This window comes from Cupressus sempervirens, chromosome 8, assembly GCF_028749045.1.
Source record: "Cupressus sempervirens isolate cs-2001-9-10 chromosome 8, ASM2874904v1, whole genome shotgun sequence".
NCBI classification, from domain to species: domain Eukaryota; kingdom Viridiplantae; phylum Streptophyta; class Pinopsida; order Cupressales; family Cupressaceae; genus Cupressus; species Cupressus sempervirens.
In genome coordinates this window covers 572484671-572556759 of record NC_143125.1, presented here as the reverse complement: position 1 = coordinate 572556759, position 72089 = coordinate 572484671, and positions in this window count along the sequence as shown.

Below are 72089 nucleotides of genomic sequence, written 5' to 3'. Positions count from 1 at the left end.
AAGGGGATCTTATGTAGAAATAGGGTACAACAAACATACTCAATAGGATTATTAGATTCTAATATAGAAAGGAAACATTTACTTAGGGGGAGTAATGGAGGAATAAGGTATGATAGTTTGTCATCTATTTTGCAAAATTTTGAATTTCTAAAATTTTGTATAAAAATTGAGTCATAGATATATTTTTTCCGAGTTATGCTCATAATAAGAATTGTATATGCATGACAATGTGTTTCTACCACTCATGTCAAAAGGGGAGATTGTTAATCTTAGATTGGTTTTGATAAGGAAATAATAGAAAAACTTAGTCATTATTCTATTAGTATTATTAGTATTATAGTGCAGGCCAAGTGATCAGAGCAAGCTGAGCAATCAGTGTAAGCTAAGTGGTCAAAGCATGCTGAGTAATATACTTAGAAGTGTTGAGCACCAATATGTACTGAGAAAATAGTTAGTTTTGAGTCACTAATAAGCTAAGTAAATAGAGTATGTCGAGTCATTCAGGAACCAAGTTACAACATTGAAGATATAGTGAATGCTGAGCATTAGAGACTTCAACTATCGAGTGAACAATTTTAGACAACTATTTGTAATGACACAAAATTCCATGTAAACCATTTTTGGGCCAACTTGATTTTTTTACAATTATAGAAGATGTATAAAGATGTATATTATGAATCCCTAGGTAGTACATACAACTAATCAAATTGAGGGATGTGCTAAGTGGAAAAATGGATCAACCTCAACTGTTGATTCTAACCTAACCCTAGCCAACTTGTGTTTACTTAAGGAGACAAACCCTAAATAGTTTGTATGCATAAAGGAAGAGAAGGATATGAAAAAGAGAAGAAGACTAAGTGTAGAGAGAGCATTCATGGCGTCTATGGAGGTTGTGATAATGTTATGAATTGCAAAATTAGTTAGAGAGAATAGAGGAAAGCAAAGATAGGACAAAGGAGACATATGTAATTAGAAGGATCAAGTACACATTAGGAAAGAGAAGATATGATATCTAGAAATAGAGTGGTAACCAAAGGATCATGGTATCGAATCATTCTAACATGTGATGCAGAAAAAATATCCTAACAAAGTAGTCTTAATAGGCTTGTGTAAATCTCTTAATTGGGATTGTAAGTTTAAGTTCGCTAACAAGGCACAATTTTAGCAGGGTGTTTAAATCCTTTAATAGGGTGAGACCTAATAGTCTTTTTAATCCTTCAACAAGGTATACCTTTCAAAGGGTAGATCATAGTATATGGTCAAACTTATTGTAACCTTAATTGGCTACATTTTATAGCTGCAATAGTGAATATTTGTGTGTCTCATCCCCACCTTGGTTTTACCTTCTCATTGGAGGGTTTTTGGATAAAAAATTTATTGTGTTATGTGTTATTTGTTTCATGATATGGATGAATATGTGTAGTTAGCTTCTTTTAGTTTACATGCTAAGCTATGAGACGGATGTGTGGTGAATATTTTATGGTTAAAGTTTTGAAGCACTGATTCACTCTCCCACATCCCCCCAACCCAACTCCCACCCCCCCCCCCCAAGAGTTTACTTTTCCATTGCTATTTCCAACAAAAATCATAGATTTTAATTGACATTTATAAAAAAATATTATTTAAAATATTTAAAAAGATATCAAGTAGAAAAGTTAGCAGGACTAAGTAATTAGGTATAAAGGAAGAAGATTTTTGCTTTGCAAAATGTGGCACTGTATTATGTTAATATAATGTTTGAATGTGCACTTGATGTGATTGGTATAGATATCAAATTGATGCTATTAAAAATTATAAATGTTTCATATATTGTTTTATATATAAGGTTTTGTATCTATCTATCTTGATAGCATTGAAGAGTTTTATAAAAATGTTTGATTAGTGGGCTTATCTTTCACACTTTTATATTGTAATTAAAAATCCTAACAAGTTCAAGCATTCTAAAAAGGCCTAGTTCTCTAACAAGGACATGTACACTATATGGATGAATAGACTCCTAATAAGGTCAATATCTTTCACAAGATACTTTTGATTAGTGGATCATTTTGTGGGTATCATCCAACTAGGGGTTTCCTATTTATCAAATAATCATGTTACGATTTTCATTCTATTATGATTATGCATACATTCCATTTTTATCATATATGAAATTTTAAAGAATGTTAATAATATCCATATTTGGGAAAAAGTTTTAGGAACACTGATTCACCCCCACCGCATCCCCCCCCACCCAATTTGTATTCGACATTTCTAACAATTTGTATCAAGGAACAATTAATCAAAGGAGGCCTAGAGGCTTGAATAAGATCAGTATGGGTATAGAATAATTATAGAAGAATACTGGAGAAGTTCTCAAGGAACTTGATACAATTATAAAGGAAATAAATAAATTGAACATCAAACTTAAATATGCATAAGATTTCATTATGAAATTGAAAGAGTGGATCTAAACTTATAGACTGAAAAAGAAAGAGCCACATGATCAAATCAAGGATTGTGAAATAGTTTCAAGGTCAAGAAGAAAAATGAAATTATGGAATATGATCTTAGAATTACAAAATTTAAGATAAGAATGATGGAATATGAGAAGAAAATTCAGTCATATTTAAGATCTAAGAATACAGATCTAAAATCCAACCTTACCAAGGTGACATCTCAACATGAGACTATAAGGTTATAGTATACAAAAATTAAAATGTAAAATACATTAGGTGTTTGCACACTTTTTTGAGTGAATGTGACCTCTTTAGTAGGTCCTACCATTGCAATGGGTGTAGGATTCAAAAGCTCAGATTGACCATTGGCCTTCATTTCCATAACTATCCCTTTCACCTCATGAAAATTGTTTCCTAGTCATCCCAGATATTTTCAAAATAGAATTAGTTACTCTCTCCACATTTTTCTTAGAATCCTTCATTATTTGACTAGTTTCAACTTCTCTCATTTTCTTAGAATATGTCCCCCATCTAGGACATTTAGAGTCAAATTTAGAATAAAGGATTATCTACGCAAACCCTTCAATCATTTCCTCACTCATCTCATATCCCATAGGTTCAATGAACTTTACCTAAGGAACTACTACCTCTATACATGTGAAATCTATGTTAACCATGAAACCCAATTCATCCTTATACTTCTCTACAAGCATAGGAGGCATCCTATACCTTTGCTTCATTTTAGCTTGGAAAGATTTCGTTATTCTATCAATATCACTGTCTCTAACTATTTCAGGTCTTGACCTATAATATTGAGTGATTAACTACATTGTGTACTCATTTTCACTCCAATTTTTGATTCCATGGAACTTCTTAGTAGCATATAAAAATATGTGTTGATAGGGATTCAAATCTAAAGATTGCACTCCTTGATTTCTTGATTCTAGATATGTTGTCCAATAATTGTATTCGGATATAATCACAAATATTAACCTCTTCACCTCTTACTACCAAGTAGGCTACATGAATAAATCTTGTATGGATTGAATCTATTCTAGATCCATCATTTTACTTGTATCCCAAAATCTTACAAATGAGTCTCACTCCATCATCTTGAATGGTGTTGACTTTCATGTTTCTAACATCAAATATCTATTGAGATTCATCTTAGCTATCTTGCACACACTCTTAATGTCTATTGGATTGCATCCTTCATCGCTCAAACCTGTGACCTTGTGAATTAGGTCATTGTCAATACATATGATAGAATCTGCCAACCATAGAAAATCATCATGTACTCTACTCAGAAGTATCCTTGTCCATTCATTATTGCCAAAATTAGTGTAGAACATATGCTTAACTAGGTTAAGTCATTCTAGGTATCTATATTCAGGTTTTAATGACAAGTCATTACTACACATTTTCTCCAATTCCTTATGAATCCCCGAGTCACCTATGCTTTCAATCTTGCAATGAATATATCCTTGATGTGAAGAATATTTTTTGAAACTTGAAAAAATGCTCCAATAGGGTCATCAAGCAGAGAAACAAATGGGTGTTTCTTGAAATTGTACTTAGGCCTATTGCTTACATTAAAGACTTCTTATCTTGCCATTCTTGAAAGATTATGATCGACAATTTAGAAAATACCTCAATTTTTCATAGTAGGGTTTTCGATGACTTTGCGTAATTATAGGCCTCTTTAATCTTCCAAATCTTGCTTCAATCTTACACTTAGACTTTGCACAAGAAAATGATGTATGCAAATCAATTTTTATCCTTTAAATCTTTCACAATCTATACTTTGCATTAAATGCATGTCTGCCACTAGTTCAGTATATTATCTCTATGCAATAGAGAGATAAATCTTCTTGCATATCCTTATCCTAATCTTATTAGGAAATGCACACTTCACTATAGAATCCTCTCAATGTCTACTACATACTATCAACTACGCAACCTTTGATACTTACTCTAGCATCAGTTATCAATAACTGATACTCTGTTTCACTGAGAATGCTTAGTTTTGACAAGAGGAGTCACAAACAATAAGTGACTTCATTGTCTTGTTAGGTACATCTTCTATAACTATATGAGAACATCTTGGTTCCTTTTCCTTGATAAATATTTCATTTAATTCATTTGTCTACTCCATATCATTTTTGTTGCTGTAAATAAGTATTTACTATTTAAATTTACTTAGGTTAATGTATTAGTTTAATATTTATTTATTAGTCACCTAGGAGTACGTGCACTCTTATGAGTTGTCATGTTGACAACATAGGAGTTTGCACCTCTTTTATGCACATGGTGTCTACAACACATGAATTAGCACACTAATTAAGTTCATGGTGTCTACAACATCTCCACTTGAGATACACCTTGTCATTCTTATCCTCTCATCTAGAATGATGGATAAGACATGTGCTTAGTTGTCATGCTTATCTTATCTCCTAGTTCTTTCTAGAGACATTCTAGGTGCTTCCTGAGAGGCCTCTATATATAGGCACTCCTAGTGTGTACATTTATCACATACAATATAGAGCAATGTATGAGGACATACTCTGATATATTGATCATACTCCTTTTTGGTCTACAGTTGTGCTTGTGTTTGAGTTCTACGATCTTGGGTGAATCTTTCCCTAAGGAAAATTCTTACATGGTATTAGAGCTATACCAAATTCTTACATGGTATCAAAGCTCTTGGAGAATTTTTCTTCACATAGCCATTCGAGACCATCTTGTTGCTTCAATACCTTGGCCCAAATATGGAGTATCACAATCATTGGGAGTGTCTAGAGCCAGATCTAACCTCACCATTACATCTAGAATGTTGATTCAGTAAAAATTGACTATAAAGTTGCCTACCCTAGGCCATAGTCAATTGTGAGGCAATTTTTTTTTTTTTTTCAAATCAGCACCCAAAGTACCGATTTTTAGAATTGGTATGAACATTTTAGATTTGTACATTTAATTTTTAGATTTGCATTTTTTTGGATGTACTTTTTTTTTGGAATTTTTTTGGCCATCGGGCCATAGGAGAGATTTTTTTGCAGGTGAAGATTGGTGTTTGCTGGTGCAAATCAAAAATTTGCATCACATTTAGAAGGTAAAAAAAACCCCATATTGACTTTTGTTTCACCAAAATTGGACATCCAAGGTGAAATCTAGAGTCATTTGATTCTTCGAGGTGCAATGGCGATTCAGGAAAAATAACAATGGTGATTTTCAAACAATGATATCTTCCTCACACAGACTCCTTTTTGTGAGCATTTTTTTTTGTTTTGGGGTAGAATTTCATGATCTACACATTGGTGTAGGTGGTTTGAGATCTCTATTCCTAAATTTTTTTGCAACTCACAAATCCAATTTTTGCCAATTCAAATTCTTAGTATAGGCTCATCTGGACTCAAAATTAGGTTTCATTTTTTTTGAAAGTGCATTTTTTTGTCTACTTTCTAGATTTGAAATTAGATTATAGTTTTTTTGGACAGAAATACTACTTTTAGAAATATGCCCTAAATTGGCAAGTGGCTACCAAGTGCCTAAATCATACATTGGGGGGTTTATTTGATTTTTTTTTGCATCTTTGGGGGTTACATTAGTCAATCATGGAAGAGAAATATGTAATTACCTTGACATAAGATAACTATCAGGAATATAGTCAATAGATTATCCCATATATTAGTCAACATAATACACTACCATATGCGAGAGGGCTTTTATACGATGATGCAACATGTTCCATCCTTTGTCGTGCACTCTTTCTATTTATGGATATGGAGGTTATGGATTCACTTGATGACTTGCAATCAAAAAAATTATATGATAATTGGATCCATCTTTGGGAGATATATGGAGATCCACACATCCTTCCATTCTCCAAAGATCTAATACCTCCAGTTGTAACTACATCCTCTCCAGATGAGATCACACCTTTATATTCTCGTATTGTTCCTACTAATCCTGTTTCAGCCACAGTTGCTTCAGATTTAGTGCAATAGGACCCCTTATTTCTTCCTACTCTACCTTTATGCAATGACTTCCTTCCTACCATTGCAGGCCTATTCTTGGAGTCTCACATTGAAGATGTGGGAGACATCCTAGATTATATTCACCTTCTTTTTGAGACAAATTCTTCATTTATTGCCATAGAGATAGATTCATGTACTTTAGCACAACATGGTACACTATGTCTTCTAGTTCCAACTGCAGGTGATGACTTCTTGACTAACATTTTAGGTTTGTTCATGGAGTCATACACAACAGATTTGGAGGACTTCTTTGATGATTTGCAACTTCTCTTTACTAAGGACGATCCTTCTACAGTTGTTGCAAGGGCCTACTTTGACCCTCATGTCCATTCTCTACATGATCAATCTTCACAGGCTAATGTGATTGTGGATCCTCATGAACAAAAGTTGTCAGAGATCTCTTTGTCATTTGAGAAGACTGTTAGTTTCTTGAAATAGGTTCTACATGCATCCTTGCTCGATCTGCACTTCTTCTCAATAGTTTTGGAAGGAGTCACCATCAATATCAACATAGGGACACTTGAGCAGGTTTTAGAGACACCTATCATCATCAAGATTCTTTCCACACATAGGGGAAGCATCTCACTAGTACCTCTACCATTGTTTCTTCCAAAGGGGAGGAACATCATTCAATGGTCATGGATTAGCTTCTACATTGGAGCATTTTTCACTGGTTAGCACACTACTTTTAGGGGGCGACTTCCTTGTCTCCTTCTTCTTCTTTTTTGGGGGGACTTTTTCCTCTTGGGGTTTTTGTCCTTCTACCATTTTTCTCTTTTGTATATATTGGATGTATGTTGTAATGGGGGAGTCTTGATTACTCCATCGATCCATGCATCCTATTTTTATCTCTCTTTTTGGGGGAGGGTTTTTCCCATGAGGTTTTCCCTCTTTCTCCACTTTATGAGAGATTGCATTTTCATTATGTACATGGGTAACTAACATGGCCTTGTAGTTGGGACCCATTGTACATTTCATCCTAGCTATTGTAACCTTATGGACATTCCCCTTAAGTTGCACTTAAGGGGGGGTGTTGGTGTAAATAAGTATTTACTATTTGCACTAACTTAAGTTTACTTAGGTTAATGCATTATTTTAATATTTATTTATTAGTCACCTAGGAGTATGTGCACTCTTGTGAGTTGTCATGTTGACAACATAGGAGTTCACATCTCTTTTATGTACATGGTGTCTACAACATAGGAGTTAGCACACTAATTAAGCACATGGTGTCTACAACATCTCCACTTGAGATACACCATGTCATTCTTATACTCTCATCTAGAATGATGGATAAGACATGTTCTTAGTTTTCATGCTTATCTTATCTCTTGGTTCTTTCTAGAGACATTCTAGGTGCTTCCTAAGAGGCCTTTATATACATACACTGCTAGTGTGTACATTTATCGCATACAATACAGAGCAATGTATGAGGACATACTCTGATATATTGATCATACCCCTTTTTGGTCTACAGTTGTGCTTATGTTCAAGTTCTAAGATCTTCATTGAATCTTTCCCTAAAGAAAATTCTTACATGGTATCAAAACTATACCAAATTTTTACAATTTCTTCTATTGTTCCTTTTGTAATTCTGATTCCTGTTTAGGTCTCTTCTATCCATTCTGCAAAAATTTTTTGTGTGTCCAAAGTTTTTGCACAACTGACATATAGGTACATTTATTTTCTATTCATTTAGCTGGTCATCAGGTGCTTTGCAATTCCTTGCAATGTGTCCAAGATTTTTGCATCTGTAGCAAACAATTTGTCTTCTTTCTCCACTTTCATTACTATGAGATCTTTTCTTTTTTCCTGAATGGTTAGTGTTCCTATATATTCTACTATTTGCATTACTATCAAATTTAGGTTTCTTACAATCTACTACATAATGACCATATCCATGAAAATTATGACAATAAAACTTTGAAATAGGTTTGAAGGACTTATCTTTGCAATCAACTTCAATGTCTTTAGGTTCATCTCCCTATGCATAAGATTTCTTTCTTTTGTTGTCCATATCTTGATTATATTCTTTGTCCTTCTCAGAATGAGTGAATTCCTCTTTTTCCTTGGGTGTATCATCTATCTTGCTTAGATCCTTATTGCTTTTATGAGTATTAGATTCTTTTCTCTCAATAGATTTCTTGGTGGATTGAGCAAGAAAGAATCCAAGTATATTCTTGTCATAACTGGGTCTTTGTGCACATAATTTATCTTCAATCTTATCATTGCTGGTATATAATTTTTCAAGTTTCTATTTGGTTTGTACCAACTCACCTTTCACAATGGTGTTGTATTTTTCTAATTCTACATACTCTATCTTTATAGATTCCAATTTAGATGTTACCTTGCTTAACTGAGATCTCAGATCTACATTTTCAGCTTTAATTTCAAATTCATTCTTTCCTCCATTTTTCTTAAGACTCGGCTTAAGTTCAACTATCTTTAACTCATGTTTTAGGATCTCATTTTCTTTCTTCAGATCTTCAATGTCATCATCACTAGTCTCTTTCTACTTTAGGTTATCTATTTTGTCCTTTAATTCACCAATGTAGTCTTTTGCATCCTTGTATCTATCTTTAAGGCCATCTCTTTTATCAATAAGGACATCAATTTGTTCAAGTGCTTCTTCAAGATTCTTCTTCAAGTATTTCATATCCATAAGGATCTTATTCAAGTTGTTAAGCTTCTTCTGAATAACCAGGCTCTAATACCAATTGTTAGAAATAGCTAATATTGAGAGGGGGGGGTGAATCAACATTTTTAATCTTTTTGCCCACAACTGGATATTATTAATTACTTTACCATATGCATAAGAAAGTAAACCAATAATGATAAATAATATAAAAAACCATACACAAAGAGAGATCATAACACCATATTTTGTTAACTAAGGAAACCTTTGCCAAGGGAAAACCTCGATGGGGATGGAAATCCACTAGATAATTCACTATATAAAGAATCCAGTTAAGGATATTGACCCTGTTAGGAGTCTATGAAGAATGTATAGTGTCTCAAGTCCCTATTAGGAGACTAGGCCTTGTTAGAAGCCTCAACCCTGTTAGGAGTTGGTGGATCATATACAAATGTGTGTAAGAAGAGCCCACTGCCCTAACATGCAACTATACAATATGATCTTCAGGAAAAAAGTGTACATACAATTCTGAGATACTTTTTATGATTCACAAATATTTTGACTGACAGTTCTTCATACAAGAGCAACTATGCACATATCAATCTACATCATATCTCACATAACAATGCTTTACATAATATGTCATAATATCACATTCACTTGGTACTCTCATTCCACAAGATCATATCAAGTTTGCAATCACTTATTATATCTTTCACACTTTTTCACTTCTCATTAACTTCACAAATGAAGTTCCTTACTTATACAAACATATTGATATTTTCTTCCTTAGTCAACTCACATAACATCATTAGAGTCAGCTCATTAAGAAATGGTAATTCAAAATAACAAATCAAGTCATTTAACACATTCTATTGATATGATCTATTCTGCATTGTATCATTACCACATTAAAAATTCCTTCATAACTTGGACTCGGTTGATCGTACAAAGATGTACACTAGTGTACATCATTAATATGATGTCATACACCTTTGACTAACTACACAAGAGAATATTCCAAGGGAATATTTTGGTATAATCAAATTTGTCATACTATTGTGATGTTGTCTAATTCTTAGACAATTTTTCTTCACCAATGAACATGACTAATCTACAAAAAAAATATGTTGGCATAAGTGACAACCATTTTACTTATGTTATTTGATTGATTGGACATATTACCAACAAGTTAAACCTAGAGTGAAGTAGAAAAACCCTATGAGATATGAAGTTACTAAACAAGTAATTCAATTTTATGCAAAGTTTATTCTTGAGTTTGAAAAAGATGAAGCATTTTTTGGATGGAGGATATATGAAGAAAAGTATACAGAAGTTAGAGATCAACTCTACAACACATAAAGAAAGAATATAGTTGGAAAGAAGGCATGCTAAATTTTTAAGAAATTAGGAATGAATAGAGAATAATTTGATGAAGTAAACAAGACAAAATTTGAAATGAGGGCCAGTGGTCAATCCAAGATCCTATTTTTCAAACCATTTGCAATTGATGACACCTTTAACACCCCTATAGCTTTAATGCTAACTAAAATAGTACTAGAATAAATATCACCTAAAGAAGAATTCAAGATAACTCAAGCATAGTTTGCTCCACATTCAACTACTAGGAGGTCTATAAGGACCTCTCCTATAATAAAACCACCACTTATTGAGAAGATAAAGGTTAGACAAGAAAAGAAGAATGACCCAAGAGGTCAAAGAGAGTAAAAGAAATGGAAAGTGGACCTAGGCTAAAAAAGAAACCAAAGATTGAAGTTGTTTACAAGGGGGGAAAATTAGAGTTAAGAAAGTAGTACATTAGTAGAGATTCCTAGAATGAGATATAAAGTAATAATGCCTAAAGAAAACTCAAAGGAAGATCAACTGGAGAAAGGCAGTAGCAACAAGAAGACAAAATAGAAGCCTAAAATAGGTAAGGTGAATGAATTGATCATGAATGAAGGTAACTTAACAAAGATTACAAAATTTGATGAAGACTATGATGCTATACAAAAGAGAAACTTAGAAGTACCAATCATAAAATATATGATCAAGTTCTAGAAACCCATTATTAGTATACTTGGAACTTAATTTGAAGAATTAATGAGATATTGAAGAGCAATAGAAGAGGAGAAGAAATTAAGAGAACTATCTACACACAATTTTTGTGTTGCAGATAATGATGATCAATCCAAAAGGATAAAATAAAAGGTAAATTCACTTTTGAGAGATATCAAAATAATGGACCTAGAATTTATGAAGAAGAATGAGAAGACACATAAAGATAGTCTACCAAGTATTGAGTGAGCCTATAATTTTTCAACCAATAGTAGTAGCAATAGAAGAACCACCACAACCTAATATCACTGTCATGGATACAAAAGTCAACACTATTATTATAGATTAGACAAAAAAAAAATCAATATTCATAGATGGTTTTCAAATCACATTTGATACACCAAAAAAACTCTTTCAAAGATTATATAGAAATCTTTGTTGGAAATTTGGTAAGTGACAATGTTACAGATTATTTGATGTAGGGGCATCTAGGAAAGCAAGTAAGCAAAGGAGGACTCTAAGGGTCAAGGAGATTGAAAGGACATTAGGAGAAGTCAATTGGCATGTTTTAAAGCCTATAATGGCTTATTACAATGTTGGATTCAATAAACTATGTAAAATTCATGATAAAGGTCTAAACACCACAATGCAATGTAATAGGATCAATGCAATGTAATAGGTGAATGAGCAATGTAATGGGTAGTTTAGTAAGTTTAGGTAAATTCATTTTTAGATTCATTGAATAAGTCCATTTGACCATGTAGAAGTCAATGGAACAGAGTAATAGTTTAGAACATTCATAAATTGCATAAAGGCAAAGTTTAAAATTTAAATTTTTAAATGCCAATGGTCATGGAGTCTTTTGGAGGGAGTTAGTATTTAAAAAGTTTTTAGGATTAATTAAGCCACCAATTGTTTGGAGTTGGTTGGGATAGGTAGAGAGAGTTTATTAAATGAACCTTGGATCCCTTGTACATGAATGAGATAGAAAAGTAAGAATTTATGATTGGTTGTACAGACTATTTGGGACAACAAGCAATAAAACTTCATTTTTGGTACTATTTCATTGTTTTTTTAACTTTGCATTGGTTGATTCATATATCCATGCAATGATAAAGGTCATTTGATGTCATTTACTCATCATTGCACGATCTTTATTCTGTTTTGAGGTTGTTTGCATGTTTGACGGTCCATTTAACTGGCTATTTCTTACTAATTTCTGAGACAGTCTAAGGTTTCTTAAGAAAAATGACTCTCCCATAAACTTTATGGGCCTATACTTTGTGGGAGGATGAAATCTAACATGTACAATAATATTCTAACCTATTTCATGTAGCACTAGTGCAAATGTATCTTGATTTGTAGAGAACAATGAAGGTGTTCCATGGTGGATGGATGGGAATTGTATAGCAGCAGCATATTGAGCTGAATAAGAAGAATTTTTTGAGCATTTGAATGTCCTAGGGCATTTATAAGAAGGTGTTACAATCATTTTTTTGATTCCAAAAAGAGTGGGGGTATGGTTTTGAGAAAACCCTATGCAACAAGGGTTTGAAGCCATTGAATGACTGTTTCTTGTGGAGTAAGTCTGAAATCTTTGAGATTCTATCATTTTGTGTCATATTACAACTATGTTGAAGATTTGGAGTTTTTTGGATAAGAGGAAAGTATTATTGCTTTGTTAAGTGCTTGGTTTCCATGCTATTTGAAGGCCACATTGTGAAGACAATCCTATTTGGTACAAAGGATTAGGTGTCAAAATTTTGATATGTTGTGTAACCTTGAAAAGGGTATCTAAAACTATGATTTTTTTCTTAATTCATTTGAGGAAAGCCAGAGAAAAAGAGGAAAAGTTGGTCTAGCAAGGCTAATTGGGCTCATAGGGCTAGAAGGCAGATTTGAAGGTTGTGCTTAACAGGTATTGCAAAGGTCATCAAAAGTAATTGATTCTTGTTGAAACCACCTTTTTTACACCATTTTGGTCCATCTTAGGTGTTTGAAGGCATCATTAAGTCATTTGTGGGTATTTGCATATTGGTGAGCTTGAAGGGTTAAAGGGTTTTAGTGCCTTTGAAGAAGAGTTTGTAACATTCCACCACTTCTGCTAACCACTCTACATCATTATTCTACTGGTTATGATGAAAAGGTTGATAGGGAAAAGAACACTCATATGAAATTAAGTATTAAGTAAAGTGAGGATTTAACTCAAGGACTATTTTTGACTTGGCCAAATTAAAGGCATCATTAATTCCTATAATTGAGAGTGTAGACATTGGTTCTCTAGCAAAAAAATTGGAAGGAAAAAAGAAATAAAAGCATGATAAGATGTATATAAAACCATTATAGACTAAAATATGAAAAATAAATGAAGTAAAAACTCAAAAGGGAGATGAAATTAATCAAGAAATACAAATCATAGTTTTGTAGACTGCACTGAAGGCAAGTGAAACTAGTCCAGCTGACACTTCAAAATTACCCTTTGATGCATTATTTTCAGATTTTCCATAGGATGTTACATTAATTTTTGATAGAAAAATTGTCATTCAAAAGTGCATTTAGTGTTTATCATTTTTTATTGAGAAAATAAAATAAGAATATGGAAAGATGAGAAAAAGTGCACAAAGCTTGCTTGAACAATCCATTGAAAAATTGCAGAGTACGTTACCCTTCCATGCCAAGTTGAATGAGCAAAATATTGAGAAGAAAGAAAAGAAAATCATAGATGAATTTGACAATCACTATTATACCATGGAAGAGGTAGCGGAAATGAAGATACAAGTAGATCATGATGGAAAAGATTTAATACAATGTATGACAACATTGGAAGTGACATGACAATTTTGAACACCTATATCAAAGAAATGAGGAAGTGTATTTCTAAAGGAAATAATTTATATGTTGAATGTATTTTAGCACATAGATACACAAATAATATTACAAATTAAATAAAGGAAAAATAGATTAAAAATTGAAAAGATGATTGATGATTTATAGAATAAAGGTGTTAAATTGACTAAAGAAGATTAGAAAAGAAAGTGATGAGATAAGACTCTTGCATAATGATGAGGAAAGTTGACTAAAGAAATTCAAGTAACTTAGAGATCACTTGATTCCAAAATTGTATGTGATTAAAAATAAGCTTGATATAGTCTTGGAGGAAAATGCATCTTATGAAAAGTTTTCCTATACAAATATGAATGAAGAAGAGCTAGCATCCTATGACATATGTAGAGTTGTTCGTATTGTCTAACATGTGAAATCTTAATGGGATGAAGATATGAAGAACTTAAATGATAACTATTTTGACTATGTAAATCTTTTGGAAATAAAATCAGCATGAAGACAATAAGGAAGAGCTACAATTTTGGCCTGTACACAAATATTAGACTAACCTTTGTCATTGATGTCAAAGGGGGAGAGATATGATGTAAGAAAAATTCTAAAACTATATTGCATAATATAGAGATTATATGAAGGAGATATAAGTCAGAGAATAATCTTTTGGGGGTATAACATGTAGAAGATGGTATGATAAATATAAATGATATAGAAATAATTCACTTTTTTGAAATTTTCACAAGACCACAATTTTGCAATTTTGACACTTAGCCAATTTTCCCATATGTTGCCATCAATGCTGAAGGAGGAGATTTTTGGAAATTTGGCTATTGTAATTTATTAGGGTTTTCATTAATAGAAACATAAATTATACTTCAAGATGACAATTTTTTTGGTTAAGTCTGGAGGCACAATATTTATAAAATTGACTAAGTACTATTAGCAAAAGAGGCTTCAAGACTTATTTTTCTTAGCGATCTTCACTAGAGGCACATGAGGATCAAAAAAATTGAAGAATTATATGGAATATTTATAATACTTCTAAATGTAATATGAAGTATTCTATGAGTTATGAAGGATTTACCAGTAATAGGTTAACGAGACAAAACAAAGCAATATCGAGTATAATGGCTTTTTGGTTGAGGAATTATTTTGGTTGACCAAAATAATTACTTAAATTTTTTGGGATGATATTCTATATGTTAACCTACACATCGAAAAATATTTAACAAAATATCAAGTAGCCAGGTGGATAGGTCTAAGTAATTGGGTTTTTAGAGGACATTTGCTTTGTAAAGTGTGGATTTATATTGTGTTGATATAATGTTTTAATACACATTTGATGTGATTAGTATAAATGAAAAATTGATGCTAGTACATAGAATACCTATTTTATACATAGTTTTGAAGAAATAATTACAAAGGAGGATTAGATATTGAAGATATCGACATTATATAGGATTTTTATATCTATCTCTATTATTAACATTATACAGTTGTATATGAATGCTTGAAAAGTGAGATAATCTTGCACTCTTTTATACTATAATAAAAAAATCCTAATATAGTTGAGGCTTCTAAAAATGCCTAGTCCTCTAACAAGGAAATATACACTATACAGATGTAATATACTCTTGAAAGGGTCAATATCTTTCACAAGATACTTTTGATTAGTGGACCATTTTGTAGGTATCATCCCCATCGAGGATTTTTCATTTTTCTAGGGTTTCCTTATTTAACAAATAATGGCATTATGAGTTTCATTATGTTATTCTTATGTTTAATTCTCTTTTTGATCATCTATGCATGTTTAAAGATTGTTAATAATATCCATAGCTGGAAAAACATTTGTGGAACACTGATTTGACCCCCCACCCCCAATATTCCCTTTTTATAATAGTACTTTGTGAGAACTCTATATAGTTAAAATGCATAGTTTATACCATTAAAAAGTCTAATAAATCATTTGGTTTCTTCTTTAGGATGTCCAATCCATTAGTTATGAGTAAAAGACTCTAGTTTCCAAACTAATTATTAGAACAAGAATTTTTTGTGCCATTACTAAGGATGGTATCAATCTAAATCACTCCTAAGGGTTATTTTCCTAGTTTTCATGGAATAGAAAGTTCTATTTTCATCCATTTTTCATGCATAGAAGAAGAGACCTCCTTGGGAGACTCCTTCCTTTGAATAACCCCTTTGAAATAGAAGAAATTATTTACCCTAAGCCAGAAATTCCCTAAGTAGAAGACCAAGATAGAACCCAAGAAGTGGCCCAAAAATTTGGAGAGGACCAATAGTTTAAAAATATATTTACTAAAATCAAGAAAGACTTTCCTTCAACCAAATCCTATGAAGGATCATTACAAACTGATGACTCCTTTACTAAACCAAAATACAAGGATAACCCTCTATCTCTTGTCATCTATCAACCACAATTACAAGGAGTACCACCACTAGCACCACCAAGGGTCATGCAACCTAAATTTCCCTTTCCTATACCTGGACAACATGGTAATATTAATTTTAAGAAAATTCCTACTTTTTCACTTCCAAAATTATATGGCCTAATCACTGAAGATCCTAAAACCTTTCTTTTTGAGTTTGATATCCTTTTTAGGAGTTATGATTATACAAATGATTCTTATGGGTTGAAGTTATTTGCATCAAAGCTAAAAGAGGTAGCCTTAAGTTGGTTTATGGGATTAGGTGCTAATGTCATAGGTGATTGGTATGTAATGAAAAATTTGTTCCTTACCAATTATAAAGAATATTGTAGAGGATATGATATGGAAGGGGAGGATATTTTTAAAATGATATAAAAGGAGGAAGATATCTTGGAGGATAATATTTCAAGGTTCATATTTAATCCACAAAAGAATACTCAACATTATTTGAATAAAGAATATAAAAAAACTCATTTCCTAAAAGGTGTTAATGATGCATGTACTGAAGCTTTGGACCTTATGAAAGGAGGTAATATTACCTAACGAAGATAAGATGATATCAAAAGGTTATGCCTTAACTGCTCAAGAGAAACTATGAAGAAAGGAAGAGGGATTTGATCCACACCTATAAAATTTAATGATTCTAGAGTATTTAAGGAATTTTTTTTTAAATCTCTTATCTAAATTCAAGCAATACATCATCAATAATGTTGTTGCCCAACTAGATACCATGAAAGCTAAAAGGAAGTACAAGGAAGACAAATCTTCTCATGCTATAGAGATAATAAGAGGAATTATAAGTATAATATAGTTACTAATATAGAGACCCAACCAATGCCTAGTAAATTCAAATCTATTTATGAAAATGGGGAATTTCTCTATGTTTCTCAAAGGAGGCCATGGGCTCAAAGACAAGGTATGCCTCAATATCCCTTGCAAAATTCTAGTTATAATAAAAGTAATCAATGAAAAAATCAATACTCCCAATATTGTGGTACCCAAGGTTCCAATTGGAATAATAATTGGTCCAACCAATTTAAACCTCCATGGAAGACCAAAAATTAGTAGCAAACCCCATCTAATGAGTGACAACATCATAACAAAAATTAATAGCAACCATAACAAAATTGGCAAGCTAACCATTGGTAGTAGCCTCAAGAAACTTTCCAGCAATCCAATTAGTGGAAACCTTTAGAGGGAAACTATAAATAGTCACTTCAATGGGGGTCCAACCATTACAACTAACATGTCATAATGTTTCCATCTCAGTAGTAAGGTATAATGCCTCCTCTTCTTGCAACCAATACAAACCAACCTAAGGAAACTCAGTTACCTACACAACCTCCTCCTGATCCTAAAAATAATAAATCTCATCAGAAAAAAACCAATTCCAAAATTTTTAATGGAATACACTTAAGGTTATGAATTGCACATCCCACACCTAAAGGACCTATCATAAAAGAAGCTTATGTAGAAAATCCTAGTAGAAAAATAAAGGATCCTCACAGTGTTCATGCCCTTGGTTAGTTATCCAATTTTATGTTAGAAAAGATAGCGGTGCCTAAGTACTATGATCCTAAAAGTCCTATTGTTACATTCTGCATCAATGGAGCTCAAGTCTAGAATGACTTTGTTGATTTAGGAGCAGTTATCAATGTTATGAGAAAAGAAGTTTTACAAAAACTAAATATAACCACCCTAAGTGAAACCCCTACCATCCTTCAACTTGTTGATAGCTCCACTATTAAACCTAATGACATGGTTAAGGATGTGATTGTAACATTAGATTCCTAGGAATATGTGATAGACTTTGTCATTTTCTCTCTAAAAGCCACTTTGGGAGGGTATCATCTAATCCTACATAAAACATGGTTAGCTACAAAAAATTCTTGTATAGAATTCCAATCTGGAAGGATGAAAATATTCAATGGATTTTATACTAAAAAAGCCACCACTATACTCTCCTACTAAACCCCAATTATAACTTGATAAAGCCTTGTGGCTTGATCTAGGGGATAATTAAATAGAAGCTAACGGGTAAAAGTACAAACCTGTGTCACCTTTTATAAAGGAGAAGTGATATCAAAATTTAAAGTCTTCAACTTTAACGAAATAAAAGTGGCATTTGTGCTTAGAATTTGAAGATAATGTAAACTAATGAAATGTGTAAAATTGGATGAAGTTTATGTCTATAATTTTTTTTTTTTAAATTGAGTGAAAATTTTATTTATTTTTGAATTTTTAAAGTGTATTTTATAATTTTTTTTAAATACTAAAAATATAGAGTTTTTTTCCCGTCACCGTCAAACAAATATATGCAAATCTTCATATTTTTGTTTGATTTTGGAATATGTTAGAGTTAACATGTATACCTGGTGCACCAAAAAAGAAAAATTGAAATTCGACTAATATTTTTGAAGTTATAACTGGTCAAAGTCAAAGTTATCAGAAATAGACAATTTTTTTCTCCTGTCAAACTTTTTCCATCAAATCTACATTTTTTTTTTTTAAATTACATATTCTTGAAGAAGACTATCTCCTCTAGTGCACCATGAAAAATAAAAATAAAAAAATTAACATGATTTATTATTTTTTCTTATTTTTGAATAGACATCTTCCTGAATCTTAAGATACCTACTTGTAATATTTTTAAATTATAACATATTATTCATAATCAAAACTTTAAAAAAATTATACAATCATAATCGTGACTCCAAGAACTACAAAAGTATATTTTTAGTTTTAAAAAATACTTCAATTTAGTAGGTCAAATTGGCCTTCAAAGTGAGATGTTTACAGAAGTTCTGATTTTTTCTTGTTTGGTTGCCACATAGACTGTTACGGCTGAAACAGTTTCGGTCGTAACTATTTCGACCGAAATAGTTTTGGCCAAAACCCCCAGTCGGCTTGAGAAACCGCTAGCGGTTAGTGTGACTTTTTGATATAAAAAAATATTGTTATATCTTTTTTAAATAATTAAATATACAGGGACAGCGAAAATTGGAAGAAGATTTGCAAAAAACAATTAATTTTGAAGCAATTTTCAACAACTGTTTTGCGGATTTAATCAATATTGCAAAGGATCGAATAATTTGAAGGTGCTTTTTTTCTCTTCTAATTATTTTTATTTTTATGTATTATATATTGAACCATTAGCTGATATTTAGTGAAATCTAATTTTATTTTATTTTTTTTCTATAGGTTGAATTATTCAATGGGTAGTAAAAGGAAAAGATCAAGGAAATATGATAGAAAAAGAGATCACAAAATGAAAGGCCATACAAAACATGCTCAAAAACCAACCTACTGAAATTCCTGAACATGATGAGATTCATGAAGAAAATGAAAGTAATGAAGAGGAAGAAATTGGCAGTTCTATTGATAGAGACAAATTAGAAAGCATAAAAAATTTGATGGATTTGGATGAAGAACTACTTTTTAACCAAATTCCATCTAAAGATATGATAAATGATAACACTATCAAAAAGCATTATCAGAACATGTGGGATGAATATTTGAAGGATAAAAGTATATTTGGACAGGCACAATTATTTGTCAAGTTATTTAGGAGAAGAGATATGAGACCTGTCTTAGAGTTGTTGGGTGTTGATAATAGGAAAATCCATGCTCATAATATTAATAAAACAATAGTTGAAAATTTGCAAAATGCTTATAACAAAATTGACAACACAACTCGAGGAGGTGATTTGAGTAATGCACGTAGAGCATTGATGACTACTATATCTAGTAGAAAATTGACACATAGAAAACAAGTACGTGCAATTTTTTATGTACTACATATATCTAGAAGAACTATCCAGAGATACATCAAGAGGAGAAATATGCTAGATGATAACATTGAGAATAACTAGGTGAATATTTGTAGAGTTCCTCGAAAAGACAGGATTTCTAAAGAAGTAAAAAGACAAGTTATTGAATTTTGGACCACACATTCTCGTGTTTCTTCCAACAAGCGTGATACTATACAAATTAAAGATCAAGAAATAGGGGCCAAAATTGACCATCCAAAACATTTCATAGATATAACTCAAACTGAACGTTTTGAAGCATTCAAACAAGAATTTTCAAATGTCAATATATGTCAGAGAATGTTTGAGAGTTAACGTCCTTCCTTTGTACGCATAAATAAGATGCGAGAAACTTGTTGTTCCAGAAATCATGTTGAATTTGGTCTACACTTGCAATCATTTAAAAAAGTTATGGCAATACTTGATCCTAATTTGGTCATCCCTAGCAATACAACACAATTTGTGAGGTCCATATTATGTGATAAATTAAAAGATTCAGATGAATTCAAAGTGCAATGCATCAAAAATCAGTGTGAAGTTTGTGTAGATTTACACAATTTTTTTCAAATTATGAAAGTTGAGAATATTAATGAATCCACACCAGTTTCATGGATGAGATATGAATATGAGACATACCAAAATAATAGAGGTGATGAATCCAAAAAAATTGTATTGAAGGAGAGTGAATTGCATTATGATGAGTTCATGGCCAAGTTCTGTCCATTGATATATCCACATATCCAACATTGTCATGGTGCACGATGGCAAGCTAAACAGTTTCATGATTCCAAAAATTGTTTTCCACCTGGTTGTATACTTTTAATTGTAGATTTTTCTGAAAATTATACATTTGCACCTCATACAAAGTTCCAAAGCCAATATTATCATTTTGAACAAGTTACAATATTTGTGCAAGTGACCTATAGACATGCACAATTTGAGGTGGATCAGATAGAAAGATTGGTTGAAAATGAACGCATCATCATCAAAGAGGTTCATTTCTATATTAGTGATGATAAAGTTCATGACAGGAGTTATGTGGCTCATTGTTTTGCAATGTTCTCTGAAGATCTCAAAAATCGTGGAATAAATGTTTCAGAGCACTGGATTTGGTCTGATGGATGTGCAGGTTAGTATACACGAAATAGTTACACATTTATTTAACTTTATTTTAACTCGTATTTATTTGGACATGTCTATTTCTATTTAATATATGTACTTGGATAATTGTAGATACTTATCATGTTTCACGTTCACAGGACAATTCAAATCTGCAAAAGCATTTAATTGGTTAGCAATGCAACATGCTAGAACCAATGTTAAGTTTTTATGGAATTTTTTTGAAAGTGGACATGGAAAAGGGGAGCATCATGGAGTAGGAGCATGTATAAAACGTGCGCTTCGACAACATGAACTTGCAGGTAAATATATGCATTTTTTAAATGTACATGTTTAATACTCTAATAGCATATATTTTAAATTTTATATATACATGCATATTTTATGTACATACAGGGAATAGGATAGAGAGCGCAAATCAAATTGTTGAATGGTGCAAAGTTCATTTTGCTACTCGAGATACTGAATACAATAAGCGTTACTTTTGGGAGGTGAAAGGTGAACTAAGTTATATTTATTTTTAATGTCTTTTTCAAATCAAGTTGAGTTTTTAATTAAATATTTATTATGAAATATGACAATTAGTTTTTGTATTTGTAACAGATATAAATCGATCTAATCCTTACAATTGTCAAACAATTCCTGGAATTAGAAGTTTACATCAAGTGATGACTACAGGAAACCATAAACCTCCAGTACTTAAAGTAAGAGAGAAAACATGTTTTTGTGATAACTGCATTAAGGGAAATGTAGTGAGTGCATGTGAAAATATTGAGAATGGATATGTTTCACATTGGGATTTGAAGGAGATAGTTAGAAAGCCTCCTTTTGAAGATATTGACATTGACATTGACATTCATAATCCTGTATATTCAGATGATTATGAGCGCATTTCTGATTTAGTTGTGGTAGGTTTGTGTGCATATATACATATATATAAATTAATATACATGTATATTTGTTTTAAAATTAATTTATATTTCTCTTTTTATATACATGCAGGAGATATTTTTGCAGTTCAAGCCTTACCAGATAATGCAGAAAATGTGGACTATTATCTTTTAGGATGCACAAAAGCAAAACACAAGTTGCTAGAAGGAACTATAGATCCTGATGAACAGTCATATCCAATTGGATCAGTTGTTATTGAAGGAACATATTATCAACAAACAAGGGTAATTGGTAGTGGTATTGAATTTATTGAATACAAGCCTGGAGAAAAGGTTTTACACTATAGTAACCATGTTATAGCAACCAAATTACAATTTGAAGCAGTAAAAAGAAAAGGATGTCGTGGAAATCAAAAGTGGAAATTGCCTATTGAAGAACATGAAAAACTTCTAGAGATAATAAAAAGTAGAGAGGATCCTAACAATACATTGTTTGTGGAGCTCTAGTTTACCTATGTACTTATTGTGGAGCTCTAGTTGAGTTATGCCTGTATAGCTCTTATACTTTCATATTTAATATTGATAGGATATTTGTTTTATATAAATTTTTGTACATTGGATCATTTATCTTGCATATGCAAAATTAGACATGTATTGTTATTTTTATTTAAATTCAACATGGATATCTCATTTAAGACCAGGTCTCTTAGGACCTCCCCTTAAGACAACCTTTTTAGTATTTGTATGTATTTGTATGTACATATAATCTTTATATGTTCTTATATGATACGTTCTTTATGTTTGTATATAATCGTTATGTTAAGATTACATGTATATGTTATATGAACTATGTTACATATAATTACATGTGCATTATATTTTATTAATTAAATGTTGTTAATTATAGTTAATTAAGAATGTATGTCATTAAATACAGTTAATTAAGTCATTAAATAGAGTTAATTATTAAGACATTAAATATAATTAGATTAAATATAGTTAATTTAAAGGTTAAATATAGTTAATTAAGGCATGTCATTAAATAGAGTTAATTAAGTCATTAAATAGAGTTAATTATTAAGACATTAAATATAATTAGATTAAATATAGTTAGTTATAGTTAATTAGGTTAAATATAGTTAATTATAGTTAATTAAGGCATGTCATTAAATAGAGTAACTAATTAAGTCATTAATAGAGTTAATTAGTAAGACATTAAATATAATTAGATTAAATATAGTTAATATAATTAAATATAGTTAGTTATAGTTAATTAGGTTAAATATAGTTAATTATAGTTAATTAAGGCATGTCATTAAATAGAGTTAATTAAGTCATTAAATAGACTTAATTATTAAGACATTAAATATAATTAGATTTAATATAGTTAATTAAGTTAATTAAGGCATGTCATTAAATATAGTTAATACATGATCTACATTAAATATAATTAGACTAAATATAGTTAATTATACAGTTAATTAAGACATGTCATTAAATATATGTTATATTGTTATGTACATCGACCATTAAAATTATATAGTTAATTACACTTAGATTAAGGCATTAAGATGAATAACTATACATATACATGTAAACTTGAATAACATATAGAAACATGTTCATAACACATACATAAGTTACATAAAAGATGAAGACATCAAAAGATCAATAAAATAGATGTCTACATTAAAATATCAATAACATACATGTGCATATATCTGGAGAATATAATGTACCCATATTAAATGTATAAAAATAGATCATGTAGATCAAATGTTTGGAAATAACATATATAAACATCAAAATCTCCATATAAGCATGTATCTCAAAATAACATATAAAACATCATTTAGTGTCCATGATATAAACACGTATCTAGAAATAACATATAAAACATCAAAGTGTCCATATAAACCATGTATCTGAAAAATAACATATAAGACATCAAAGTGTCTGGATATAAAATGTATGCATATGGAAATAACATATAAAACATCAAACTATCCATATAAATATGTATCTAGACATAACATGTGTGTAATAAAATAAAAGGCCACATATGATCTAATCAACTACATCCCCCTCCTGATCCTGGGCCTTGTCCCCAAAAGGGTCTATCAGCTGCATCTGAACCCTATGTCAAATGATAACAAGTAAGCCATTTAATTATGTGTACAAAAAAATTATACCAAGATCTACATGTATATAAATCAAATATATATATATATATATATATATATATATATATAAATTGTAACATACCTGGGACTCACGACGTGTAGGATCTGTTGGTGTCTGTAGATCAACAAAACGTAACATACTATCACTCAAACCCTATAACACATACACAAACACACACATATACATTAATTTAAACATATAGACATATTATTTACTATAATAAAAATAAATCTAAACATATAGAGATATTTACCATAGCATTATGTAATGCTCTGCCGATCTGACTGATATCTGAATCATGTAATGAAAAAATAGTATCAGCATCCAAGTCAATAGTGTGGCCCAGACCTGAAAGCATGGAAGTAAATAGACCAAGCTGTATGGTGCCACTAAGATCCTGAGTAGGGGGGGTGCTGTAGGGTCCTGAGTAGTTGGGGCTGGTGCTATAGCCTGGGCCTATGTAGCAGTAGGAGTAGTAGAAGGTGCAGGAATGTCCTCCTGCCTCTGTGAATCCTCTGGGACTGTTGTACGTGACAAAATATGTCTAATCTGAGAGCTCATGTCACGAAGTGGAATCCCTGAGAGTGTAGATAATGCTCGATATGCATCTAAAAGATCAGATGCTAAATATGATGCCAAACGATGCAATGCATCCACCTCTAAGACTGTAGAAATTTCTACAGGAGAAGGTATGTCTGCAACTCCATAATCATCATCAACAGGTGTGCTAGATGATGCAGTTGTGGGAGCGGTACCTCGAGACCATAGCATATATCGACTACATCGATCAAAAGAAATCTTGTGTAACTATGTGGCAATGGTGGCGATGCTCAAAAAAATTTGTGTCCTAATTGTGTCATCAAGAACACTCTCACCTGCAGTAGCCACCTATGGACCTCTCGACATAACCAAAAGGTTTGGACCCACCATTGCCCGTTTGTTAACGGGTGCAGGAGTGTCCACGGGTCTAAATCTATTAGAAAGTCTCCCCTGACCCTGCCCAACATGCCCTGGATAATCTGTATAGTCAACATCATAGTGTAAATGAAATTCTACAAACAATTGTTTGCAGAAATATAGGGGGAACTCATCCTTCTGTGGCCATCTATGATGAGTAGCCAACCAACGAGGATACATCAATGGTGCGACGAGTGGATCAGTACACTTCGTCGTAGAGTAGCCTCTAACTCTGCGACGATTTACATAAGATGGAAACATGGTTTTCACCATGCTGGTGGAAACCTCAGTATCAATCTGTGTGTACTTCATAGTGCCAGTGACACTGTGAGATAAAGAAGAATAAAATGTCTCAATGCTCATATCATCAAAAGGGTTGTATGATTCAACTTTATGAATCATACGAAATAACTCCTCTCGCATCACTATAAACTTCTCCCTATTAGGGAGGGTGGTAGAAGAGGAAAGTGAGCTATCCAAAACCTGCATAGCATGAGATAATCTCGCCACTGTATCTCTAAATAACTGCTATCTATCATGGGTGGAGGTCGCTCTACGTGTTGTACCAGACTCAGCACTCTGACCCCCACCATGAACACTGGCATCCCCTGAGGATGGAGGAGCACAATCCCCAGAACTGGATGCCATAATGTATATATGAAAATAAATATGAGAATATGAACGTGAAGCTACAATCTGAGTGATAAATATCTAGAGATTTGCACATGCATATATATACAAATATAAACATACAAGTCTATTTAAATTAAAATAATTAAAAGTTAAATTTAATTTGAAACACATGTACATATAAATACACAACATTAAATGTATGGTGCTAAATGAACAATCATGTAACATACATATGTATTTTAAAACAAATTATCTTAGAGACCATATCTAATGTACATTGTAACGTGCTCATTTAAATGTGAAAAATAAATATTCGTACATGTACATGTATATGCAATAAAAATAAAATAAAATTTCTTGATTAAATGATAACTAAGTGCACACATGTACATACATGCAATAAAAATATATAATTCTTGACTAAAATCTAAATTTTGATGTAAATGCTTTGATGATTATGGGGAGTGTAGATGAGAGTTAGGACATAGGGATAGAAAAATTTGTTACTAAATAAGTAAATGAGTTTAGTTAGCAAATGTTAATTTACAATTTAGAACTCATGAGTTAATTTAGTAGTTTGAATTAGAGTTAAAAATGTTAATAAAGTAAATGGGATATAGTTTTATTAAGGTTGATAGTAAGGTCAGTCTATTATGTGCTAGTTTAAACATATGAATACCTATTATAACCTATAATAGATGTAATGACCTAGTAGGAGTCCCTAGGTCCCCTTAACATATATATGGATAAAAATACCTAGAAATGTATCATGAGGTCCTATTACGACTCCTATGTCCCCTTAAGACACACATGTATGGATAACGTATTGAAAAATGCAGTTGACATAAGTGATCAAGTAATGTGTTGTTTGGTAATGTAAGACTCATTATTACCTGACAATACCTATTATGTGCTAGTAAACATATGAATACCTATTACAACCTATAACAGACGTAATGACCTAGTAGGAGTCCCTAGGTCCCCTTAACATATATATGGATAAAAATACCTAAAAATGTATCATGAGGTCGTTATGTGTCATATGGTAATGTAAGAATCATCATTACCTAATAAGACCTATTATATCCTAATAATACATATTAAGATTTATTAGAACCTATAAAAAATAGTATGACCTATTACGACTCCTATGTCCCCTTAAGACACACATGTATGGATAACGTATTGAAAAATGCAGTTGACATAAGTGATCAAGTAATGTGTTGTTTGGTAATGTAAGACTTATTATTACCTGAAAATACCTATTATGTGCTAGTAAACATATGAATACCTATTACAACCTATAACAGATGTAATGACCTAGTAGGAGTCCCTAGGTCCCCTTAACATATATATGGATAAAAATACCTTAAAATGTATCATGAGGTCGTTATGTGTCATTTGGTAATGTAAGAATAATCATTACCTAATAAGACCTATTATATCCTAATAATACATATTAAGATTTATTAGAACCTATAAAAAATAGTATGACCTATTATGACTCCGATGTCCCCTTAAGACACACATGTATGGATAACATATTGAAAAATGCAATTGACATAAGTGATCAAGTAATGTGTTGTTTGGTAATGTAAGACTCATTATTACCTGACAATACCTATTATGTGCTAGTAAACATATGAATACCTATTACAACCTATAACAGACGTAATGACCTAGTAGGAGTCCCTTGGTCCCCTTAACATATATATGGATAAAAATACCTTAAAATGTATCATGAGGTCGTTATGTGTCATTTGGTAATGTAAGAATCATAATTACCTAATAAGACCTATTATATCCTAATAATACATATTAAGATTTATTAGAACCTATAAAAAATAGTATGACCTATTATGACTCCTATGTCCCCTTAAGACACACATGTATGGATAACGTATTGAAAAATGCAGTTGACATAAGTGATCAAGTAATGTGTTGTTTGGTAATGTAAGACTCATTATTACCTGACAATACCTATTATGTTCTAGTAAACATATGAATACCTATTACAACCTATAACAAACGTAATGACCTAGTAGGAGTCCCTAGGTCCCCTTAACATATATATGGATAAAAATACCTAAAAATGTATCATGAGGTCGTTATGTGTCATATGGTAATGTAAGAATCATCATTACCTAATAAGACTTATTATATCCTAATAATACATATTAAGATTTATTAGAACCTATAAAAAATAGTATGACCTATTACGACTCCTATGTCCCCTTAAGACACACATGTATGGATAACGTATTGAAAAATGCAGTTGACATAAGTGATCAAGTAATGTGTTGTTTGGTAATGTAAGACTCATTATTACCTGACAATATCTATTATGTGCTAGTAAACATATGAATACCTATTACAACCTATAACAGACGTAATGACCTAGTAGGAGTCCCTAGGTCCCCTTAACATATATATGGATAAAAATACCTAGAAATGTATCATGAGTTCATTATGTGTCATTTGGTAATGCAAGAATCATTATTACCTAACAATAACTAGTTGTTAAAATGAACATCATCAATATCTAAGTGTGGTTCATTCGGTTAGTAAAGGGCCTATGTTATGGTTAGAATGTGGTATGGGTTATGATTGTAGTTAATATAAGGTTATGTTAGAAGGTCTATTTAATGTCAAAATTAATTTCACCATAAGATATTATTGTTTCACCTCTAGATCCATCAAGTTATGTTAGAAACTGAATAATGTTTCCTAAAACTTTGCTACATTTTTTACTAATATTTTTTTACATGTTTACCTCATAACCTAATATTTTTCTATATTTTAACCTAATTTTTTTCCTAATGTTTTTCTAAATTTTAACCTAATGTTTTTTTATATTTTAACCTAATTTTTTTCTACACTTTTAACTAATGTTTTTCTATATTTTACCCTAATGTTTTTCCTAATATTTTTCTACACTTTTAATTAATGTTTTTCTACGTTTTTATCTCATGTTTAACTACATTTTTGCTAACAAATTAATTTAAATACCATTCTAAAATAATCTAAAATAATTTAAATAATTTAAACATATTAAAAAATAAATAATTTAAAGCATTTCACTCACAAAATACGTAAAAAACAACTATTTTAAGTACAATTAACATCTATTAATCAAAAAATATGTTTAAAAACTATTAAAAAATAGGAAGGAAAAAACCACCAACCAGTTACGGTCGAAACTCTTAACCCGCTCTCCAAACATTCAGGAATCGCAACAGTAACAATGATAGCCGCTAGAGGTTTGCGCCGATTTTTATTCCGGCTCAGGGTTTTGGCCGGAACCCTTTCAGCCGAACCGGTTTTGGCCAAAACAGTACACACCACGTAAGCGCGTGAAACTGCCACGTCTGTATGGTCGAATCTATTATGGCCAAAAGGGTTCTGGCCGAAACGGTACAAGATATCACAAAAGGTGACATAGGTTTGTGCTTTTACCCTAACTTGGTATCCAACATACTTAAATGATTGTAATCCATTCATGTTTTATTAGGAAGATGATGATATTTTCACAACTATCATTTCCAATGAATATGGTGTTGATCCTCTAGACTATTTGATACTTTTAATTGTTCTCCTCAAATAATATTTCCTCTTAAGAGTATGCCTAACTTTCTTGTAACATATGAATATATTCACAATTTTCTACCTCATAAGTTACCATCACCCAATCTTTTAGATGTAATATTTTTAGATAAGGTGTTAAAGGTAGAAGTTAGTCCAAGTAGGGAGTTGAATGTTAATAAAAGTCTTTCATCAACCCACCTAGATAGCTTACTCAAGTTGCTATAGGAAAGCCAACAAGATTTTGTATGGGATTACATAGACATGAAGGGGTTGGATCCTAAAATTTGCACCCATAAAATCTACATAAGATGATAATATAAATTTGTTAGGTAACCACAAACAAGGATTAATATTGTTCTAAGGGACACAATGAAAAATGAGTTACACTAAGAACTCAATATATCCAATAAGAAGGATCAATTTCTCTTTCCTTTTATAGATCAAGTGCTTCATACTTAGCTTGTAAAAAATATTTCTCCTTTTTGGATGGGTTCAATTGGAACAATTAGATTAAGATAGCACTTCAAGATTAGGATAAAACCACTTTCACCTATAATTGGGCTGCATTTGCATATTCAGTCCTACCATTTGGCTTGTGTAATGCACTTGCTACTTTTAAAAGAGATATAATTAGTATATTTTTTGATATTTCTATTGATTGCATGGAAATATATATGAATGAATTCACTTCTTATGGATCTAGTTTTGAAGAAGCCCAAGCTAATTTTGAGAAGGTCATTTAGAGGTGTCAAGAACATAATTTTTCTCTAAATGGTGAAAAGTGTTTCATGATGATGGAAGATGGATTTTTGTTGGGATAGTATCTTTATTCACTTGGTATTTAAATAGACCCGAAAAAGATAGAGATAATTTGTACTCTACCTACCCCAAATAAACAAAATGATGTCAAAAGTTTCTTAGGGCATTCTAGTTACCAAAAAATGTTTATAAATGACTTGAGTCAAACTACAATACCATTATATAATCTCCTCAAGAAAGAATCAGATTTTTTAGGGACACCATACTATAATAAATCATTTCACAAGTTGAAAGAGGTCTTAACTAAAGCACCTATATTAAGAGGGCCCAATTGGAGTGTCACATTTCACATTCACATAGATGCATTATATTTTACAATAGGTATTATTCTTGGGAAAAAGAAAAGAGACATAAAAAATATAGGGAACATTTAAGAACATCATACAACTATTGTAGTTGAAAGAACTTAGTCATTCCTAACTAATAGTTTCAACACATTGTACACCTCCTATAGCTAAAAGAACTAGGTCAAGTGTCTAGATTTTTTCATCTTGTTGAATCATTAAAATAATTCATAATAAATCTTTCACTTTTTTCAGAAGTAAGTTTCTTTGTAATAATTTTGCAACTCATCTAAACTGTCATATGTTGGAAATACAATAGGGAAAGTAAACTCTAGGAATGGGGAGGGGGGCTGGGTGAACCAGTCCTTCAAAAATTTAAGCATAAATTCATTCACCACACATCCATCTCACAATTTGCATGTAAACTAAAATAGCTAGCTAAACATATTCATCCATAACATGAAAGAAAATAACATTCAACACATATATGACACAAGATATTTGGTTACCCAGAAACCCTCCAATGAGAAGGTAAAATTGGGGTAGGGATTACACCCACAAATCTTCACTACTATAGTAATGAAGTGTATCTAATGAAGGCTACAATGTTTGATCATAAACTATGATCTACCCTATGAAAGGTCTACACTGTTAAAGCCTAAGAATATTGTTAGATCTTACCTTGTTAAAGGATTTCAACACCCTTCTAGATGTGTGCTTGATTAAAGGACTTAAAACTTACAATGAAGTAAGCATCATGTTAAAGGATTTACAATAGCTTTTTAGGACTACTTTGTTAAGAGATTTAGCTGATTCACTTGTTAGAATGTCTCAACAATGATCTTGTAGTCATCACTCTGCTGCTAGATTAAAAAAAATCTCTTTCTTGATGTGTACTTGATACTCTCTAATTAGATGTATCAATTTTTTCCTCTAACTCCTTTCCTCTATTCTTCTCTAACTAATTTTGTAATGTATAACAATTCACAACTCCTTAGCCACCATGAATGCTCTATTTGCACATGCAAACTTCTCTCTCTACACATTGTTTAGGGTTTGTCCTCCTTATGAAGACTTAGGTGACTTAGAATTAGGTATGAATCAATGATTGTGATTCATGCATTTTCCCCTTAAAATAAATCTTCAACTATTTGGTTGCATGTATTACATAGGGATCCTCGGAATAGATTCGTCCTTATAATCTAGAATCAAAAAAAAATCCTTAATTCAACTAAAAAAATGATTTACTTAGAAGTTTGTGTCATTAAAAATAACTATGTCCAAAAAATTTTACTTGGCACTTGAAGTGTCTAATGTTTAGCATCCACTATATCTTCAATGTTGTAGCTTGACCTCTAAATGACTCGACATCAATTGATCACTTGACATATGACTCACTTGACATCAACTATCTTCTCGACACTTTAGTGACTCAACACTTACTTGTTACTCCCTTAGCATATACTATCTGACAACTTATGCTTGACATACATTACTTATTTAGCATGAACTAATAAAATGACTTAAGTGTATTGTAATTCATATGTCAAAACCAATCTAAGATTAACAATCTTGTCCTTTTGACATGAGTGGCAAAAACACGTGGTCATGCATGAATAACCTTACCTCTTGAGCATAACTCAAATCATCTCCATAAAAATTATTAAAAATTCAAAATTTTGCAAAACTTGTGACTTATCAGTCATACATCAAAATTCTATAACTCCTCTTGAGTTGATTGTTCTATATCGAATTTGAAACTAAATACTCCTATCGAGTAGATCTATTGTGTTGACTCTAATTCTGTAGTCTCCGCCCTTTGTTTGATCTCCCCCAAAACTTATTGTCTCCTTTAGTTAATTCTCCCCCTTTCTTCATTATTCTCCCCATTTTGACACTTATGTCATGGGTGGTACATGAATTTTGTGTTTTTCCAAGAATGATTTATGGACCTCTATCATAATTTTTAGTCATGCATCCTAGTTGTCACACACCACCTCTAGAGATTTGGTCTGAATCTCTGACTTGGTGACAAGGGTGACTAGGCCTTCATGAGTAGAAATATGGGGATTATTCTTCAACAATGTCTCTACATAGGCTATTTCCTTGTGTAACACCTCCATGTGAGGGGTTAACATGGATTGGATGATGATTAATGTAGCCCTAATAATTATATCTTGAGCTTGTAAAGTTACTATTTAACATTAGGATGACAAAAAATTTATTAAATGGGATTGACTTATTGGTAATATGACCAATCAATCAAATAAGGTGAGATATGTGGCTATCATTTATGGAAACATTTGTTTCATAGTTTTGTCATGATTGTTTGTGAAGGAAAATTGTCTAAGTATTGGACATTGTTATAGCAGCAAGAAAATATTTGTTGATAGTGGAATATTCCATTACATAGTTAACCCTAGATACATTACATTATCCCGATGATGTATACCAGTGCACATGTCTGTATGATCAACTAAGTTCAATTCATGGAGGAAATACTAACGTAGATACCTCACAATAGAGAATAGAACATGTCATGAAATTGACTTGTATGACTTGTAGAATTGTTTTGTATACTAAATCTTGATGAGCTGACTCTAAGGATGATATGTGAGCTGAATAAGGTAGAATTTAGTAATATGTTTGATATAAGTAAAGAACTTCAATTGTGAAGTTAATGTGTAAATGTGATATTATGATATATGATGCAAAGTAATGTTATATGATGCAAATTGATATGTGTGCTATCATTCTTGTATGAAGAACTAAAAAAGTACAACAAGTGATCCAACATTGTATGTATACCTATTCTCTTGAATAACTTATTGTATAGTTGCATGTTAGGGAAGTGGGCTCTTCTTGTACACATTTGTATATGATCTACCAACTCCTAATAGGGTTGAAGAAACTCCTAACAATGTTGAGGCTTCTAACAAGGCCTAGTCTCCTAATAGGGACTCAAGAAACTATACATTCTTCATAGACTCCTAACAAGGTCAATATCCTTAACCAAATTCTTTTATATAGTGAATCATCTAGTGGGTTTCATTCCCATAGGGGTTTTCCCTTGGCTAGGATTTCCCTAGTTAACAAAATATGGTGTTATGAGCTCTCTCTATGTATGGTTGTTTTACTATTCAACATTATTGGTTTATTTTCTTATGCATGTGACAAAATAATTAATAATATTTAGTTGTGGGCAAAAAGATTAAAAATATTGATTCCCCCACCTCTCAGTATTATCTATTTCTAATGATTGGTATTACAGCCTGCTTATTCAAAAGAGGCTTAAGAACTTGAATATGATCCCTATGAATATGAAACAGTTGAAGATGAATCTGAAAGAAGCTCTTGAACAAATTGATCTCCTTACTAATGAAAGAGATGGCCTAAAAGACAAATATAAAGATGCAAAAGCTTACATTGGTGAACTAAAGGACAAGATAGATGACCTAAAGCAAAAAAAACCTAGTGAAAAAACTAGTGATGATCATATTGAAGACCTAAATAAAGAAAATGAGATCTTGCAACATGAGTTAAAAATAGTTGAACTCAAGCTAAGTCTTAAGAAAAATGGAGGAAAGAATGACTCTAAAATAAAAGTTAAAAATGTAGATCTAAGATCCTAGTTAAGAAAAGTAACATCTAAATTAGAACCTATCAAGTTACAGCATGCAAAATTAGAGAAATACAACACTATTGTGAAAGGTGAGTTGGTGCAAACCAAAAAACAACTTGAGAAATTATATACTAGTAGTGAAAAGATTGAAGAACAAATATTTATACAAACACCTAGTTATGACAAGACTGGACTTGGATTCTTCCTTGGACAATCCACCAAGAAATCTATTGAGAGAAAAGAACTTGATAGCCTTGAAGTCAAAAAGGATCTAAGAATAAGAAAATCAAATGATACATCTAAGGACAAGGAGAATGTTGCTCACTCTAAGAAATCTAAAGAATTTGATCAAGATGAGGATAATAGAGAAAGGAATCTCATGCCTAGTGTAATGAACTTGAACATACTAGAGATGATTGCAAAGGCAATAGAAGAAGATCTCATAGCAATGAAAGTGGATAAAGAAGACAATTTTTTTATTATAGATGTAACAATCTTGGACACACAACAAGGAATTGCATAGCACCTAACAACCAAAATAATGAACAAAGAAGGAATATACCTGTATGCCAATTATGTAATAACTTTGGACACACAAAAAAGTTTTGTAGAATGGATGGAAGAAAATCTTAACAAGAATTAGAATCATAGAAAGAACAATAGAAGAAATGAAGGAGCTGATAGAAGAATTTAAGGAAATATTTTTTAAAGAAAGAGAAGCTGGAAGTTCTCATATAGTTTAGGAAGAAGCTCATCCTAATGTAGTTGAAAGATAGTTAAGGCACTTATTGTCTGTGACCCATCTTACTTCCATCAAGCATTCTCAGTAAAACAATGTGTCAGTTAATCATAACTAATGTTAGAAAGAATATCACAAGTTGCATAGTTAACAATATACACTAGACATTGAGAGGAGTCTAGAGTTAAGTATGCATTGCTTAATATGATCAAGATAAGGATATACAAGAAGAATAACCTCTCTGTTATACAAAGACATTATTTTGGACTAGTGGTAGATATGCGTTTAATGCAAAGTACATATTACAGAAGATTTAAAGGATGCAAATTAAGTTACAAACATCATTTGCTTGTGTGAAATCATAAGTGTGAGATTGAAGAAAGATTTGAAGTATTGAAGAAGCTTGGAGATACACAAAATTGCTAAAAACCCTAAAATGTGAAATTAAGATATTTTCAAAATTTTGAAGTATATTTTCAAAAATGGCAAGACAAGAAGTGTTTATTATAAGTAGTAGACCTAGATATAAATTCAAGAAATACCCATTTTTTTCTCTACTTGATGACCCATTCGAGCATTTTTGCAAGTACTAGAAAATGTTCTTCATGTTGAGGACATAAGAGGTTATATTCACTGTAACATTGAGATCATAAGAGATACAAATATTCATAAGGAATTAGTTAAAATGTGCAACAATAATTTATCACTAAAACCAAAAAATGCATATCTAGAACAACTTAACCTATTTAAGTACATGTTCTATACAAACTTTGACAGTCATAAATGGACAAGAATAATTCTAATTAGAGTTCATGATGACCTTCTATGGTCGGGAGATTCTATTATATGCATCAACAATGACCTAATTCATAAGGTCACGAGTTTAAATAGTGAAGGATGAAATCTAGTGAACATAAAGAATGTGCCCAAGTTAGTTGAAACAATTCTCAACACATGTTTTGATGACAGAAACATGAAGGTCAATAGCATTCAAGATTATGGAGTGAGACTCATTAGTAAAATTTTGGGATATAAGTTCAAACATGGATCTAGGTTAGTTTCAGTTCCTACTGGATTTCTTCATGCAACTTATATGGTAGTAAAGGGTGAAGAGGTTAATCTATGTGACATTATCTAAACATAGATGTTGGATAACATATCAAAAATCAAGAATTCTTGTATTGTAGTTTTTAGGCTTGAATCCCTACTAATAGATATATTCTTCTATGCAACAAAGAAGTTTCCTAGTATCCCAAATTGGGATGGCAGTGAGTGCGCAATGCAGACTATCACTTGTGTATACAAAACTAACCTAGAAATATTCAGAGATAATGATATTAACAAAATGATGAAATCTTTCCAAGTTGAAATGAAGAAAAGTTATAGGATACCTCTTGCACTAGTGGAAAAATATAAGGATGAACTATGCTTCATGGCAGAAATAAATTTCACATGTATAGATGTAGTAATTCCTTGAGTAAAGTTCATTGAACCTATGGGTTACGAAATGAGTGAGGAAGTGATTCAAGGATATGTGCAGATAATCCTACACTCAATATTTTATTTTGAATGTCCTAGATGGGGGACATATACTAAGAAGATGAGAGAAGTCAAAACAAGTTAGATAATCAAGGACTCCAAGAAGAAGGTAGAAAAAGTGATTGATTCTATCTTGAAGGAATAAAAAATGTCAAGAAATGAATTTGAAGAGGTGAAAGGGATAGCCATGGAAATGAAGGCCAGTAGTCAATTTGAACTATTGACCCCTACACCTATTGCAATTGCTAGAACTAGTAAAGAGCTCATAATTTACCAGAGAAGTGCACAAGCACCTACAATGCCATATGCAATAGTGGCACAACAACAACCTCTAAGGAATCCAAAGAAAACTAAGGAAACACCAGAACCTAGGAAGTCCACAAGGCTTGAGAAAACCCCTCATAATAAGAGAGTCAAGAAAACTACAAGTGGACCAAGCAAGAGAAGAAGAACTTTGCAAATTAGTTCCTCTGAGTCTAAAGAAGAAATTAGTGATAGACTAGTAGAGCCAGTAGATCAGGAAGCAAAGACTTCAATAGGAAGAAAAGCATGGAAATCAAAGGTAGAAAATCTTAACATGCAAATTATTAATGAAAATAATTTTGTGCAATTGAATAAGTACTATGACTTGTATAATAATATGGATAGAAGATAACTAGAGAATGTTGAAGTTAGAAATATGATCCTAAAAGATAAAATGTTCAATAGCATAAGAGGTCAAATACCTGAAGACTTTTATAATATACTTTTAAATTAAAAAATTAAATTAATTGAGGAAGATTAGAAAATAAGGATAAATATGGTAAAAAAGCTATGTATTGTAAATAATGAGGAAGAAATAACAAAAATACTGAAAGAAATAGCACCATTATTGAGAAATAAGAAAAGATCCATTCTCTTCAAGGGTGTTGAAGAAGTGAATGTGGAAACTCAAAAGGAAATAGTCACATTCATGTCTACTATGCTAAAGGAGAGTGTGCAACCAAAGAAGACAAGCCCTATGCCTAAGGAGTCTGAGAAGAGTGCACAGAAAGAGGAGACAAGTCCTCTTGTGGTAACAATCAATCCACCCCATAGTTCTAAGCAACCAAGTGATTCAACACATATTACCATTAGCAGTGAATCTATGTAAGTAGATAACACCAATATGACAGTGGATAGAACTAATGACCCATTTAAAGATTTTGGTTCCAACATTGTTGGCAATATTGTTGATTACAACAACTCATCAGATGAAGAAAAAGAATAGGAGCTTAAGAAAGAAGATGCACCTTCTGCAAAGAAATTTGAATCTAGCATTGAAGCAACTACAAGTGAACCTATAGCTATAAAAGTAGTATTACCATCTTCACCACCTACACAAGCAACAATAATCAGAACAACATTAGAATAATCAGATGAAGAAGATGAGGCACACAATCTTATATCTTACTTAAGTAAATTTCTTGAAAAGAATAAATCTATCAACTATTGAGAAGAGTTTAACTCCAGTTTTGGACAGATTAGAGAAGATAGTAAGTTCTGTTGACACAACTACATATATTTAGCAGAGAGTAGCAATTTTGTTCAAAACCTTTAATAATGAGTTTGTAACACTTACCAATGTTGCTACAATTCAAGCACATATTGAGCATGATGGTAAACTTCTTAATACCATGTGTACAAATATAAGGAATGATATTGAAACTCTAAATGAATGCATTAAGGCATTAAGGCAGAGTATGGAGGAAGGGAAGTAGATATATGCTAAGTGCAACATGGCATACCTTCATCTTCAGAGTTTTGATGAGAAAATCAAAGAGAAGGTAACTGAGCTTCAGACGCTCACTAATAACTTTCTAAAACAAAATTAGAATTTAGAAACCATTGACCATACAATGCAAGCACTTCATGATAGCATCCATAGTATACAAGCGCAAAAGGAGAAAGTTCTGAAAAAAATACTCTTTTAAGGGACCATTTATCCCCATAGATTACATTATTACAAAATCAATTGGAAGAATTCTTGGCAACCAAGTCCTCATATGACAAATTTGTGGCTACAGATTTGAATGCAAGAAAGCTAGATGCATATTCTCTATGTGCACTAATCAGTGTGTCTGATGCCTAAAAAATAGTTGGAAGAAACACCTTGAACAGTTGAAGACTAACTTCAGTGATTGTTTTTGCAAGTTTTGATGTAGCTTTCAGGTTTTGATAGAATTTTCTCTTTATTGGCACCTTTGTCATTGATGTCAAAGGGGGAGAAATAAGGACAATTGTAATTTTAAGTTATATATTTGCATTTTAAAGTATAGCAGTAAGTTAATTTCTTTAAGCAAGCTTTGTAGTTAGAGTTATAAGGAATGTAATCTTTTCAAAACATGAATACAATTTTTTTACTATGTTATGGTTATTTACTTTGATTGGTATAACAACATGTTTGGGACTTAGCCAATTTTCCCAAAATGTTGCCATCAATGCTAAAGGGGGAGATTGTTGGCAATATGACCAATCAATCAAATAAGGTAAGATATGTGGTTGTCATTTATGGAAACATTTGTTTTGTAGTTTAGTCATGATTATTTGTGAAGGAAAATTGTCTAAGTATTTGATTGTGTTACACCAGGATGACAAGATTTGTTGGTAGAAGAATATTCCCTTGGAATATTCTCTTGTGCAGTTAACCCTAGATGCATGACATCATCTTGATGATGCATACTAGTGCACATATCTATATAATCAACCAAGTTCAAGTTATGGAGGAAATACTAATGCAGATACCTCATAGTGTAGAACAAAGCATGTCAACAAATTGACTGGTATGACTTGTAGAATTATTTTTTTTACTAAATCTTGATGAGCCGACTCGAAGGATGATATGTGAGCTAACTAAGGGAGAATTTATTAAGATGTTTGATATAAGTAAAGAACTTCAATTGCAAATTTAAAGTGTAAATGTAATATTATGATATGTGATGCAAATTGATATGTGCACAGTCATTCTTGTATGAAGAATTGACAATCAGAAGAATTACAAAGTAAAACAAGTGATCCAACATTGTATGTGTTATAATTCTTTAGAATAACTGAGAGGGGGGGGGTGAATCAATTATTCAAGGTCCAATGCCACTTTTTTGCTTCTAATGCTTAATAGCACATAACTAAAACTATCATGCATGTAATTTGAACATTTTAATTACTATGAAAAGTAGACATGCATCACACCATAACACTAAGAATTTGATAACCCAGAAACTCTCCAGGTATAAGAAGGTAAAACTGGGGTGGGGGTGATACCCACAAAATAACTGTACAATTTGATTTCAACCACTTTAGATGGTCTTCCTTGTTAAAGGCTACAACACATTGTTAAATGTCACCTTGTTAGAGGATTTCACCATACTGTTAGGAATGGGCCTGGTTAAAGGACTTTGGAACATTCACTTGGAATGTCACCCTGTTAAAGGATTTATAACATGGCTATTTAACCAACCTAAGTTCATAAAATTTATCTTAACTATTGCAATTGCTAGAGAGTAACAACAATGGCTTTTGATCTGATACAACTTACAACATATCTTGAAGATTATAGATCACACTTTAGTTCAATCCTTTGCTTGGCTTTAATCACTTCAGATCTGTCAGCTTGTCATCTCAAGCTTTGTCACCTTGAGTCTTCTTACTCATCATACCAATGCAATCATATCTATGGTCACCTATCAAAGAAGAGTATATGTGCTCTCTTTCACCTTAGCACCTTCTTTAGCACTTCATGATTTCATGCTTGACCACCTCTCCTTCTTTGCTTCATGACCTTATGACTCCTTAAATAGAAATCTAGAATACCTTTCCCACTTGATTCTCCCTTTCCAACTTTATGGTTTCAATAGATTAGGTAAGGTACAATGTATCTATCCCATATTTTTCTTTTATCTTGAAACTTCATCTAGAATCCAATTGTATATGCCACCAGCTCATCATTCTTATCTTCTATCTGATTCACAAAATTCTAGATAACAACCTTGTCAGCTCAGATCTGGCAAATCTTTGACTATCAAAATAATGCAACAACTTGACATTATTGATTTACTGATGCTCGACACCCTCTATATTACTCGACTTCTATATTCTGCTAGACATCTGATCTTTTCTCGATATCTAATCTTTTCTCAGCATCTAAAGATTACTCAGCACTTGATATTTACTCAGCACTTGAAGATCACTCGGCACACTCTAAAGGTGAACTTGCTCAGCTTCAACTAAGAATCTGTTCAGCACTAACTAGCTTGCTTGACACTCTCTTATGAACTTAGTTAGGCTATACAAATGACTTAGCTAAACCTTACATCTTTGATATGTCTTGGTGTGTTTATCCTCTGTGTCTTAGAGTATGTCATCAATACACTATTTCATCAATGGCTTACCTGATCCTCATACTTCATTACAACATCATAACTTCAACCTTTGTCTAGGTACTCTAGTTACATCTTATTGATTTCCACCTTGTCAATCAACCAACTTATAGTATTTGGACCACTAAAGCAATTGTCATTCCTGCAAGTAGCAAGTTTGACATCAATGACAAAACAATGATTGAAAACATTCTTTACTAGTTTCATTACTCTTTATTGCTTTTCAATCATTTCCAACAATCTCCCTCTTTGGCATTGATGGCAAACCAAACTGATCACTTGATCAACTTAGGTACCACCAAAATCATATTCATTTCCTGCTACATTCTGATTCCTTCTTGACTGCTACATCCTTTACTACTGATCTCATATATCTCCATATCTTTACCTTTCAGTCTCTCATAAATCTCCCTCTTTCATATATATCTCCCTCATATATCTCCTTCTTACTTTGTATTGATCAATTTTTTGCATATATCTCCCTCTTTGACATAATGCCAAAGATGTAGCATCTTTAACATGTGAAATATAAGCTTTGCATCTCGTGTTTTCTCCCTCTATCACCATGCTTGTGATTGATTTGGAATTCCTACTCCTACTATCATCCTCTGCATCATTCTTCTAATATTTCAATGATTTGTTCCTGTTCATGCAAGGTAGCTTCTTTGCTGCTTTAAACTACTTGAGTTAGGGGTATTGCCCCCAACTTTCCTCTAATATATTCAAAAGCATCCTTAGAAAATGGTTTGGTGAAGATATCTATAGTTTGTTCCTTTGTGTGAATGTACTCCATCTTCACTTGTTTGTCTTCTACCAATTCTTTGACATAATGATACTTGATTGCAATATGCTTGGCTTTTGCATGCATTACTAGATTCTTGGATATGTTTATAGCACTTGTATTATCACAATACAATATTACAGGTTTAGTTACTTCTTCTTTTGTTATTTTCAATAGATGTGTGAGCCACACAATGTTTGTGCTATTGACTGTTGCTACCACATATTCTAATTCTACACTAGACTGAGATGTGCATGTTTGCTTCTTGCTAGTCCAAGTAACTAGTCTTTTACCTAAAAATAATGCTCCTCCACTTGTGCTTTTTCTGTCATCAATGTTGCCTCCCCAATCTGAATCTATGTATGCATTGAGCTCAAATTTTTCATTCTTTTTATAGTATAAGCCAAAATCATCAGTTCCTTTGAGATACCTCATTATTCTTTTTACTGCTATGGGATGATTTTCTTTAGGATTAGCAGAGAATCTAGCCACTATTCCAACTCCTAATGTTATGTCTGGTCTACTATGTACAACATATTATAGTTATCCAATCATGGATCTATACATTTTTTGATTAACTTCAGCTGATACATCATTTTTGGATAGCTGATGTCCTATTGCCATTGGTGTGCTGACTGGTTTGGAGTCTTCCATTCCAAACATTTTAAGTATCTCTTTGAATACTTTGATTATGTCAAAAATATACCATGTTTTAGTTGATGTACTTGTAAATCAACAAAGAATTTGATTTCTCCAAACATAGACATCTCAAACTCATGTTTCATTTTGTCTGCAAAACTTTTGCAAAGCACTTCCTTTCCTCCAAACACTATGTCATCCACAAAGATTTTAGATACAATAATATCCTTACCTTCTCCTAATTTGATGTACATATTGGTATTATCATCAGTTCTTTCAAATCCTATTTGCACTAGATACTTGTGAAGTCTCTCATACCATGCTCTAGGTGCTTGTTTCAGACCATAGAGTGCTTTATGTAGTTTACAAACCATATCCTTGTTGTTCTCATCAACAAATCCCTCGAGTTGTTCAATATAGACTTCCTCTTCCAATATACCATTCAAAAAAACAGACTTTACATCCATTTGATAGACTTTAAAAGCCTTATATGCAACATATGAAAGCAAAGTTCTTACTCCTTCCATTCTTGCAACAGGGGCAAATGTTTCCGCATAGTCTAATCCTTCTTCTTGAGCATAACCCTTACATACTAGTCTGGATTTGTTTCTAGTAATCTCTCCATTCTCATCTAGCTTTTCTTGAATACCCACTTGGTGCTAATCACATTCTTGTCAACTAGTCTGGGAACCAAACTCCAGGTTTTGTTCTTCTTTATTTGATCAATCTCTTCTTCCATAGCTTTATACCAATCACCATATTGTAATGAATCATACACTATCTTAGGTTCAAATTTTCTTAATAGACATGATTCATTTCTTAGTCTATTCCTTGTCATTGGTCTTGCATCTTTGTCACCAATTATCTGTTCAGCAGGGTGATGCCTCTTCACATATTTGGACAATCTTGGTTCTGTCCTTGTTTCCATATTTGATCTTTCAGATTTAGGATCACTATGCACTTCATTGTCAGGTAGTTCTATATCTCTATCATGTGCACTGACTTCAGAGTCAGAATGAGCATTTCCTTCATTCTGTAACTCAGCTTCTAAATGCAGCTCAACATTCATTGGTTGTGACTCGACTGAGACTGAAATTTGCTGTTGAATCCTAATTTGATGGTGGTATCTTCATCAATAGGCTTTCCTTCATAAGAATACACAAAGGTTCTGCAGTCATCCATTTTCTCTAGTTTTGCAACTTGGATATCTGCATGCTCATCAAATTTTACATTTGCACTTTCCACAATTTTATCAGTGTTAGTATTTAAATACTTATACGCTTTACTTCTAGTGGAGTAACCAAGAAACATGCCTTCATCACTTTTTGCATCAAATTTTCCATTTCTAGTATCTTTAGGAATAAATCATTTGCAACCAAATACTTTGAAATGCTTTACATTGGGTGAGTGACCATACCGTAATTCAAAAGGTGTTGCACTTGTACCTTTCTTGACTTGTACTCTATTTAGTGTTAAACAGCCACACTTACAGCTTCTCTCCAATATTTTAGAGCAACAGTCTTTTCCATCATTAATATTCTGGCACAGTCAATCATAGATCTATTCCTTCTCTCAGCAATTCCATTCTATGGGGGAGTTCTAGGAGCTGATGTTTGTCTCTTGATTCCTTTGTCATTGCAAAATATCTCAAATTCATTTTATGTGAATTCACCACCTCTATCTGATCTTAGGCATTTCAAACTCTTTCCTGTTTCTTTTTCAACTCTAGCCACATACCACTTAAACATTTGAAAAGCATCAAATTTTTTTTTTAAGAACATAACAGTCATCATCCTGGAATAGTCATCAACAAACAACATTATATATTTATCTCCTTTGTAGCTTTGTACTTCTATTGGACCACATAAGTCAGTATGGACTAACCCAAGTACTTGTTTAGATGTATAATTTTTACTTTTGAAACTTGATTTGGTCATCTTTCCTAGCTAACATTGTTTGCACATGATATTGTTAGGCTTCTTCAGTTTAGGTAAAACTCTGACTTTCTTCATTTTGCTAATATTGACTAGATTATCAAAGTTGACATGACATAGCCTTCTATGCCATAACCATACATCATCAAATTTTGCAACAAGACAAGAAGCATTTTCGATATCAAGATAAAAAATATTACTTCTTGTTTCATCTCCTTTTCCTATCAATTTTCCATCAGTATCATAGATTTTTGCAGTTTTGTTTCCAAATTCTACTTTGCACCCTACATTGCCTAATTGTGAGACACTTAGCAAATTGTAGTGTAGTCCTTCAACATAATATGCATCATCACATGAAATTTGTTCTGTTAGCTTAATGGAACCTTTTCTTTTGATTTGACATGGAGCATCATTACCAAATCTAACACTATTTCCATTATACTGAGTAAAGTTAACAAACTTACTTTTGTCTCCTATCATGTGATGTGAGCATCCACTATCTATGATCCATCTGTCATTCTTGTTCATACATGTTACCAGTGCTATAGGCTCTTCTTCATCAGATTGGTCCTTCATGGCCACATAAATGACTTCATCATCATTATCATCAGAATCCTCTTCAACAATATAGCACTTCTTGCCTTTGTCTTTGTAATCTCTCTTATCATCTTCTCTTCTATATTTGTACTTGTTACCTTCCTTGTATTCCTTTTTTTGTGTACACCTTGCAGCAATATGTCCTACTTCATTGCAATTGAAACAAATAATAGGCAGCTTACCCTTGAATTTTCCTTTACCTCTATGGAATCTTCTAGCTAGCAATGCTTCCAATTGTTCCACATCTTCCTCATTAGTGCTACTATCACTGGATACATATTTCATCTTTCTTCCCTTCTTTGATTTCACCTGATCATCATCTTTCAGTGATAGCTTGACCTTGAAAGCAAATTCAACATTCTCAGGTCTGTAGTTGTCAAAATTAGATAACTCAAATGCAGTGAGTCTATCCACTATACCTTCAAAACTTAGATTGTTTCCTGCCACACATCTTAGCTCTTTTATAGCTGATACTCTAATAGCATAGATAAGGAGTAAAGTTCTAAAAAACTTACTATTAACAGTATCATCATCTAATTGACCACTCAAACATCTTATTGCACTTACCACTTCCTTTATTCTAGTGGCATACTGAACAACATTCTCACCTTCTTCCATTTTCATATCATCAAACTTTCCTCTGAGGCTTTCTCTTTTTGCTCTTTGGACATTTTGATCTCCTCCATAAATGTCTGATAGGGCTTTCCAAAATTTTAAATGCAGTGTCACATCCTTTGATGTCATCAAATTCAGCATAGTTGAGTGCAGAAGAAATTTCCAGCATTGTTTGATTGTGTTCCTATTTGTTTTTCAAATCTTTTGTAGTAAGAGTACCAGTTGGATCAACATGTTTAGTAAAAATTGAATTTTGGGCATAATCTCCTATGGATCCAAGATGTAACTTCATCAAGCTTTGCCATGCAACAAAGTTGTCTTTGTTGAGCTTGGGAACTTCTCTCTTAGGCATTGTGATCTTTTCTGCTTCTAGTCCTTCTTAACTAAGTCACCAGAAATAGCTTTGATACCAATTGTTATAATTCTTTATAATAACTAAGAGTGGGGGGGGGGGGGGGGGGGGGGGGGGGGGGGTGTGTTAAATCAATTATTCAAGGTCCAATGCCACTTTTTTGCTTCTAATCCTTAATAGCACATAACTGAAACTATCATGCATGTAATTTGAACATTTAAATTATTATGAAAAGTAGACATGCATCACACCATAACAATGAGAATTTGATAACCCAGAAACCCTCTAGGAATAAGAAGGTAAAACTGGGGTGGGGGTGATACCCACAAAATAACTGTGCAATTTGATTTCAACCACTTCTGATGGTTTGTCTTGTTAAAGACCTACCCTGTTAAAGGCTACAACACATTGTTTAATGTGACCTTGTTAGAGGATTTCACCATATTGTTAGGAATGGGCCTGGTTAAAGGACTTTGGAACATTCACTTGGAATGTCACCCTGTTAAAGGATTTATAACATGGCTATTTAACCAACATAAGTTCATAGGATTTATCTTAAATGTTACAATTTCTAGATAGTAACAACAATGGCTTTTGATCTGATACAACTTACAACATATCTTGCAGATTACAGATCACACTTTAGTTCAATCCTTTGCTTGGCTTTAATCAATTCAAATATGTTAGCTTGTCATCTCAAGCTTCATCACCTTGAGTCTTCTTACTCATCATACCAATGCAATCATATCTATGGTCACCTATCAAAGTAGAGTATCTATGCTCTCTTTCACCTTAGCACCTTCTTCAACACTTCATGATTTCATGCTTGACCACCTCTCCTTCTTTGCTTCGTGACCTTATGACTCCTTAAATAGAAATCTGGAATACCTTTCCCACTTGATTCTCCCTTTCCAACTTTAGGGTTTCAATAGATTAGGTAAGATACAATGTATCTATCCCATATTTTTCTTTTATCTAAAAACTTCATCTAGAATCCAATTGTATGTGCCACTAGCTCATCATTCTTATCTTCTATTTGATTCACATAATTCTAGATAACAACATTGTCAACTTAGATCTGGTGAATCTTTGACTCTCAAAATAATGAAGCAACTTGGCATTATTGATTTACTGATGCTCGACACCCTCTATATTACTTGGCTTCTGTATTCTACTCGACATATGATCTTTGCTCGGTATCTAATCTTTGCTCGGCATTTGAAGATTACTCGGCACTTGGTATTTACTCGGCACTTGATATTTACTCGGCAGTTGAAGATCACTCGGCACACTCTAAAGGTGAACTTGCTCGGCTTCAACTAAGAATCTGTTCGGCACTAACTAGCTTGCTTGGCACTCTCTTATGAACTTAGTTAGGCTATACAAATGACTTAGCTAAACCTTACATCTTTGATATGTCTTGGTGTGTCTATCCTCTGTGTCTTAGAGTATGTCATCAATACACTATTTCATCAATAGCTTAGCTAACCCTTATACTTCATTATAACATCATAACTTCAACCTTTTCCTAGGTACTCTAGTTACATCTTATAGATTTCCACCTCCTTGTCAATCAACCAACTTATAGTATTTGGACCACTAAAGCAATTGTCATTCCTACAAGTAGCAAGTTTGACATCAATGACAAAAAAATGATTGGAAACATTCTTTACCAGTTCCATTACTCTTTATTTCTTTTCAATCATTTCCAACAGTATGTATACCTATTTTCTTGTAGAACTTATTGTATAGTTGCATGTTAGGGTAGTGGGCTCTTCTTGCACACATTATTATATGATCTACCAACTCCTAATAGGGTTGAGGCTTCTAACAAGGCCTAGTCTCCTAATAAAGACTCAAGACACTATACATTCTTCACAAACTCATAATAGGGTCAATATACTTAACTAGATTCTTTTATATAGTGAATCATCTAGTGGGTTTCATCCCCACCGAGGTTTTCCCTTGGCTAGGGTTTCCCTAGTTAACAAAATATGGTGTTATGAGATGTCTCTATGTATGGTTGTTTTTACTATTCAAAATTATTGGTTTATTTTCTTATGCATGTGACAAAGTAATTAATAATATTTAGTTGTGGGCAAAAAGATGAAAAATACTGATTCACCCCCCCTCTCAGTATTATCTATTTGTAACATGATTTTGACTAGGAGATTGTTGTAGAATGTTACTTTTTTTCTTCAAATCTTCATCTAGTAGGGATAACTTTAAGAAACCCCCCTTTAGAAAAAAGTACAATTTTTTGTCAAATTGAACATTTGTTCAGGGGAAAAAATTTAATTTATATTGGTAAAATTTTATTTTTAAGTAGGGAATATTTTAATTTTATTGGTGATTATTTTTCAATCATATGAAAACTCCATAAAATCTTGGCAAATCTTTCATTATTGATGAAAATCATGGAAAAAGTACACATACCTAGAAACAATGATTTTATTATTTTATAGAGCCTAATTAATTATTAACCTAAGGTTAAATTTAGCCCACTTTTATCATTATAGTTTCCCTCTAAATTGTTAAATGATGGTTTGGGGAAAGCACCCCTATTATTTTTAACTTTTGGATGATCCTAAATCAATGGATTATATCCTATGTCAAGCCAAACTTTTAAAAGGATACCAATTTATAAAGAAAATTCCCAAAGTAAAGACACGTGTCCCCAATCAAATCTATTTTACAGAAAAGTGAGAAAGGATAAAAAGTTTCATGAAAAGTCTTCAGAATAGAGACACATGTAAAATTAACATACTTAATATGTAGTGTAACTTAAAATTTCACCAAATATTGGTGAATATGACCATCAATTAAGACAAGCCTTGAAAAATGTTGGCAAAAATATTTAATTTACTATGTAAAAAAATAGATCCCATTGGTGAAGTTATCACTAAAATATAAATACCTCTATACTATTATTGGCAATTAGCCTAAGCATGGGACCAAATTTTGGTAAAGTGTAGGTGACATGGACACCCCAAAAGTGCAAAATAAATAACCAAATCTAGGGTCCCTAGTGAGTAAGATTAGCCAATTGGTGAATATTAGCCACTAAAGTTATCTTTGCCCTCAAGATGGTCAATGTGTCTCCACACTTCTTGTGTGAATAGGGGAACATCACACAACTTTGTGCAAAGAGAGAAAAATTTCTCCAATATCTTCTTCACACCATCAATTTTGGTTGCTAACAAAGCTTGGTGTAGTGAAATGGTAATAGATATCTATCCATTCACCTTTTTTCAAAATTTCTTCTCAAACCATTCCAGTAATTTGACATTAGTATCTAGGTCTTCATCATTGATCTTTTCCACAATATTTTCCAATTGCTCAATGATTGGATTGGCCTCATTAGGTGCATGTAGCTTGAATGCATCAAGAAATATGTCCTTGATGTCATGAAGTAAGATCATTTTCTAGAGCATCTTGCAATATGATCATTTTCTCTATTGTAATTGATGTAAGATAAAACTTTGGTAATTCAATCACCTCATCTAAGTTGATATCACCATAGGATGTGATCTCATCAATCTTAGATGTGATAGGATTTGGCCTTGATACTTACAATGGTGTAGCTTCTATACTCAACCTATGAAGTGGTTGACTAGGGATATGAGTATCAGTGTCTATTAAGGTAACTAGCATCCGTATTGTTATCACTTCCTCTAGTTTTAAAGTCAAGACTAAATCTTGAATCCTATCCTTCTCATTTTCTTTAGTTTCTGCTCCACCTTGTGCTTATGGTGTATGTTCGGGACTAGCTTCCTGACCTATTTGGACCTGTGGCCATTCTTGATTAATTATTGTATCTGCTAGTACTGAAACATTTTGTACCATAGTTCTTATATGTGAGGACATTGTGTCCTTTCTTTGGTATACTACCATTGACATTGTATGTTGCACCTTTATAGATTGAGTGGGGCACTAGATAATTCTTGCATTTTCTCCCCTATAGAAGAAAATTTTTCCTTCTCAATCTCATCCACACTCACCAAAATAGGATGACTATATAACTATTCCTTGGTAGTAGAATTAGTCAATATCTTTTGCATATCCTCCTCTATTAGGGGATTGATGTTTGATTGGTGATAATAGAAACATTCTTAATCTTTATTGGATCTACTTTTGGACTGATACTCAACATATGTACTTTAAGTACATTCTGGTCTTATTGTTTCTCTTCCTCAGTTGTTACCTTTGTAGTGCCTTCCCCTTGTAATTTCCTTACAATTTTATGATTTTTTACTTTGACTACCTCTTGTTCTTCTGTAGAACAACCTCTTCAATTTTGTTTTGTAAAATATGAAAGGCTCGATATTTTGCAAAAAATATCCCCTTATACTTGTTAATAGCCTTTGTCTTTTCATACTTGTCCAAGTCTAGCATCACTCTTGCAAGTGTAGTCTCTCTAATATTTCTCTTAGTTGTGAGTCTATATTTCCACCTTTGCCCAACTCTCTCATATAGGCTCTTGGGTAAAGAGTTGGAAATCTCAATTGGAATCATCCTAAAAATTGCCATCATGGCACATATAGATTCCTCTACTTTATCCATTTCTATCTTCCCAAGTTTATCAAACTCAACATGTGTAAATCTACCTAAATTATCATTATTCTTGATATTTTTGCACAAGTTAGCCAATTCAAATTGGTTTTCCTAATTAAAGGACATAAAACTTAAAATGAAGTAAGCACCTTGTTAAAGGATTTACAACTTGTTAGGAATACTCTATTAAGAGATTTAACTAATTCACCTGTTAGAATGTCTCAGCAATGATCCTTTGGTTACCACTCTGCCGCTAGATTACAAATCACCTATTTCCTGATGTGTAGTTGATTGTCTCTGATTAGATGTATCAGTTCTATCCACTGATTCCTTTTCTCTATTCTCTAACTAATTCTATAATATATAACAATTCACAACTAATTAGCCACCATCAATGCTCTATTTGTGCATGAAAACTTCTCTCTCCATACATTACATTATTTAGGGTTTGTCCTCCTTATGAAGACTTAGGTGACTTAGGGTTAGGCATGAATCAAAAATTCTGATTCACCAATTTTTCCACTAAAAACATCCCTTCAACTGACTAGTTTCATGTACTACATAGGGATCCTAAATATAGCTTCATTCTTATCATCTAGAATTGCAAAATAATCCTTAAGTTGGCTCAAAAATGGTTTACATAGAAGTTTGTGTCATTATAGACAACTATGTTCAAAATTGTTTACTTGGCATTTCAAGTGTCTAATGCTCGACATTCACTATATTTTTAATGATGTAATTCATCTTTTGAATGACTTGATATCCATTGATCACTCGACATCTAACTCATTGAGCATCAACTATCTACTCAACACTTGAGTGACTTGACACATACTAGTTACTCACATGGCATATACTATCTAACAACTTATGCTCGACATACATTACTTGTTTGGCATGCACTAAGCAAATGAATTAAGTGTATTGTAACTCATATGTCAAAACCAATATGAGATTAACATCATATTCATTATCCACCTCACCATATCAATTCAACACATGACCATTATGCCACACACATAGTTTTATGATTATAATAAGGCTAGTAGTATTCTACCATCATACATAATATCTATATCATTTAATTTCCTAATTAGTTTTTTAATCGAATGAACTATTCTTGTGAATGTTGGCATGTTAGGACCTCATGGACAATTTTAGCTGGGAGGAGGGATGATAATTTTTACTTTCCATATCTATTTTTTATTGTTGATTTAATATCTACCATTTATCCATAAGTACCTTTTCTATATCATAATTCTGATTAATTCATGCATCAAAATGGCTACAAGCTAGTTTACTTTGGTTTGTGAAATGGAATAATTAATTAAGGTTGTTTTAAAAACACAAATTTCTAATTATGACAAGAAGTTTTTTAAAAACTTGTGACAATGTATTTTTCATTTCAAAATTAAAACCTTCAATTTTCTACTAGGTGCTTGTTTTGCAAACTAAGCCTATAAATTTGCCTCATTTCTAAATTTGATTTATTTAAAAATTTGACTTTTAACAATTATTGTTTCATAGCTAAAATGGGTGGTGACCTGATATGACATGAGTTGAGTATTCATACTATAATCTTAGAAGATCAAGTATGTCAGCCAAAGTTTGAAGCAAGGGGCTGGTTGGCTTCTTTTTAGAAACTGGATGAATATGATAAAGAAGTGGCATTTCAATTATTGAACAAACTACATAGTGGAGTGGCCATGGTTAATGGTTTGAGAGTTGAATGTAGTGAGAATATTATTGCAAAAGTTTTTGGGTTATTGCAAGGATAAAATTTTGTAGAAGACTTGGATCCTCTGCAAGCACTAAATTTATTTTGCTTCAAGACCCACATGTAGAGATTGATAAGAAGTAGGGTATCTAAAGACTATAATTTCTAGATCTCTATAGTCAATCCTCCTTGTATATTATGCAATACATACCTTTGAAGGCAAGTTCATATTTTGAATGTAATTAGCTTCAAATTATTGAATTGTTTATAACATAGTAAAAGACCCATCAATATTCCAAATTTATAATTTCATTTTTTGCAAAAGAGAGAAGGACCAGTACAAGAAGGTAGGCCTAATTCTATCCTCCATTATTGTTTAATAAATTTACTTTTTGAGAGGGATTTGCAAAAATAATCTATCAGTTCTTGGGATAATTTTTGTGAACTGATGAGTATGTACCTTGACTATTCAATCCATCAAGACAAGGATTAGGAAGGAGAATACAAATGGACCATGGTACTACAAAACTTGTAGAAATATTTTAGCCTTCTCCTTCTACTTTCTCCACTAAAAACCCTAGGTCCCACTAAGAGAAAGTCATCTAAAACATCTTCTCATACTTCTAACTATGGTTAAGGGATGGAAAAAGAAGCTTCTCTTGATAAATTACAAACCCCTCAATCTAGTATTGAAAATAGGGGTTCAACTAGGAAGGAGAAGGGACAATCAATTGAGGTAAATAAATTTCCATTAGAAAAATAATAGGATAATGAAGAAAACCACACTACTAGTACTCCACCTCCTTGTAAATGGAAATAATTACAAAATGGATTTCCTACAATAACTATTGAAGGTGAATCCTCTAGTAAAAGGAGAAAGAAAAATCTCAACTCTTTAAAAGAGACATCCACAAGGAGAAGTTTGAGATTTGTAGAAAACCCTGGTCAAACAAAGTCTCCGTTTGTCTCAACTATTCAAACTAAGTCTTCTAAATTTTTTAAAGCACATGATGATCAAGTAAGATGTAAACATGGACCAAGAAGAAAATACAACCTAATATATTAATGATCATCAAGTGGATACTAAATTTCCAAGAAATTTAAAAGTTCAAAAGAGGAAAAAATTCCTATAGAATCAAGACATGGTCATTAGGGTCCTAACATAATTTTAGTCTAAGATGATAAGGATAGCTTAGATTCAAGAGAAAAAAGTTTTTTTTTTCTTAAATAAATGAAAGATTAAACACTTTGGCTCAAGAAACACATCAATTTAAAGTAGAGAATCCAAAAAGGGCCATAGTGTTATTGACAAGAAACATGGGAAAGCCAAAGAAATTAAGTAATCTACCACTTTAGGACATGAATGGATTAATTTAAAAATTCAAGGACCTTGCCACTATTAGATCCATATACACCATTAAGGGAAGGACTAAGCTTGTATCAATAGATGTCAATAGAAAAATAAATATGGAGAGAATTGAGTAAAGGAAGATGTAGAGAATAATTGATGAGTAGTTATAAGAAATTACACACCAAGGAGGATGTTATTCTTTTACTTAAGGACAAGTTAACCAAAATTACCACTATGAAACTTGAACTAATGTAATGCAAACCACTTGATCAAGTATATGTCTTGTATTTGAAGGAGAAACTTATAAATTTTAAAATGACTTGTATAGTTCAAGAACTCAACTCATCCATAGAAACTCCACATTAATTTTATGATGCATTCCATTATTCTCTACAATAATTAAAAATCTTCTACAATGATACTTGCATAAGTATTTAGTTCCTAATGATTGATATTGGAACCCACTTATGCATGTGGGTGATATTTAGTTGCATGCATTTATATCTTGGATACAAGATATGATAAGTAGGAAAAATAAAGCACTACCATATCAAGAAAAATAAATGGAGATTCCTCTATTTCTTAGGCATGATGGTTGCAATGCCAATACTTACTATTATGATTGGTTAAATGTGACCAAGATTAATGCAAGAAGTGAGATAATGTATCCACTTAGGGAATATTCTTGTAGAGACTATGCGAAGATAGATGGAGTAGAAGTGTAAGAAGCTCTAGGTTGAAGCATCGAAAGGTGGGATAGATCACTAGTAGATCTAAAAGTTAAAAATCTAATTTCAACTAAGAATTTGGTATGGCCAAGAGGTAGGAACTTTGGTATATCATGTTTGGTAGAAGTAGAGCAAGTTTCTGGATTCCTTTGAGGTTCCAACTTCCTCTTCCAATGAAGACACTTCTTAGAATGAATGAATATGTTGAGGATAATGATATGGAAGGAAAAGTGCAAAGATAGGAATGTCTAAGGAAAACCAAAGGATAATATTAGAGCCAAGAAAAAGGTGGTGCAAGACAAAGTGTTGTAACTGATTTAAGAGTAAAAGCTAGTGTCAAAAATGTAATACTTCCTATAGGAATAGTAAGAGTTTAATATGGGGGGAATGATGAGGCCCATTAAAGGCCTATTTAATTCCTTAGTCTATGACAATTTAAGGTTTTTATGGTTATTTCAAGTCTTTATGAACAATCTTCTATATAAACTTACATATTCATCTACTTATTTTTGTTTGATGTTTTGAGACTATGGGATTAAAATACTCTAAAACTATGAATGGAACCTATGATCATAATGAAATATAAGTCAGTGAGATGTGTAAATGAATTTTCTATTTTCTATCCTATGTTTTATTGGGTAGGTTATCTGTAGCCAATGATCCTACATATGGAAGAATTCATTAGTGTGATGAATTCTTTCTATGAATTAAATGATATGGATATAAGTTTTAATATTTGGCATATTCTACTAACATTTTTAAAGAAAAAGTCAAATGTAGTAATGAAGTGTCATTAAGAATAGAGGTGAAATATTCAATTAATAACTACATAAAGAAGGTGGTTAACTAACAAGCACTACCTTGTGATCTGGTCAAAGTAGTAATTGACTCCCTATACATTATGCTATATTTATGGAAGACTTATTCCATGAATAATTAAATATCTCATGTCATTGTAATTAATTAAAGACTATTGCTAAATACTTATTGTTTAAGGGAGGGATTTAGGAAGTTTGTCTTCTTTCATGTATTATAAATAAGATGTCATCTTGTCCTTCTTTTAGTCAGTCAAGAAATCTATTATAATTTGAAGAACATTAGTAATTTATAATAGTTTATATATTTTAGTTTTTCCTCATGGTATTTTTAAAATTAATAAAATCAAAGTGTTGATCTCAATTATCTTATCTTTGATCATTTATTCATTCACTCATTCAAGGGGGCGCACTTGGTTAGTGAATCTTGTTAGTAGTTAGTATTTAAAATTAGTTTCTTTCTTCCTTAGAAGTAACTTAGCACTCCTTTATATTCATGTAACTACACAATAGCATAACTGGTGGTTGTTCTTGCAACATAAGAAGGCAATGTAGACTCCTTTTCAGTAGAGTGACTTGTCTTCTTTTCATAATTCAACATTTAATTTACAAAGAATTTCATTTCCATTGTTTAGTGATGAAAAGTAAGTTAGTTTAGAGAGTATACTTTGTTGGAACTATTTTAAGTTTATTGGAATCTTTAGAATAATTAAGTGTGGGGTGAATCATTTATCCAAACTCAAATGTACAAAAAACACTTCTTAGTGCTTAACAAATTCATATCCATAAAAACATATCATGCATGCATCCATTAGAACATCCAATACCTTAACCTAATAGGTCACTATCCTATGTCAAAATAACTTTTATGAAATGTAAGCTTGAAACACCACAAACTCATTCATACAATTTGATACAAGGATTTTACATGGAAACCCAATTTGGGAAAAACCACTAGTAACATGCTACCAATTTTCATTCTTCTGAAGTGATTTCCTATTAAAGGCTAACCCTATTAAAAATTACAATACACACTATTAAATGTGACCTAGTTAAAGGATTTCAATCATCCTATTAGGAGTGATCCTTGTTAGAGAACTTTAGAACATTCCATTATAATATCACATGCTTAAAGGATTTACAAATGACTATTAGGTCAACCTTAATCCAAAGGATCTATCTAGACTGATATAGTTGTTAGAAAGTAACAATAGGTCTTGATCTGATAATAAAATATAGGTTTCTCGTAGATTATAGATCTCTCGTTTAGTCATTCATTCTCCTTGGAATTCATACTCTTCATCTTTGATAGCTTGTTCACCCTTCAAGAATTCATCCTCTTAAGCCTCCTTTCTTTGCATGCCAATTATAGACTCTTCTATTTGGTCACCATATGAAGCAACACCCTAGACTTCTTTTCTTCCTTAGGTTCTCGAACATGACAATAGTTTCTTTTGGCTTTGTATCTCGTTATAAAGAAAATTTAGGTCTTTTACAATTCAATCACAATCATCCATTTTAGGGTTAGGTAAGATTCAATGAATCTACCCACTTTTGCATCTTAGTCCCTTTTAAAAACTTATTCTACAATCCTCTTTGAATTCACCTCAAAATGGTTTATCTTGAATTTTGTGCCACCAACTCATCATACTTAACTTCCACATGCCTCACAAAATTTAAGAAATTAACTTTTTAAGCTCAAATTCATCAAATCTTTGATTAAACTCATTTTACTATCACTCAACATGCATATTATTCACTTGGCAATAACAATCTTCTAATGCTCAGCGAACACTAGGTTACTCAAGATCAACTACATCTTCTCATCTCAGTCACCACTATTATTTCCCTAATGCTCAACACTGACTAAATTCTACTCACACTCAGTACCTACAATATTTTCTAACACTCAACACTTACTAAATCTTGCTCAGCTTGAAGTAAGTTTTCTTGGCTTACACTATTTTCTCGGCTAGGCTTGGTAGACACTTTTTATGAAAATACTTCTTGAATTAGCTAAAGTAACCTTTCACTTTACCCTTAAGTCAATCAACAATACATCATATCATCCATGTCTTAGTTGGTCTTAGTGCTCCTTTTATATAGCATATAACTCAACCTTCCTCTAGGTATGCTTGTTGTCTTATCTTTTTAAATTCTCTTCATCAGTCAAACAAATGATAACATTAAGACCAAAAAGCAATTATCTCACCAACAAGTAGTAGGTTTGACATCATTGAAAAAATAATGATTGTTCCATGATAGATTCCATACTACAAACAATCTCTTTTCAACAAACTTAACATCCCTTGTTGATACTACAAATGAGTCAAATAAGTCATTTGGTTTTTGCATTACAATATCTAATGCAAAATCTATGAATAAAATACTCTAGTTTCCAAGCTAATTAGTTGGCCAAGAAAATGGGAAGAGTGGAAAAATCATTTTGCAAATCTTCATGATAAGTAAGAGAATTATGAAGAAGCTCCCACAACAAGATTTTAGAGTTGGAACATAATTGCATAGCTAGATCATACTCCCTTCCTAAGGAACTATGTAAATGAGATTCTTGGGGAAGCACTAGCTCACAAGGAGACAAATGAGTATGAGCTATTAGAATAGCTGGTTTGGGATTATTCCATATTTGATAAGTACAATCCACCATAGTATAATAAAGTTTTGATTTAAGGAATATGTGTGGTTTATCATTTTGTACAACCATTAAGTGTGATAAGTGTTTCATTTGTTGGTTGACAAGGATAGATGGTTATAAGAGGATTAGATGATTGAGCCATCCTAATGGGCTCAATATTATAAATGATTTCACACAAAGGAAGCTATCAAAATATTTTTTCATAAAGGTTTATTTGAAAAGATGTAGATAAAGATATGGAGAATGAGATTGATAAGGACATCATTCATCACATCCACACCTTTACTAAGAAATATATCATGAGGTCTTGCAAAAATGCATAATCAATGTATTTTAGAAGAAGTCATACATCTTGATAGTAATGTAAACTACTTACAATGGAATATAATTATTTTTTTATTTTCTTTAAATATAAATAAAATACAAATCTAAAATTTAGATTTTTTTTTGTGATTATATGTTATTGAAATATCGCTACACAAACACAAATCCAATACATGTAAATAAATGATCTAACTACCAAGATCAAACAAGTGATGATTCATGTTTGGTTCACCACAAATTTTATGGGATAATGACATTAAATAATTTGTTAATGTAAAATAGATGACATGAGTTTATTAGTTGAACACTTTCACCCTAAGACATTAAAAGCATGAAAAATAAGGATTTCCAAACATCACTTCCAATATGACCTGAGTTAGATTGGCACCACCTTAGTAATACTTGAAGGGATCCCAATAATTGACCCAAACTATATCAACAAATTAAGTCAATCCAATTTCATACAATGCTTCAATTGATTCCTCGAATACTAAATTCAATGATAAAGACAACCAATGTCTAGATATAATGCATAAAAAAAATGAGATATGAAATGATAAAGAAAATGATAATACCCTACCTCAATAACTCAAAGAGGAAATCTTACCAAATCTAGAATTAAAAAATAATCACTGTGAAAAATTTAAAGTGATCCAAAACTGCAACTAAGAAGCCAAAGAAAGAAGAACCAAGAAGATCATCATCCTTTGTATAGGTTTACCTACATGACATATGATATTATAGGTCAACTTTTAGGTTATAGGCTGATTTGGTCAACCTATACCTTGCTCCTAAAAATTGGTAGATCTAGAAATGTTCCTGAAAATGGTATCCAAATATTTTTTTTTCAATATCTACTTCTAAAGCATGGTAGTCTATAATAAAGATGTATATGGGTGGTTATGTAGTGGTTTTACTTCATCCACCTCTTTTTTTGGTTATTTCCTCCTCCACATATAACCATTAGAAATTTTTTTTGCGTATATAGTTCTCATGAACCCTAGAGTGTAGGTCTAGGATGTAAAGATCTAAAAATTATAAGAATTTAACTCTATGATTGAAACCCTTGCATGCAAGTGCACATATAAATGTGTAAAATATGAAGAGAAAAATACAAGATCCAGAAATGGCATAGATCAAGGGTAAGTACTTTATCCTATCCTCATTATACCTTTTCATCTCCATATTGTTCCCAAATAATTTTTTGAATGGTTGACTTAAAAAATAAAAAAAGAAGACCTTATTTGAAACTGAATGAATGAGATCAAGCCTTTGATTCCACCATGAAATTACTCTATGCCATATTTGGATATCCATGTATGCTTTTACCTTTCTTCCATTCATGCCAAATAAGGCCAATGATGTATTTTTATAGTATATTTCAAAGATTACCCCTTCAAGAGCCAATTACAGTGATAAGGTAACCTTTCAAAATTGAAATAGAATTAGGGTTAATAATTCAAAACCCTAGAAGTATAGGTTGACCTATATCGGTATAGGTAAATCAAGTTGAATAATTCCCTAAGAAGGTATGTGTGTAATTTCTTTGGAAACTAAGAAATTGTGATCAATACCAGGAATATTATATATAAAGAGGAGGATGCATTCCTCAATTTTTGCATAAGAGAGAAAGGGAAACTAAGGAGAATATCTTAGGTACTACCTAAATTTCACCTAAAAGAAAGAAGAAAAAAGAAGGCGTGTGCTCCAAGTGCAAGTGTATGTTGAAAAATCACTAAATATTATCTAATACATGATAAATTTAAGTGATTCCAATTTAAGATGCCACACGTTCCATCTTCCAAGCATTTCTCATCATTTTCCTTTTCCACAATAACTAGGGGAAGTATACTTCTCTTTTACCTTTTCCTATTTCTTTTTTTGGGGATTTATAATTTGAAATCACAAGACATAATTTGTGACATATTTCATAAAAAAATGGTAGCATTCTCATATAATAGTTCCTAGGTCTTTTTCATAGCTTTGATTGCAATGCAATGAAATTTGGGAGGGCCTTACTGACAACAACATTCACATAGAATCAATAAAATTGTTACCTTTACTTTGACTTTTTCATGTAGTTTGTATCATCATAATGCTCAAGAATTTTTCTTATCCAATTGATTTATCCCAAAAATCTAGCAAAAGTCTCAACATCCAAACCTACATCAGTATAGTCTTATTGTTGAACTCTAGTTGTCACCTGTAGAGGGAAAACTAATGCTTTTCATATATGTCTAAGAATTTTATTTTTTGACAACTCCTCCTCAAAAATGAATTTCAACACAAAAAGGCCTCCATAGATAGCACTAGAGGTCACACTCCCCTTAAATTTCCCTCTTTCCATTTCCCATCTCCTTAGTATATTAATCATTGGGTTGGATGATAAATTTTTTCCAACTAGTATCTTATTTGTTAATAATATACTATAGTCTATTACTTAGTCCTTTTGATGTGTTGAAGAATTTTGGATCCTAATATAAGATACACCTAATCTTTTAAATTGAAAATATCACCTAGAGAAATTCATGCAGAACTATAAGGATCTATGGTAATTAAACCCCTTGTTCCCTTTACATTTCATTAGTGTGGTTCATTTTTTTGGTAGGATTTTTTTTTTTAATGAATAATGAGTATTTTTGAAAAATTAGTTGCCTCTTTGTTGGCCCCCTCCTCTCCAATATGGATTATGTCATTCTATTTGGTAAGTCTGCTATTTATACACTTTAATTAGAATTATAAAAATATAAATAAAATATATTACACTTTGGTAAGTCTATTTATACACTTTGGTTGACTTCATTGGTATAAAAAAATGAATAAAATATATTACAAATGCTTTACCTATATTCCATATGTTATTGTGGAGACTTATCAACATAATTATTGTATATTTAAATATAATTATTCATTTACATAACTATACAATACAAAATATTTTATATAAATATATCCAACAATATAATTATAAATAAAATATGATAAATATATTATTAATATTATACATTAAAGATTTATGACTTCTATTTATAGTAATGGAAAAATTCCATGCATGTACATTACAATAAGTTTCTTAAAAGGGGGGTATTAAAATAAAATCAATACTAGACCTATTCTGATATCTATCAAAGTATAATTCCCAAGTATCACTAATATCAATAGGTAAGACAAACTCATCAAGATAATCAATTGGACTTGATGTGGAAGAACACAAAGGAGCCTTAGCTTAGAGGATTAGTTAAGGATTGACTTTTAATAGATTTTTTAGATATTTATTTCAAATTGAACTCTATTAGGAGCATGATCCATTTTGCAAGATGTTTTGATAAATGGGTTTTTAAAATAGATGCTTTATTAGATCAAACTTAACCAAAACATTGACTTATGTGATAAGGAGATAATGTCTAAATTTTTGAAAAGTGAAAGCCAAAGCAAGATAATATTTTTCAATCAAGGTATATTTTGTCTCATAATTAATCAAGCTACAACTTATGTAATATACATGACACTCTTTACCATTTTTACCATGCTAAACCAAGACAACACTCAATTTCTTTACGGAATCTAATGAGTAAAGAAAAAAAAATTTCTCAATTGAGCAGGTTTCAAGATAGGAGGAATAGCAAGATAAGCTTTGAATTGTTCAAAGGATTTTTTGCAATCTTCATTCCAAGAAAGAGTTATATCATTCTTTAGAAAAAAAGTGAGGGGAATAGTAATATATTATAGGTGTGAAAGAAAATTGTTGGAAATTTGAATAGGTTGATAGCACGGATTTTTCATTTATGGCAACATATACTCAATATAAAGTGAGTGAAGTATGGAGATAAATATTTGGCAGTAAGACTTATAAAATTGTCTTAGTATCATGAACATTATCTATCAACATAGGACCAATTTTAATTGGTGTGGTTCACAATGATATAATTTCCACATGGACACTTGAAGATAGATAGAAAATAGTATAAGAATTCCACATCTAAGAGCACAAGGCAGTACAAATAGTACAAACGTAGTTATGATGGTTTTACCAGTTGCAGTTATGAACTATCTAAACATGACATAATTAAGGAATGGTATATTTTGTGTTAAGAAATTGTTTTCTTTACCAAAATAATTACTTAACCAATAAGGGATACATCCTAGATGTTAACACTAGGTGGGAAAATTATATATTTTTATTTTGGGACATGTGTGGAAGCATAAAGTTTGACAATGCAGGATAATATGAAATATTATGGTATAAAAATATAGCTTTGGAAATGTGAAGTTGTGTGAATGTGATTAATAATTATTGTGATATCTATGCTATTGTTATGAGATACCAACTTTTTCATCAGAGAAGTAGAGGTGGTATATGCAAAGCTAGTAAAATGAGCTACAAAGATCATATTGCTACAAGCATGAATGTTGATGATATTCCTATGGGGGAGTATTGTAGATATGTTACTATGATGATATGTTGTATTCATGACTAAGTTTTTCATTGATATCAACATAGAAGTTTTCAATGGTATATAATAGAAGAATAACAAAAAAATCAAGTTGGTAGAAACATTTAGTTGAGTATTATAACTATCCAAGGTTATGGGAGATACTTATGAGTATCTGGTATGATAAGTCTAGAAGAATTTATGTAAGTTTTGGTGATGTCTATTCTAAGATCGAGTTTACAGAGGTGTTTTTTAGTAACCTGGTTATATCTCTTAGCAGATTTGATATTATGAGGATTGAGGTTGATCACAAGAAGAATACATGTTGATGATGATGTGGCTAAGTTTTATTTTCATAATATTGCATGTACAAAAAGATATTCAAGTTGCAAGTGGAAGATTAATGTTATTGCTAAGTGCAATGTGTTCTAATGTGGTCCTATAATGATTAATTGAGAAGGTCTAATAGCTGACTTAGGGAATTATTTTGAGGACTTAATGTAAAGGAAGGATATTTTCATTATCAAGGTGGACATGTGAATGCCATGGTTCATGATTGATGATAAGCAGGAGTAAGAGACGAATGTGAAGTTAAGCAAAGCAATGCACTTCATTGCCAAGGTTTTGCTAAGTGATCTAAGGTTTGATAGTTGGATCTAAGGTTTGTGACCTAGTCTACAAGATCTAACAGTGATTGGTTTAGTTGAAAAAATAAAGGAACAAAGAAAATAACAATAAATTGCATGTTTGTGCAGTGAGATCTTCTTGTAGTTGAAATTGCATGTCTAGGCAGTGGGCTCTTCTTGCATACATTGTACTACAAGTCCTAATAGGGTCTCTATGTACTAAATGTTGCAATAGACCCCTAACAGGGTCCATCCTTAATAAGGAATATTTATATTAATACATCATCTCCTGGGCATCATTCCAACTAGGGTTTTCCCTCTGGTCAAGGGTTTTTCTAGTTAACATATATAGTGTAATTGTCTATGTGCATCTTATTATGGTTGCTATTTACTTTGGTTGAATGGTTAAGTTTTTTTAATAAAAATAAATATTTTAATTATCAGATAACTGATTCATTCTAACAATTGGTATTAGAGCATCGAGTCCTTGAAGATAAAGTTTAACAACTTTTGGAAATCCATGTTGAACATGTTGAGGAAAGATAGTCTGAAGTTTGATGGAACAAATTATGACACCTAAAAGGAAAATATGAAGACACATTTTTTTTCTATGGGTCAAGGATATTGGATCTTGACAAAATCAATGAAGACAATCATTGCTAAAAAGGATTTGGAAATTTGTACTGAGGTAGAAAGAGATCTTTTTATGTGTGACATGAGAGATAGAGAAGCACTATTAAATGCACTTCATAAATTTGAATACAATTAGGAAAAATCATTCGCTACTTCACATTTGATTTGGAAAGCTTTGGAAACTAGTTTTGAAGGTGATGCACATTCTAAGAAGTTGAGGCTAGAAAGTTGGATTTGTGCATTTCAAGATGCTAAAATGATGGAAGATGAATATGTAAGAACATATATAGGCATGATATCAAAAATTACTGCAAGGTATCAAATCTGAAGGAGGAATCAAAGAAGATGATGAGGTTTTGTGGATGATGTTGAAGACTCTAACACCACCATTTAAGTTAGTAGTTAAGATGATACAGTTGTTGATATCTTGTACCAAAGATTTCACAAAGGATTTATTGCTTAGAAGACTTGAAGTAGTTGATAATGAGCTTAGATAGTCTGGAGAATTGACCAGAATAGAGACAAATTTTAGTGCCTTGAATATTTGACCTAGTCTATCAAGGATCACAAGTGTTAGAGGAGATTTTTCTAGCAACAACAGATTTGAGGAGGACAAAAATATTGAAGGAGTAGCCCTTCTAGTAAAAGTAGAAAAAGGAGGTAAGAAAATCTTTAAATGTTGGACTTGTGATGAATATGATCATTATGCTTCTAAGTTACCTAAAAGAGAGAAAAAAGCATAAGGGAAATTACAAATCTAGAAAAGACAGAGAGCTTTTGTATGCAAATGAAGATAATGAAGATAATATATTAAAATATTAAATATATTTTAAGTTTCTACTGAGCTCAATTGGTCAATAAAAAAAAATTCAGAGTCTACTGAGCATTCCTGGAAATTACTTTGTGGAAATAGTTTCTACCGACCTCACTCAGGCATCAAATAATTTTGTAGCAGAAGTTAGTTTGCAAGGTTAATGAAGGAAAGACAATTTTTACTGAGTTCACTCAGTCTCCAAAGGATTTTGTAGAGTTTGCAGTGTTAACTGAGCCTCTATTGGTTAACATAGGAAATCATTTCTGGAACAGTGTTTACTGAGCATTGTCAGCTAATGAAGGATTTTATTGTTTTAGGAAATAAAGTTTAAATATTTTCTGTAATGATTGTAGCCAACTAATGTAATGATTATTAGTAATTGTAAGTTGTAAATGAGCCAACTTGATACTCTAAAAGGTATATATGAAAGGTCAAGTTGAGAACTCTAGAGTGGAAATGATGAGCGAGCATGCAAGTGTATTGATTGAATAAGAAAGTATGAGAAAACTTTGAAGGAAGGTCATATATCCTTAAGGAGTAGCAAATTTTTATTCGATTAGAGAGGATCTAGTGGAGCAGAATAGAGGTCTATATCAGCAATTCAATTACATCTCATTTAGGTCTATTCATTGTTACTTTCTCACATTGTAGCAGTGATTTCTAAATCTCTTAATAGAGTTGGTTTAACAACCATTTGTAAATCCTCTCACAAGGTGACAATTCTTTTAAATTGTTATAAAGACCTCTAGCAAGGCCACTCCTAACAGGGTGATTAAATCTTTTTACAAGGTCACATCTAACAGTGTGTTTTGTAACCTTTAACTAGGTTGGCTCCTAATAGGGCTCACTTAAGAAGAGTGAAAATTGGTAGCTAGTTACTTGGTGGTTTTTCCCATATTGGGTTTCCATGTTAAATTTAGTGTCTCATATGTTCATGTTATTTCTTTTATGGTTGCATGTTAATCATTGTGAATACTTAAAGATCAATAACAAGTTAACATACACTGCATCTACTGAGTTACAACATTTTTTTGTATGTTTATCGAGCGACAACAATAACTAACTTTATCATACATCTAAGGGATCTATGGATTTGTTTTTGTAGTAACTGATTCACCCCCCCTCTCAGTTACTCCATCTATATTTCCAATAGTCACATTTCCTTCAATAGTAGAGGATGTAGGAGTGTCAATGGACTATCCATGATACACTAATATATAGGATGTGAGACCCCTATTCCCATATGACTACCCCACTAGGGGTCTAGTTCTATTCTTCAAGGCTCAATACAAATGACATAGAAGATGATGATGATCTCCCACTTAGCAGAGATACTATGGAGGTTGAAGAGAGTGAGGGGGTCCAAAAAATAAGTACAATAGTAAATGATCCATTATTCCTTGTAGTAGTCATACCTCTATGATACTAGCTAGAATGAGCTCATACAAAGATTACCCCACACATGAAAAGACAATTAGAATGAGTAGAGACCAGATGATCCATGAACCTAGCATTACCTTGAGAGAGATCCTAACTTCTATAAGGGAGATCCATGTATGAGAATATTTGACATAAGCATTCTTAATTGAAAATATACATGTAATATGAAGCTCATACCAAGGAGTGAAGATCATTTGTGAAGGATTTCCTAAGAGACATGGTCCAAGCATAGATGATACCATTCACATCACATGCATGCTACAAGGGGTACCAAAATCTAGGGAGATATAGGGATATTTTTACACCCATAACATTAGATCTACAACTATGAAGAGAGAAAATGAAGTGAATAGAATTCAATTACCATGAGCTATATAGTAGACTACATAGTAGATCATAATAAAGCTCATTTAGGAGTCACACTTACACATTGTCTTTAAATATCCCACCATCACCAAATTAAAGATCCAAGAGGTTAGGATCTCATCACATGATGGATGAGAAGTGATGTAATAAAACACTATTTTTGATATAAGGCACATTTCGCATAGTGCCTCTTGTATAATAAATTAGAGGATATATAAATACAAGAGGATTTCACATTTAATGTCTCTCTAATTAATCTTTCATGTGATTAACAACATAAATATTAAAGAAATAAACATAAAGTAGTGATGAAAGACATAACCTAGCATTTTTAAAGTATAATATTTTAATGAAAAATATTATACACCACATTTTTAGAAAAAATCATATACAATACCTAAAAGAAAATGAAAGTATACAAAAAAAAAAAAAAAAAAAGAATAAAAGATAAAAACTAAGAATAATAATGTCAAAAATGCATAATATTGATAGGTTCCTTAAGAGGTATACCATTCATATCAGCTATTTTAGATGCACTAATAATCCATATACTTTTGTGACAATGTAAGGAACTAGCCAATTGGCACAAAATCTCCCTTTTCCTCTAGCTAGGGAATTCATGTTTCTCTAACTTTCATAGAGTACCAACCAAATCTCCAAAAAAAAATGATTCTTCAAACACTTTACCATTGTATCTTTTGTTAACAAATTTGTGATAAGCCATAATGTGTTCCATAACATTAATACATTTTTCATATAGTATTTCCAATTCTTGTAATCATTATTCCCAAAAAGTATCATTATCAATTATTGCCTTAAATAGAACTTGTAAGGAAGGAATTGGGTATGTGCAAGAAGTTGGGTCTAACTTTTGGACAAAAAGTGGTATTTTTTTTTCCCTATTTTTTTGGATTTATTTTCAATTAATGTCAAAATTTGAGGCATTTATAGATTGATTATCAAAAAACTACATTAATAAAAATTGTAGTCCCTAGAGTCTACTTTTTGAATATGTAATTTATTTGTATACCCATATGAGAGCATGCTTTTTTGGTATGGATATTTAAAAAATACTTTTCAAAATGCTTGTTTCAAGACCATACCATACTTGTGTACAGACACCATAATTTAACACAAATAAATGAATTTCTATAAATCCTTTTGAAATAAGTTACCTAACACACCAAATATTGATGATTACATTTTTCCTTAATTTTTTATTGAATAATTAATTTGTAATTGGCTATAAAGCTAGATTTTAAAAGCTCTTGTGTATAGGACACCATAACTTGATCAAAATTTCACTCTTTCCAAAAATTCTTTTTTTAAAAAAAACTTGAAAAAGAATTTTATCAATATTGATGACATTTAATTTAATTTAAGAAAAACCATACAATAAAAAAGTTATTAAAGTTTTAGTGAGCCTCACCATTTTACATTTAGGTACTGTATTTGATTTTTAAAAAAATGAGATATAATTAATAAAGTCATAACACTATAAAATTTACATTTCTAAAATCAAGATAGTGAGAACTATAATGGTCTTTTGTTTTGTCAAAAAAATTGATCATGAATACCCTTTAAAATTATGGCAAGACCCAAATTCGTCAGTTCAATGCCTTTGCCAAATCTTGAGAGGTCAAGGCATAGGCTTGGTCCCACCAACCCTATCTTGAACCAAAATATTGGGTGAGAGAAAACAATCCTGCCCCATGTTGTAAGAAATGGGCACCTGTTGTTTGACATTCAAAAAATAGGTGCCTATTTTGAAAAATTAAAATCAGCATTTAAAAATGCATTTTAAAGCCCATCAAAAAAATATTAATTTTTTGAAATTGGGCACTCGATTTTTTTAAAAAATAGGTGCCCATTTTATATTTCTAAAAAATAAGATCCCTTTTCCTTTTCCTTTTTTGAAAAACCCAGGCACTCATTTTTTGGAAAAAAATAATGGGCACTTGATTTTTTAAAAATATGGGCACCTTATTTTTGAAATTTGCATCAAGAAACCAAACCTAAAATGTGTGCCTAATTCTAAAAGAGTGTGATCTCAATCCACAAACTTTCAAGGTTCTAAAACCTAACTTCATGCTTCTACACAATTTTTAGTTTTAACACCATAATCATATCTACTCCATAAACTACATTATAAGGTGATGTTCTCATTGTAGTGTGAACACTTGATCTATAGGACCAAAAAGTAAAGGTTACTTGACCCTAATGTTTTTTTCAAACACTTTTCTAAGGATTTTCTTAATAACCTTATTAGAAGCTTCATATTGACCATTAAATTGAGTGAAATAAGCATTAATCTGAGATTGGTTTTGACAAAGTAGTGACAAAACACGTAGTCATTATTCAACAAAGTAAAGTGCATGCCAAACATAAATGTTTAGATAGTATATGCTGAGTAAAATGATAGTTAGTGCAGAGCACTAGTAGGTGCCAAGTAATTAGTGTATGTTGAGTCATTCAGGTGCAGAGTGTAATACCCCAAAATTGACACATTGTCATGTTAACCAATTCTGGTCTATTTGATCAACCCTGAATTCCTATTTCACTAGGCAATTCTCATTTCGATTCTCGCTGCTTGACTTAATTATTAGATGTAGAAAAACCCCAATCTGTATTAGTCACACTATTTATTTAATTCCTAAAGTATCAACTCAAATTAGCTACATTAAACCTATTAATTAGATTTAATTTAAATTAAAGTGTTTATAATTTAATTAAATTAAATTATCTTTTAAAGCTAATGTGCAAGGGAATTAAACATATTTAATTCAATAAGATAATGTCCTTATTTTGATTATTAGGTTTAATTATTCAATTAATTAAAATATACATTTATGAGGTCATATCTCCCTTTTATTAAATTAAATAACCTTCTAAATTCTTCTCTTCCGTTTAGGAATGGTAATTCTAGGTGATCTATCTCTCAAATTGGAATTCACTTAATCCACTTATTCTCACACTCAGGTGAATTTCAATTAACTCTCCATCACACTCAGGATTTGAGTTAGTTAACCTCACCTACACTAGGAATCTTCCATTCTAACTGAATCTCAACTTCAATCTTGACCATTCATTCGAGTTGATCCTAACTGTTGATTGATTTCAGGAATTCAATTTAAGAGGCTTCTAATTCCTCATTACAGAGGTTGGAATTGAATTGCATCAAATTAATTTCAAATTACATACTTAATTTCTTAATATTCTCATAGCTTTCATTGCTTAACTTTAATATCATATAGATTGAAATGCAATCATATAGTTTAATTTGATTTATCTGTTATTAGATTAATTGCATCTCTCATCTAGATTAATTGCATTATCATTTAGCTACATAAATCCTTCGTACTAAAAGGTCTAGTTGCCCACCTCTTAGTCTAAGAGAAAAGTAAAAATCCTTCTAGTTAGAAGGTAATAGGTTGCTCTATTGGATTTCTTAGATGGTCAGTTCAATGTTCATTCCAAGATGATCTCTCAAGTAAAGATCGTGTTGAAGTGTGTGTGAGAATCCAAGGCCCACAATTCACATATACATTTCTGGCACCCACCATGGGGCTGAGAAATCAAATTTTCTAGCCTCATCTACTCTATTTTCTATTCTTTTAATGATTCTATCAAATTTGTCTATATAGATTTCTAGATTTTCATGTGAGACATCTCATTTTTGTGTGAAGATTTCACCCCTTTTACTACACTTCATCATGTAAAAAAGTGCATAATTGCATGATTTCTCATGTGGTGTATAACATTTTCTTGTGCAAGCCTATGTAGGATTTCACACAAAACATTGCAACAACATACAAAATACACTTTTCCAAAATTTAGTTTATCATTACATTTGGCTAATGAGTTTTCTCTAAAGCATTTTCTTTCGGATTTTTGGTTTTTTGCAGAATAACAAGGGGTTTTCAAGACACTTGATGAAGACACCTTTATCAAAACAACTTGAAACATGTACTAACTATGTGATTGTAGGATGATTACCAAAGAAATGCATGTTAAAGACCAATTTCAAACCCACTTTAAATGACAAAATCTTTACATAGAGCATCTTGTCCTCCAAATATTATGTCATGAACTAAAATTTCAGATAACAATATACTTTTTCCTTCATCTATTTTCATGTACAAATTTTTGTTATTGTCTGTCCTTTCAAATCCAATCTTAACAAGATAAGTATGAAGTCTCTCATACCATGTTCTTGGTGCTTATTTCAATCCATACAGGGCTTTGTGCAATTTTTATACCATGTTCTTATTTTTTTTGTCCACAAATCCTTCTAGTTGTTCTATGTAGACCTCTTCTTCTAATATTTCATTCAGGAAATGCAGATTTAATATCCATCTGATAAACTTTAAAACCTTTGTATGAAGTGTAAGCAAGCATAATTCTTACTCCTTCCATTCTTGCAACAAGGGCAAATGTTTCACCATAGTCAATTCCTTCTTCTTATGCATACCCTTTGCAAACTAGTCTTGCTTTGTTACTTGTCACTTCACCATTCTCATCTAGCTTGTTCCTAAATACCCATTTTGTGCCAATAACATTCTTGTCCTATGGTCTAGGAGCTAGGCTCTAGGTCTTGTTCTTTTCTATCTTCTGAATTTCTTCTTCCATAGCCTTGTACCAATCATCATCTTCCAATGCATCTCTCACTATCTGAGGTTCCTTCATGCTTTGCAAACTAGTCTTCCTTTGTTTCTTGTCACTTCACCATTCTCATCTGGCTTGTTTCTGAATACCCATTTTGTGCCAATCACATTCTTGTCCTCTAGTCTAGGGACTAGGCTCTAGGTCTTGTTCTTTTCTATCAGCTGAATTTATTCTTCCATAGCCTTGTACCAATCATCATCTTCCAATGCATCTCCAACCATTACAAATATCAAGGTCGAGTTCCATCACACCAAAGAGTGTTGAAGTTACATCATTTGAGGATGTAAGCTTAGATGAGGTGATTGAGATACCAAAGTTTGATTTAAACACAATCACAATTGAATAAATGAGCATTCTTCAAGATTCTCTCCATAGGAAGAAGTGACAAGAAATCTTAAGGAGGGAGCTTAAGAAAAAGAATGTTTTGCTTGAGATCAAAGACATATTGTTTGATGCTTTTAGTCTCCCAATAATGAATGAAGATTAACCCATTATAGAGGAAGTTGTCACTATTATGGACAAGATAAAGGATGATGACCTGGCTTATAATGTCAAATTATTAGAACGGTTAGAAAAAAAGTTTCATACCAAGGTTTTAGAGAAGATATCTAGTGCTATTTTACTAAGATAGGTTGATCTTGCAACCAAAATGGAAAGTGTGAAAAAGGTGTTAGAGAACATTTTCACTCTCTACACAAAGCTATGCAATGTTGATATATTCACTAAGGAAAATCAATTGGCTATTGATCAGTTACAAGGAGATTTGTAACTCATAGGTAGTACTTTAAAAATATCTCCTAGTAATAGTCAAATACACTTTTAGATGTTACTAACAACTCAGAGTAAGCTTGCTGAGTTGCAAGAAAAAGATGTCAATATTAGATCATCTCTAATAAATATCCATTCAATGTTAACACCTCAAATGGAAGTGTTACACAAGGAACTATCCTTGTTAGATACTTTGATGATGAAAGATTCTCAACTTTCTACTTATGGAGGCTTAGTTGACCTAACTACTAATCTTGAAATAT